Genomic DNA, 71,543 nt, shown 5'->3' with positions numbered 1-71,543 from the left:
GCGGGGAATCAGAGATGGGGAATCAGAGGCGGGGAATCAGAGTTGGGGAATCAGAGGCGGGGAATCAGAGGCGGGGAAACAGAGGCGGGGAATCATATATGGGGAATCAGAGGTGGGGAATCAGAGGTTGGGAATCAGAGGCAGGGAATCAGAGGCGGGGAATCAGAGGCGGGGAATCAGAGGCAGGGAATCAGATGTGCGGAATCAGAGATGGGGAATCAGAGGCAGGGAATCAGAGGCGGGGAATCAGAGGCGGGGAATCAGAGGCCGGGAATCAGAGGCGGGGAATGAGAGGCCGGGAATCAGAGGCCGGGAATCAGAGGCCGGGAATCAGAGGCCGGGAATCAGAGGTGGGGAAAAAGAGGCAGGGAATCAGATGTGCAGAATCAGAGTTGGGGAATCAGAGGCGGGGAATCAGATATGGGGTAACAGAGGCGGGGAATCAGAGGCAGGGAAACAGAGGAGGGGAATCAGATATGGGGAATCAGAGGAGGGGAATCAGAGGTTGGGAATCAGAGGCAGGGAATCAGAGGTGGGGATTCAGAGGCAGGGAATCAGATGCGGGGAATCAGAGGCGGGAATTCAGAGCTGGGGAATCAGAGCGGGGAATCAGAGTTGGGGAATCAGAGGCGGGGAATTAGATATGGGGAAACAGAGGCGGGGAATCAGAGGTGGGGAAACAGTGGTGGGGAATCAGAGGCGGGGAATCAGAAGTGGGGAATCAGAGGCAGGGAATCAGATGTGTGGAATCACAGATGGGGAATCAGAGTCAGGGAATCAGAATCAGAAGCGGGGAATCAGAGGCTGGGAATCAGAGGCCGGGAATCAGATGCCGGGAATAAGAGGCCGGGAATCAGAGGTGGGGAAACAGAGGCGGGGAATCAGATATGGGAAATCAGAGGTGGGGAATCAGAGGTTGGGAATCAGAGGCATGGAATCAGAGGCGGGGCATCAGAGGCGGGGAATCAGAGGCAGGGAATTGGATGTGCGGAATCAGAGATGGGGAATCAGAGGTGGGGAATCAGAGTCCAGGAATCAGAGATGGGGAATCAGAGGCGGGGAATCAGAGGCGGGGAAACATAGGTGGGGAATCAGATATGGGGAATCAGAGGTGGGGAATCAGAGGCGATGAATCAGAGCTGGCGAATCAGAGGCGGGGAATCAGAGGCAGGAAATCAGACATGGGGAATCAGAGGCTTGGAATCAGACGCGGGGAGTCAGAGGCGGGGAATCAGAGCTGGGGAATCAGAGGCGGGGAATCAGAGTTGGGGTATCAGAGGCGGGGAATCAGATATGGGGAAACAGAGGCGGGGAATCAGAGGCAGGGAAACGGAGGCGGGGAATCAGATATGGGGAATCAGAGGAGGGGAATCAGAGGTTGTGGATCAGAGGCAGGGAATCAGAGGTGGGGATTCAGAGGCAGTGAATCAGATGCGGGGAATCAGAGGCGGGGATTCAGAGCTGGGGAATCAGAGCGGGGAATCAGAGTTGGGGAATCAGAGGCGGGGAATTAGATATGGGGAAACAGAGGCGGGGAATCAGATATGGGTAATCAGAGGTGGGAAATCAGAGGCAGGGAATCAGATGTGCGGAATCAGAGATGGGGAATCAGAGGCAGGGAATCAGAATCAGAAGCGGGGAATCAGAGGCCGGGAATCAGAGGCCCGGAATCAGATGCCGGGAATAAGAGGCCGGGAATCAGAGGTGGGGAATCAGAGTCCGGGAATCAGAGATGGGGAATCAGAGGCTGGGAATGAGATATGGGGAATCAGAGGCGGGGAATCAGAGGCGGGGAATCACATATGGGGAATCAGAGGTGGCGAATCAAAGGCGGTGAATCAGAGATGGGGAAGCAGAGGCGGGGAATCAGTGTTGGGGAATCAGAGGCGGGGAATCAGAGGCGGGGAAACAGAGGCGGGGAATCAGATTTGGGGAATCAGAGGTGGGGAATCAGAGGTTGGGAATCAGAGGCGGGGAATCAGTGATGGGGAATCAGAGGCGGGGAATCAGAGTTGGGGAATCAGAGGCGGGGAATCAGAGGCGGGAAAACAGAGGGGGGGAATCAGATATGGGGAATCAGAGGTGGGGAATCAGAGGTTGGGAATCAGAGGCAGGGAATCAGAGGCGGGGAATCAGAGGCGGGGAATCAGAGGCAGCGAATCAGATGTGCGGAATCAGAGATGGGGAATCAGAGGCAGGGAATCAGAGGCGGGGAATCAGAGGCGGGGAATCAGAGGCCGGGAATCAGAGGCGGGGAATGAGAGGCCGGGAATCAGAGGCCGGGAATCAGAGGCCGGGAATCAGAGGCCGGGAATCAGAGGTGGGGAAAAAGAGGCAGGGAATCAGATGTGCAGAATCAGAGTTGGGGAATCAGAGGCGGGGAATCAGATATGGGGTAACAGAGGCGGGGAATCAGAGGCAGGGAAACAGAGGAGGGGAATCAGATATGGGGAATCAGAGGAGGGGAATCAGAGGTTGGGAATCAGAGGCAGGGAATCAGAGGTGGGGATTCAGAGGCAGGGAATCAGATGCGGGGAATCAGAGGCTGGGAATTCAGAGCTGGGGAATCAGAGCGGGGAATCAGAGTTGGGGAATCAGAGGCGGGGAATTAGATATGGGGAAACAGAGGCGGGGAATCAGAGGTGGGGAAACAGAGGTGGGGAATCAGAGGCGGGGAATCAGAAGTGGGGAATCAGAGGCAGGGAATCAGATGTGTGGAATCACAGATGGGGAATCAGAGGCAGGGAATCAGAATCAGAAGCGGGGAATCAGAGGCTGGAAATCAGAGGCCGGGAATCAGATGCCGGGAATAAGAGGCCGGGAATCAGAGGTGGTGAATCAGAGTCCGGGAATCAGAGATGGGGAATCAGAGGTGGCGAATCAAAGGCGGTGACTCAGAGATGGGGAATCAGAGGCGGGGAATCAGAGTTGGGGAATCAGAGGAGGGGAATCAGATATGGGGAATCAGAGGCGGGGAATCAGAGGTGGGGAAACAGAGGCGGGGAATCAGATATGGGGAATCAGAGGTGGGGAATCAGAGGTTGGGAATGAGAGGCGGGGAATCAGAGATGGGGAATCAGAGGCGGGGAATCAGAGTTGGGGAATCAGAGGCGGGGAATCAGAAGCGGGGAAACAGAGGCGGGGAATCATATATGGGGAATCAGAGGTGGGGAATCAGAGGTTGGGAATCAGAGGCAGGGAATCAGAGGCGGGGAATCAGAGGCGGGGAATCAGAGGCAGGGAATCAGTTGTGCGGAATCAGAGATGGGGAATCAGAGGCAGGGAATCAGAGGCGGGGAATCAGAGGCGGGGAATCAGAGGCCGGGAATCAGAGGCGGGGAATGAGAGGCCGGGAATCAGATTCCGGGAATCAGAGGCCGGGAATCAGAGGCCGGGAATCAGAGGTGGGGAAAAAGAGGCAGGGAATCAGATGTGCAGAATCAGAGTTGGGGAATCAGAGGCGGGGAATCAGATATGGGGTAACAGAGGCGGGGAATCAGAGGCAGGGAAACAGAGGAGGGGAATCAGATATGGGGAATCAGAGGAGGGGAATCAGAGGTTGGGAATCAGAGGCAGGGAATCAGAGGTGGGGATTCAGAGGCAGGGAATCAGATGCGGGGAATCAGAGGCGGGAATTCAGAGCTGGGGAATCAGAGCGGGGAATCAGAGTTGGGGAATCAGAGGCGGGGAATTAGATATGGGGAAACAGAGGCGGGGAATCAGAGGTGGGGAAACAGAGGTGGGGAATCAGAGGCGGGGAATCAGAAGTGGGGAATCAGAGGCAGGGAATCAGATGTGTGGAATCAGAGATGGGGAATCAGAGGCAGGGAATCAGAATCAGAAGCGGGGAATCAGAGGCTGGGAATCAGAGGCCGGGAATCAGATGCCGGGAATAAGAGGCCGGAAATCAGAGGTGGGGAATCAGAGTCCGGGAATCAGAGATGGGGAATCAGAGGTGGTGAATCAAAGGCGGTGACTCAGAGATGGGGAATCAGAGGCGGGGAATCAGATGCGGGGAATCAGAGGCAGGGAATCAGAGCTGGGGAATCAGAGGCGGGGAATCAGTGTTGGGGAATCAGAGGAGGGGTATCAGATATGGGGAATCAGAGGCGGGGAATCAGAGGCGGGGTAACAGAGGTGGGGAATCAGACGCAGGGAATCACAGGCAGGGAATCAGACGCGGGGAATCAGAGGCGGGGAATCATAGCTGGCGAATCACAGGCGGGGAATCAGAGTTGGGGAATCAGAGGCGGGGATTCAGATATGGGGAATCAGAGGCGGGGAATCAGAGGCAGGGAAACAGAGGCGGGGAATCAGACATGGGGAATCAGAGGCGTGGGATCAGAGGTGGTGAATCAGAGATGGGGAATCAGAGGCGGGGTATCAGAGGCAGGGAATCAGACGCGGGGAATCAGAGGCGGGGAATCAGAGCTGGTGAATCAGAGGCGGGGTATCAGAGTTGGGGAATCAGCGGCGGGGAATCAGATATGGGGAATCAGAGGCGTGGAATCAGAGCTGGGGAATGAGAGGCCGGGAATCAGATATGGGGAAACAGAGGCGGGGAATAAGAAGCGGGGAAACAGAGGCGGGGAATCAGATATGGGGAATCAGAGGTCGGGAATCAGAGGTTGTTAATCAGAGGCAGTGAATCAAAGGCGGGGAATCAGAATTGGGGAATCAGAGATAGGGAATCAGAGATGGGGAATCAGAGGCGGGGAATCAGACGCGGGGAATCAGAGGTGGTGAATCAGAGCTGGGGAATCAGAGGCGGGGAATCAGTGTTGGGGAATCAGAGGAGGGGAATCAGATATGAGGAAACAGATGCAGGGAATCAGAGGCGGGGAAACAGAGGCGGGGAATCAGATATGGGAAATCAGAGGTGGGGAATCAGAGGTTGGGAATCAGAGGCATGGAATCAGAGGCGGGGCATCAGAGGCGGGGAATCAGAGGCAGGGAATTGGATGTGCGGAATCAGAGATGGGGAATCAGAGGTGGGGAATCAGAGTCCGGGAATCAGAGATGGGGAATCAGAGGCGGGGAATCAGAGGCGGGGAAACATAGGTGGGGAATCAGATATGGGGAATCAGAGGTGGGGAATCAGAGGCGATGAATCAGAGCTGGCGAATCAGAGGCGGGGAATCAGAGGCAGGAAATCAGACATGGGGAATCAGAGGCTGGGAATCAGACGCGGGGAGTCAGAGGCGGGGAATCAGAGCTGGGGAATCAGAGGCGGGGAATCAGAGTTGGGGTATCAGAGGCGGGGAATCAGATATGGGGAAACAGAGGCGGGGAATCAGAGGCAGGGAAACGGAGGCGGGGAATCAGATATGGGGAATCAGAGGAGGGGAATCAGAGGTTGTGAATCAGAGGCAGGGAATCAGAGGTGGGGATTCAGAGGCAGTGAATCAGATGCGGGGAATCAGAGGCTGGGATTCAGAGCTGGGGAATCAGAGCGGGGAATCAGAGTTGGGGAATCAGAGGCGGGGAATTAGATATGGGGAAACAGAGGCGGGGAATCAGATATGGGTAATCAGAGGTGGGAAATCAGAGGCAGGGAATCAGATGTGCGGAATCAGAGATGGGGAATCAGAGGCAGGGAATCAGAATCAGAAGCGGGGAATCAGAGGCCGGGAATCAGAGGCCGGGAATCAGATGCCGGGAATAAGAGGCCGGGAATCAGAGGTGGGGAATCAGAGTCCGGGAATCAGAGATGGGGAATCAGAGGCTGGGAATGAGATATGGGGAATCAGAGGCGGGGAATCAGAGGCGGGGAAACAGAGGCGGGGAATCACATATGGGGAATCAGAGGTGGCGAATCAAAGGCGGTGAATCAGAGATGGGGAAGCAGAGGCGGGGAATCAGAGTTGGGGAATCAGAGGCGGGGAATCAGAGGCGGGGAAACAGAGGCGGGGAATCAGATTTGGGGAATGAGAGGTGGGGAATCAGAGGTTGGGAATCAGAGGCGGGGAATCAGAGATGGGGAATCAGAGGCGGGGAATCAGAGTTGGGGAATCAGAGGCGGGGAATCAGAGGCGGGGAAACAGAGGCGGGGAATCAGATATGGGGAATCAGAGGTGGGGAATCAGAGGTTGGGAATCAGAGGCAGGGAATCAGAGGCGGGGAATCAGAGGCGGGGAATCAGAGGCAGGGAATCAGATGTGCGGAATCAGAGATGGGGAATCAGAGGCAGGGAATCAGAGGCGGGGAATCAGAGGCGGGGAAACAGAGGCCGGGAATCAGAGGCGGGGAATGAGAGGCCGGGAATGAGAGGCCGGGAATCAGAGGCCGGGAATCAGAGGCCGGGAATCAGAGGTGGGGAAAAAGAGGCAGGGAATCAGATGTGCAGAATCAGAGTTGGGGAATCAGAGGCGGGGAATCAGATATGGGGTAACAGAGGCGGGGAATCAGAGGCAGGGAAACAGAGGAGGGGAATCAGATATGGGGAATTAGAGGAGGGGAATCAGAGGTTGGGAATCAGAGGCAGGGAATCAGAGGTGGGGATTCAGAGGCAGGGAATCAGATGCGGGGAATCAGAGGCGGGAATTCAGAGCTGGGGAATCAGAGCGGGGAATCAGAGTTGGGGAATCAGAGGCGGGGAATTAGATATGGGGAAACAGAGGCGGGGAATCAGAGGTGGGGAAACAGAGGTGGGTAATCAGAGGCGGGGAATCAGAAGTGGGGAATCAGAGGCAGGGAATCAGAATCAGAAGCGGGGAATCAGAGGCTGGGAATCAGAGGCGGGGAATCAGAGTTGGGGTATCAGAGGAGGGGAATCAGATATGGGGAATCAGAGGCGGGGAATCAGAGGCGGGGAAACAGAGGCGGGGAATCAGATATGGGGAATCAGAGGTGGGGAATCAGAGGTTGGGAATGAGAGGCGGGGAATCAGAGATGGGGAATCAGAGGCGGGGAATCAGAGTTGGGGAATCAGAGGCGGGGAATCAGAGGCGGGGAAACAGAGGCGGGGAATCATATATGGGGAATCAGAGGTGGGGAATCAGAGGCGGGGAATCAGAGGCGGGGAATCAGAGGCAGGGAATCAGATGTGCGGAATCAGAGATGGGGAATCAGAGGCAGGGAATCAGAGGCGGGGAATCAGAGGCGGGGAATCAGAGGCCGGGAATCAGAGGCGGGGAATGAGAGGCCGGGAATCAGAGGCCGGGAATCAGAGGCCGGGAATCAGAGGCCGGGAATCAGAGGTGGGGAAAAAGAGGCAGGGAATCAGATGTGCAGAATCAGAGTTGGGGAATCAGAGGCGGGGAATCAGATATGGGGTAACAGAGGCGGGGAATCAGAGGCAGGGAAACAGAGGAGGGGAATCAGATATGGGGAATCAGAGGAGGGGAATCAGAGTTTGGGAATCAGAGGCAGGGAATCAGAGGTGGGGATTCAGAGGCAGGGAATCAGATGCGGGGAATCAGAGGCGGGAATTCAGAGCTGGGGAATCAGAGCGGGGAATCAGAGTTGGGGAATCAGAGGCGGGGAATTAGATATGGGGAAACAGAGGCGGGGAATCAGAGGTGGGGAAACAGAGGTGGGGAATCAGAGGCGGGGAATCAGAAGTGGGGAATCAGAGGCAGGGAATCAGATGTGTGGAATCAGAGATGGGGAATCAGAGGCTGGGAATCAGAGGCCGGGAATCAGATGCCGGGAATAAGAGGCCGGGAATCAGAGGTGGGGAATCAGAGTCCGGGAATCAGAGATGGGGAATCAGAGGTGGTGAATCAAAGGCGGTGACTCAGAGATGGGGAATCAGAGGCGGGGAATCAGATGCGGGGAATCAGTTGCGGGGAATCAGATATGGGGAATCAGAGGCGGGGAATCAGAGGCGGGGTAACAGAGGTGGGGAATCAGACGCAGGGAATCACAGGCAGGGAATCAGACGCGGGGAATCAGAGGCGGGGAATCATAGCTGGCGAATCACAGGCGGGGAATCAGAGTTGGGGATTCAGAGGCGGGGATTCAGATATGGGGAATCAGAGGCGGGGAATCAGAGGCAGGGAAACAGAGGCGGGGAATCAGACATGGGGAATCAGAGGCGTGGGATCAGAGGTGGTGAATCAGAGATGGGGAATCAGAGGCGGGGAATTAGATATGGGGAAACAGAGGCTGGGAATCAGATATGGGTAATCAGAGGTGGGAAATCAGAGGCAGGGAATCAGATGTGCGGAATCAGAGATGGGGAATCAGAGGCAGGGAATCAGAATCAGAAGCGGGGAATCAGAGACCGGGAATCAGAGGCCGGGAATCAGATGCCGGGAATAAGAGGCCGGGAATCAGAGGTGGGGAATCAGATATGGGGAATCAGAGGTGGGGAATCAAAGGCGATGAATCAGAGCTGGCGAATCAGAGGCGGGGAATCAGATATGGGGAAACAGAAGCGGGGAATCAGAGGCAGGGAAACAGAGGCGAGGAATCAGATATGGGGAATCAGAGGAGGGGAATCAGAGGTTGTGAATCAGAGGCAGGGAATCAGAGGTGGGGATTCAGAGGCAGTGAATCAGATGCGGGGAATCAGAGGTGGGGATTCAGAGCTGTGGAATCAGAGCGGGGAATCAGAGTTGGGGAATCAGAGGCGGGGAATTAGATATGGGGAAACAGAGGCGGGGAATCAGATATGGGTAATCAGAGGTGGGAAATCAGAGGCAGGGAATCAGATGTGCGGAATCAGAGATGGGGAATCAGAGGCTGTGAATCAGAGGCAGGGAATCAGAGGTGGGGAATCAGAGGCAGTGAATCAGATGCGGGGAATCAGAGGTGGGGATTCAGAGCTGTGGAATCAGAGCGGGGAATCAGAGTTGGGGAATCAGACGCGGGGAATTAGATATGGGGAAACAGAGGCGGGGAATCAGATATGGGTAATCAGAGGTGGGAAATCAGAGGCAGGGAATCAGATGTGCGGAATCAGAGATGGGGAATCAGAGGCAGGGAATCAGAATCAGAAGCGGGGAATCAGAGGCCGGGAATCAGAGGCCGGGAATCAGATGCCGGGAATAAGAGGCCGGGAATCAGAGGTGGGGAATCAGAGTCCGGGAATTAGAGATGGGGAATCAGAGGCTGGGAATGAGATATGGGGAATCAGAGGCGGGGAATCAGAGACGGGGAAACAGAGGCGGGGAATCACATATGGGGAATCAGAGGTGGCGAATCAAAGGCGGTGAATCAGAGATGGGGAAGCAGAGGCGGGGAATCAGAGTTGGGGAATCAGAGGCGGGGAATCAGAGGCGGGGAAACAGAGGCGGGGAATCAGATATGGGGAATCAGAGGTGGGGAATCAGAGGTTGGGAATGAGAGGCGGGGAATCAGAGATGGGGAATCAGAGGCGGGGAATCAGAGCTGGGGAATCAGAGGCGGGGAATCAGAGGCGGGGAAACAGAGGCGGGGAATCAGATATGGGGAATCAGAGGTGGGGAATCAGAGGTTGGGAATCAGAGGCAGGGAATCAGAGGCGGGGAATCAGAGGCGGGGAATCAGAGGCAGGGAATCAGATGTGCGGAATCAGAGATGGGGAATCAGAGGCAGGGAATCAGAGGCGGGGAATCAGAGGCGGGGAATCAGAGGCCGGGAATCAGAGGCGGGGAATGAGAGGCCGGGAATCAGAGGCCGGGAATCAGAGGCCGGGAATCAGAGGCCGGGAATCAGAGGTGGGGAAAAAGAGGCAGGGAATCAGATGTGCAGAATCAGAGTTGGGGAATCAGAGGCGGGGAATCAGATATGGGGTAACAGAGGCGGGGAATCAGAGGCAGGGAAACAGAGGAGGGGAATCAGATATGGGGAATCAGAGGAGGGGAATCAGAGGTTGGGAATCAGAGGCTGGGAATCAGAGGTGGGGATTCAGAGGCAGGGAATCAGAGGCGGGGAATCAGAGGCGGGAATTCAGAGCTGGGGAATCAGAGCGGGGAATCAGAGTTGGGGAATCAGAATCTGGGAATTAGATATGGGGAAACAGAGGCGGGGAATCAGAGGTGGGGAAACAGAGGTGGGGAATCAGAGGCGGGGAATCAGAAGTGGGGAATCAGAGGCAGGGAATCAGATGTGTGGAATCAGAGATGGGGAATCAGAGGCAGGGAATCAGAATCAGAAGCGGGGAATCGGAGGCTGGGAATCAGAGGCCGGGAATCAGATGCCGGGAATAAGAGGCCGGGAATCAGAGGTGGGGAATCAGAGTCCGGGAATCAGAGATGGGGAATCAGAGGTGGCGAATCAAAGGCGGTGACTCAGAGATGGGGAATCAGAGGCGGGGAATCAGATGCGGGGAATCAGAGGCAGGGAATCAGAGCTGGGGAATCAGAGGCGGGGAATCAGTGTTGGGGAATCAGAGGAGGGGAATCAGATATGGGGAATCAGAGGCGGGGAATCAGAGGCGGGGTAACAGAGGTGGGTAATCAGACGCAGGGAATCACAGGCAGGGAATCAGACGCGGGGAATCAGAGGCGGGGAATCATAGCTGGCGAATCACAGGCGGGGAATCAGAGTTGGGGAATCAGAGGCTGGGATTCAGATATGGGGAATCAGAGGCGGGGAATCAGAGGCAGGGAAACAGAGGCGGGGAATCAGACATGGGGAATCATAGGCGTGGGATCAGAGGTGGTGAATCAGAGATGGGGAATCAGAGGCGGGGTATCAGAGGCAGGGAATCAGACGCGGGGAATCAGAGGCGGGGAATCAGAGCTGGTGAATCAGAGGCGGGGTATCAGAGTTGGGGAATCAGCGGCGGGGAATCAGATATGGGGAATGAGAGGCGGGGAATCAGAGCTGGGGAATGAGAGGCCGCGAATCAGATATGGGGAAACAGAGGCGGGGAATAAGAGGCGGGGAAACAGAGGCGGGGAATCAGATATGGGGAATCAGAGGTCGGGAATCAGAGGTTGTTAATCAGAGGCAGTGAATCAAAGGCGGGGAATCAGAATTGGGGAATCAGAGATAGGGAATCAGAGATGGGGAATCAGAGGCGGGGAATCAGACGCGGGGAATCAGAGGTGGTGAATCAGAGCTGGGGAATCAGAGGCGGGGAATCAGTGTTGGGGAATCAGAGGAGGGGAATCAGATATGAGGAAACAGATGCAGGGAATCAGAGGCGGGGAAACAGAGGCGGGGAATCAGATATGGGAAATCAGAGGTGGGGATTCAGAGGTTGGGAATAAGAGGCATGGAATCAGAGGCGGGGCATCAGAGGCGGGGAATCAGAGGCAGGGAATCAGAGATGGGGAATCAGAGGCGGGGAATCAGAGGCGGGGAAACATAGGTGGGGAATCAGATATGGGGAATCAGAGGTGGGGAATCAGAGGCGATGAATCAGAGCTGGCGAATCAGAGGCGGGGAATCAGAGGCAGGAAATCAGACATGGGGAATCAGAGGCTGGGAATCAGACGCGGGGAGTCAGAGGCGGGGAATCAGAGCTGGGGAATCAGAGGTGGGGAATCAGAGTTGGGGTATCAGAGGCGGGGAATCAGATATGGGGAAACAGAGGCGGGGAATCAGAGGCAGGGAAACGGAGGCGGGGAATCAGATATGGGGAATCAGAGGAGGGGAATCAGAGGTTGTGAATCAGAGGCAGGGAATCAGAGGTGGGGATTCAGAGGCAGTGAATCAGATGCGGGGAATCAGAGGCGGGGATTCAGAGCTGGGGAATCAGAGCGGGGAATCAGAGTTGGGGAATCAGAGGCGGGGAATTAGATATGGGGAAACAGAGGCTGGGAATCAGATATGGGTAATCAGAGGTGGGAAATCAGAGGCAGGGAATCAGATGTGCGGAATCAGAGATGGGGAATCAGAGGCAGGGAATCAGAATCAGAAGCGGGGAATCAGAGGCCGGGAATCAGAGGCCGGGAATCAGATGCCGGGAATAAGAGGCCGGGAATCAGAGGTGGGGAATCAGATATGGGGAATCAGAGGTGGGGAATCAGAGGCGATGAATCAGAGCTGGCGAATCAGAGGCGGGGAATCAGATATGGGGAAACAGAAGCGGGGAATCAGAGGCAGGGAAACAGAGGCGAGGAATCAGATATGGGGAATCAGAGGAGGGGAATCAGAGGTTGTGAATCAGAGGCAGGGAATCAGAGGTGGGGATTCAGAGGCAGTGAATCAGATGCGGGGAATCAGAGGTGGGGATTCAGAGCTGTGGAATCAGAGCGGGGAATCAGAGTTGGGGAATCAGAGGCGGGGAATTAGATATGGGGAAACAGAGGCGGGGAATCAGATATGGGTAATCAGAGGTGGGAAATCAGAGGCAGGGAATCAGATGTGCGGAATCAGAGATGGGGAATCAGAGGCAGGGAATCAGAATCAGAAGCGGGGAATCAGAGGCCGGGAATCAGAGGCCGGGAATCAGATGCCGGGAATAAGAGGCCGGGAATCAGAGGTGGGGAATCAGAGTCCGGGAATCAGAGATGGGGAATCAGAGGCTGGGAATGAGATATGGGGAATCAGAGGCGGGGAATCAGAGGCGGGGAAACAGAGGCGGGGAATCACATATGGGGAATCAGAGGTGGCGAATCAAAGGCGGTGAATCAGAGATGGGGAAGCAGAGGCGGGGAATCAGAGTTGGGGAATCAGAGGCGGGGAATCGAAGGCGGGGAAACAGAGGCGGGGAATCAGATATGGGGAATCAGAGGTGGGGAATCAGAGGTTGGGAATGAGAGGCGGGGAATCAGAGATGGGGAATCAGAGGCGGGGAATCAGAGTTGGGGATTCAGAGGCGGGGAATCAGAGGCGGGGAAACAGAGGCGGGGAATCAGATATGGGGAATCAGAGGTGGGGAATCAGAGGTTGGGAATCAGAGGCAGGGAATCAGAGGCGGGGAATCAGAGGCGGGGAATCAGAGGCCGGGAATCAGAGGCGGGGAATGAGAGGCCGGGAATCAGAGGCCGGGAATCAGAGGCCGGGAATCAGAGGCCGGGAATCAGAGGTGGGGAAAAAGAGGCAGGGAATCAGATGTGCAGAATCAGAGTTGGGGAATCAGAGGCGGGGAATCAGATATGGGGTAACAGAGGCGGGGAATCAGAGGCAGGGAATCAGAGATGGGGAATCAGAGGCGGGGAATCAGAGGCGGGGAAACATAGGTGGGGAATCAGATATGGGGAATCAGAGGTGGGGAATCAGAGGCGATGAATCAGAGCTGGCGAATCAGAGGCGGGGAATCAGAGGCAGGAAATCAGACATGGGGAATCAGAGGCTGGGAATCAGACGCGGGGAGTCAGAGGCGGGGAATCAGAGCTGGGGAATCAGAGGTGGGGAATCAGAGTTGGGGTATCAGAGGCGGGGAATCAGATATGGGGAAACAGAGGCGGGGAATCAGAGGCAGGGAAACGGAGGCGGGGAATCAGATATGGGGAATCAGAGGAGGGGAATCAGAGGTTGTGAATCAGAGGCAGGGAATCAGAGGTGGGGATTCAGAGGCAGTGAATCAGATGCGGGGAATCAGAGGCGGGGATTCAGAGCTGGGGAATCAGAGCGGGGAATCAGAGTTGGGGAATCAGAGGCGGGGAATTAGATATGGGGAAACAGAGGCTGGGAATCAGATATGGGTAATCAGAGGTGGGAAATCAGAGGCAGGGAATCAGATGTGCGGAATCAGAGATGGGGAATCAGAGGCAGGGAATCAGAATCAGAAGCGGGGAATCAGAGGCCGGGAATCAGAGGCCGGGAATCAGATGCCGGGAATAAGAGGCCGGGAATCAGAGGTGGGGAATCAGATATGGGGAATCAGAGGTGGGGAATCAGAGGCGATGAATCAGAGCTGGCGAATCAGAGGCGGGGAATCAGATATGGGGAAACAGAAGCGGGGAATCAGAGGCAGGGAAACAGAGGCGAGGAATCAGATATGGGGAATCAGAGGAGGGGAATCAGAGGTTGTGAATCAGAGGCAGGGAATCAGAGGTGGGGATTCAGAGGCAGTGAATCAGATGCGGGGAATCAGAGGTGGGGATTCAGAGCTGTGGAATCAGAGCGGGGAATCAGAGTTGGGGAATCAGAGGCGGGGAATTAGATATGGGGAAACAGAGGCGGGGAATCAGATATGGGTAATCAGAGGTGGGAAATCAGAGGCAGGGAATCAGATGTGCGGAATCAGAGATGGGGAATCAGAGGCAGGGAATCAGAATCAGAAGCGGGGAATCAGAGGCCGGGAATCAGAGGCCGGGAATCAGATGCCGGGAATAAGAGGCCGGGAATCAGAGGTGGGGAATCAGAGTCCGGGAATCAGAGATGGGGAATCAGAGGCTGGGAATGAGATATGGGGAATCAGAGGCGGGGAATCAGAGGCGGGGAAACAGAGGCGGGGAATCACATATGGGGAATCAGAGGTGGCGAATCAAAGGCGGTGAATCAGAGATGGGGAAGCAGAGGCGGGGAATCAGAGTTGGGGAATCAGAGGCGGGGAATCGAAGGCGGGGAAACAGAGGCGGGGAATCAGATATGGGGAATCAGAGGTGGGGAATCAGAGGTTGGGAATGAGAGGCGGGGAATCAGAGATGGGGAATCAGAGGCGGGGAATCAGAGTTGGGGATTCAGAGGCGGGGAATCAGAGGCGGGGAAACAGAGGCGGGGAATCAGATATGGGGAATCAGAGGTGGGGAATCAGAGGTTGGGAATCAGAGGCAGGGAATCAGAGGCGGGGAATCAGAGGCGGGGAATCAGAGGCCGGGAATCAGAGGCGGGGAATGAGAGGCCGGGAATCAGAGGCCGGGAATCAGAGGCCGGGAATCAGAGGCCGGGAATCAGAGGTGGGGAAAAAGAGGCAGGGAATCAGATGTGCAGAATCAGAGTTGGGGAATCAGAGGCGGGGAATCAGATATGGGGTAACAGAGGCGGGGAATCAGAGGCAGGGAAACAGAGGAGGGGAATCAGATATGGGGAATCAGAGGAGGGGAATCAGAGGTTGGGAATCAGAGGCAGGGAATCAGAGGTGGGGATTCAGAGGCAGGGAATCAGATGCGGGGAATCAGAGGCGGGAATTCAGAGCTGGGGAATCAGAGCGGGGAATCAGAGTTGGGGAATCAGAGGCGGGGAATTAGATATGGGGAAACAGAGGCGGGGAATCAGAGGTGGGGAAACAGAGGTGGGGAATCAGAGGTGGGGAATCAGAAGTGGGGAATCAGAGGCAGGGAATCAGATGTGTGGAATCAGAGATGGGGAATCAGAGGCAGGGAATCAGAATCAGAAGCGGGGAATCAGAGGCTGGGAATCAGAGGCCGGGAATCAGATGCCGGGAATAAGAGGCCGGGAATCAGAGGTGGGGAATCAGAGTCCGGGAATCAGAGATGTGGAATCAGAGGTGGCGAATCAAAGGCGGTGACTCAGAGATGGGGAATCAGAGGCGGGGAATCAGATGCGGGGAATAAGAGTCAGGGAATCAGAGCTTGGGAATCAGAGGCGGGGAATCAGTGTTGGGGAATCAGAGGAGGGGAATCAGATATGGGGAATCAGAGGCGGGGAATCAGAGGCCGGGAATCAGAGGCGGGGAATGAGAGGCCGGGAATCAGAGGCCGGGAATCAGAGGCCGGGAATCAGAGGCCGGGAATCAGAGGTGGGGAAAAAGAGGCAGGGAATCAGATGTGCAGAATCAGAGTTGGGGAATCAGAGGCGGGGAATCAGATATGGGGTAACAGAGGCGGGGAATCAGAGGCAGGGAAACAGAGGAGGGGAATCAGATATGGGGAATCAGAGGAGGGGAATCAGAGGTTGGGAATCAGAGGCAGGGAATCAGAGGTGGGGATTCAGAGTCAGGGAATCAGATGCGGGGAATCAGAGGCGGGAATTCAGAGCTGGGGAATCAGAGCGGGGAATCAGAGTTGGGGAATCAGAGGCGGGGAATTAGATATGGGGAAACAGAGGCGGGGAATCAGAGGTGGGGAAACAGAGGTGGGGAATCAGAGGTGGGGAATCAGAAGTGGGGAATCAGAGGCAGGGAATCAGGTGTGGAATCAGAGATGGGGAATCAGAGGCAGGGAATCAGAATCAGAAGCGGGGAATCAGAGGCTGGGAATCAGAGGCCGGGAATCAGATGCCGGGAATAAGAGGCCGGGAATCAGAGGTGGGGAATCAGAGCCCGGGAATCAGAGATGTGGAATCAGAGGTGGCGAATCAAAGGCGGTGACTCAGAGATGGGGAATCAGAGGCGGGGAATCAGATGCGGGGAATCAGAGTCAGGGAATCAGAGCTGGGGAATCAGAGGCGGGGAATCAGTGTTGGGGAATCAGAGGAGGGGAATCAGATATGGGGAATCAGAGGCGGGGTAACAGAGGTGGGGAATCAGACGCAGGGAATCACAGGCAGGGAATCAGACGCGGGGAATCAGAGGCGGGGAATCATAGCTGGCGAATCACAGCCGGGGAATCAGAGTTGGGGAATCAGAGGCGGGGATTCAGATATGGGGAATCAGAGGCGGGGAATCAGAGGCAGGGAAACAGAGGCGGGGAATCAGACATGGGGAATCAGAGGCGTGGGATCAGAGGTGGTGAATCAGAGATGGGGAATCAGAGGCGGGGTATCAGAGGCAGGGAATCAGACGCAGGGAATCAGAGGCGGGGAATCAGAGCTGGTGAATCAGAGGCGGGGTATCAGAGTTGGGGAATCAGCGGCGGGGAATCAGATATGGGTAATCAGAGGCGGGGAATCAGAGCTGGGGAATGAGAGGCCGGGAATCAGATATGGGGAAACAGAGGCGGGGAATAAGAGGCGGGGAAGCAGAGGCGGGGATTCAGATATGGGGAATCAGAGGTCGGGAATCAGAGGTTGTTAATCAGAGGCAGTGAATCAAAGGCGGTGAATCTGAATTGGGGAATCAGAGATAGGGAATCAGAGATGGGGAATCAGAGGCGGGGAATCAGACGCGGGGAATCAGAGGTGGTGAATCAGAGCTGGGGAATCAGAGGCGGGGAATCAGTGTTGGGGAATCAGAGGAGGGGAATCAGATATGAGGAAACAGATGCAGGGAATCAGAGGCGGGGAAACAGAGGCGGGGAATCAGATATGGGAAATCAGAGGTGGGGAATCAGAGGTTGGGAATCAGAGGCATGGAATCAGAGGCGGGGCATCAGAGGCGGGGAATCAGAGGCAGGGAATTGGATGTGCGGAATCAGAGATGGGGAATCAGAGGTGGGGAATCAGAGTCCGGGAATCAGAGATGGGGAATCAGAGGCGGGGAAACATAGGTGGGGAATCAGATATGGGGAATCAGAGGTGGGGAATCAGAGGCGATGAATCAGAGCTGGCGAATCAGAGGCGGGGAATCAGAGGCAGGAAATCAGACATGGGGAATCAGAGGCTGGGAATCAGACGCGGGGAGTCAGAGGCGGGGAATCAGAGCTGGGGAATCAGAGGCGGGGAATCAGAGTTGGGGTATCAGAGGCGGGGAATCAGATATGGGGAAACAGAGGCGGGGAATCAGAGGCAGGGAAACGGAGGCCGGGAATCAGATATGGGGAATCAGAGGAGGGGAATCAGAGGTTGTGAATCAGAGGCAGGGAATCAGAGGTGGGGATTCAGAGGCAGTGAATCAGATGCGGGGAATCAGAGGCGGGGATTCAGAGCTGGGGAATCAGAGCGGGGAATCAGAGTTGGGGAATCAGAGGCGGGGAATTAGATATGGGGAAACAGAGGCGGGGAATCAGATATGGGTAATCAGAGGTGGGAAATCAGAGGCAGGGAATCAGATGTGCGGAATCAGAGATGGGGAATCAGAGGCAGGGAATCAGAATCAGAAGCGGGGAATCAGAGGCCGGGAATCAGAGGCCCGGAATCAGATGCCGGGAATAAGAGGCCGGGAATCAGAGGTGGGGAATCAGAGTCCGGGAATCAGAGATGGGGAATCAGAGGCTGGGAATGAGATATGGGGAATCAGAGGCGGGGAATCAGAGGCGGGGAAACAGAGGCGGGGAATCACATATGGGGAATCAGAGGTGGCGAATCAAAGGCGGTGAATCAGAGATGGGGAAGCAGAGGCGGGGAATCAGAGTTGGGGAATCAGAGGCGGGGAATCAGAGGCGGGGAAACAGAGGCGGGGAATCAGATTTGGGGAATCAGAGGTGGGGAATCAGAGGTTGGGAATCAGAGGCGGGGAATCAGAGATGGGGAATCAGAGGCGGGGAATCAGAGTTCGGGAATCAGAGGCGGGGAATCAGAGGCGGGGAAACAGAGGCGGGGAATCAGATATGGGGAATCAGAGGTGGGGAATCAGAGGTTGGGAATCAGAGGCAGGGAATCAGAGGCGGGGAATCAGAGGCGGGGAATCAGAGGCAGGGAATCAGATGTGCGGAATCAGAGATGGGGAATCAGAGGCAGGGAATCAGAGGCGGGGAATCAGAGGCGGGGAATCAGAGGCCGGGAATCAGAGGCGGGGAATGAGAGGCCGGGAATGAGAGGCCGGGAATCAGAGGCCGGGAATCAGAGGCCGGGAATCAGAGGTGGGGAAAAAGAGGCAGGGAATCAGTTGTGCAGAATCAGAGTTGGGGAATCAGAGGCGGGGAATCAGATATGGGGTAACAGAGGCGGGGAATCAGAGGCAGGGAAACAGAGGAGGGGAATCAGATATGGGGAATCAGAGGAGGGGAATCAGAGGTTGGGAATCAGAGGCAGGGAATCAGAGGTGGGGATTCAGAGGCAGGGAATCAGATGCGGGGAATCAGAGGCTGGGAATTCAGAGCTGGGGAATCAGAGCGGGGAATCAGAGTTGGGGAATCAGAGGCGGGGAATTAGATATGGGGAAACAGAGGCGGGGAATCAGAGGTGGGGAAACAGAGGTGGGGAATCAGAGGCGGGGAATCAGAAGTGGGGAATCAGAGGCAGGGAATCAGATGTGTGGAATCACAGATGGGGAATCAGAGGCAGGGAATCAGAATCAGAAGCGGGGAATCAGAGGCTGGGAATCAGAGGCCGGGAATCAGATGCCGGGAATAGGAGGCCAGGAATCAGAGGTGGGGAATCAGAGTCCGGGAATCAGAGATGGGGAATCAGAGGTGGCGAATCAAAGGCGGTGACTCAGAGATGGGGAATCAGAGGCGGGGAATCAGATGCGGGAAATCAGAGGCAGGGAATCAGAGCTGGGGAATCAGAGGCGGGGAATCAGAGTTGGGGAATCAGAGGAGGGGAATCAGATATGGGGAATCAGAGGCGGGGAATCAGAGGCGGGGAAACAGAGGCGGGGTATCAGATATGGGGAATCAGAGGTGGGGAATCAGAGGTTGGGAATGAGAGGCGGGGAATCAGAGATGGGGAATCAGAGGCGGGGAATCAGAGTTGGGGAATCAGAGGCGGGGAATCAGAGGCGGGGAAACAGAGGCGGGGAATCATATATGGGGAATCAGAGGTGGGGAATCAGAGGTTGGGAATCAGAGGCAGGGAATCAGAGGCGGGGAATCAGAGGCGGGGAATCAGAGGCAGGGAATCAGATGTGCGGAATCAGAGATGGGGAATCAGAGGCAGGGAATCAGAGGCGGGGAATCAGAGGCGGGGAATCAGAGGCCGGGAATCAGAGGCGGGGAATGAGAGGCCGGGAATCAGAGGCCGGGAATCAGAGGCCGGGAATCAGAGGCCGGGAATCAGAGGTGGGGAAAAAGAGGCAGGGAATCAGATGTGCAGAATCAGAGTTGGGGAATCAGAGGCGGGGAATCAGATATGGGGTAACAGAGGCGGGGAATCAGAGGCAGGGAAACAGAGGAGGGGAATCAGATATGGGGAATCAGAGGAGGGGAATCAGAGGTTGGGAATCAGAGGCAGGGAATCAGAGGTGGGGATTCAGAGGCAGGGAATCAGATGCGGGGAATCAGAGGCGGGAATTCAGAGCTGGGGAATCAGAGCGGGGAATCAGAGTTGGGGAATCAGAGGCGGGGAATTAGATATGGGGAAACAGAGGCGGGGAATCAGAGGTGGGGAAACAGTGGTGGGGAATCAGAGGCGGGGAATCAGAAGTGGGGAATCAGAGGCAGGGAATCAGATGTGTGGAATCACAGATGGGGAATCAGAGTCAGGGAATCAGAATCAGAAGCGGGGAATCAGAGGCTGGGAATCAGAGGCCGGGAATCAGATGCCGGGAATAAGAGGCCGGGAATCAGAGGTGGGGAAACAGAGGCGGGGAATCAGATATGGGAAATCAGAGGTGGGGAATCAGAGGTTGGGAATCAGAGGCATGGAATCAGAGGCGGGGCATCAGAGGCGGGGAATCAGAGGCAGGGAATTGGATGTGCGGAATCAGAGATGGGGAATCAGAGGTGGGGAATCAGAGTCCGGGAATCAGAGATGGGGAATCAGAGGCGGGGAATCAGAGGCGGGGAAACATAGGTGGGGAATCAGATATGGGGAATCAGAGGTGGGGAATCAGAGGCGATGAATCAGAGCTGGCGAATCAGAGGCGGGGAATCAGAGGCAGGAAATCAGACATGGGGAATCAGAGGCTTGGAATCAGACGCGGGGAGTCAGAGGCGGGGAATCAGAGCTGGGGAATCAGAGGCGGGGAATCAGAGTTGGGGTATCAGAGGCGGGGAATCAGATATGGGGAAACAGAGGCGGGGAATCAGAGGCAGGGAAACGGAGGCGGGGAATCAGATATGGGGAATCAGAGGAGGGGAATCAGAGGTTGTGGATCAGAGGCAGGGAATCAGAGGTGGGGATTCAGAGGCAGTGAATCAGATGCGGGGAATCAGAGGCGGGGATTCAGAGCTGGGGAATCAGAGCGGGGAATCAGAGTTGGGGAATCAGAGGCGGGGAATTAGATATGGGGAAACAGAGGCGGGGAATCAGATATGGGTAATAAGAGGTGGGAAATCAGAGGCAGGGAATCAGATGTGCGGAATCAGAGATGGGGAATCAGAGGCAGGGAATCAGAATCAGAAGCGGGGAATCAGAGGCCGGGAATCAGAGGCCCGGAATCAGATGCCGGGAATAAGAGGCCGGGAATCAGAGGTGGGGAATCAGAGTCCGGGAATCAGAGATGGGGAATCAGAGGCTGGGAATGAGATATGGGGAATCAGAGGCGGGGAATCAGAGGCGGGGAATCACATATGGGGAATCAGAGGTGGCGAATCAAAGGCGGTGAATCAGAGATGGGGAAGCAGAGGCGGGGAATCAGTGTTGGGGAATCAGAGGCGGGGAATCAGAGGCGGGGAAACAGAGGCGGGGAATCAGATTTGGGGAATCAGAGGTGGGGAATCAGAGGTTGGGAATCAGAGGCGGGGAATCAGAGATGGGGAATCAGAGGCGGGGAATCAGAGTTGGGGAATCAGAGGCGGGGAATCAGAGGCGGGAAAACAGAGGCGGGGAATCAGATATGGGGAATCAGAGGTGGGGAATCAGAGGTTGGGAATCAGAGGCAGGGAATCAGAGGCGGGGAATCAGAGGCGGGGAATCAGAGGCAGCGAATCAGATGTGCGGAATCAGAGATGGGGAATCAGAGGCAGGGAATCAGAGGCGGGGAATCAGAGGCGGGGAATCAGAGGCGGGGAATGAGAGGCCGGGAATCAGAGGCCGGGAATCAGAGGCCGGGAATCAGAGGCCGGGAATCAGAGGTGGGGAAAAAGAGGCAGGGAATCAGATGTGCAGAATCAGAGTTGGGGAATCAGAGGCGGGGAATCAGATATGGGGTAACAGAGGCGGGGAATCAGAGGCAGGGAAACAGAGGAGGGGAATCAGATATGGGGAATCAGAGGAGGGGAATCAGAGGTTGGGAATCAGAGGCAGGGAATCAGAGGTGGGGATTCAGAGGCAGGGAATCAGATGCGGGGAATCAGAGGCTGGGAATTCAGAGCTGGGGAATCAGAGCGGGGAATCAGAGTTGGGGAATCAGAGGCGGGGAATTAGATATGGGGAAACAGAGGCGGGGAATCAGAGGTGGGGAAACAGAGGTGGGGAATCAGAGGCGGGGAATCAGAAGTGGGGAATCAGAGGCAGGGAATCAGATGTGTGGAATCACAGATGGGGAATCAGAGGCAGGGAATCAGAATCAGAAGCGGGGAATCAGAGGCTGGAAATCAGAGGCCGGGAATCAGATGCCGGGAATAAGAGGCCGGGAATCAGAGGTGGTGAATCAGAGTCCGGGAATCAGAGATGGGGAATCAGAGGTGGCGAATCAAAGGCGGTGACTCAGAGATGGGGAATCAGAGGCGGGGAATCAGAGTTGGGGAATCAGAGGAGGGGAATCAGATATGGGGAATCAGAGGCGGGGAATCAGAGGTGGGGAAACAGAGGCGGGGAATCAGATATGGGGAATCAGAGGTGGGGAATCAGAGGTTGGGAATGAGAGGCGGGGAATCAGAGATGGGGAATCAGAGGCGGGGAATCAGAGTTGGGGAATCAGAGGCGGGGAATCAGAGGCGGGGAAACAGAGGCGGGGAATCATATATGGGGAATCAGAGGTGGGGAATCAGAGGTTGGGAATCAGAGGCAGGGAATCAGAGGCGGGGAATCAGAGGCGGGGAATCAGAGGCAGGGAATCAGTTGTGCGGAATCAGAGATGGGGAATCAGAGGCAGGGAATCAGAGGCGGGGAATCAGAGGCGGGGAATCAGAGGCCGGGAATCAGAGGCGGGGAATGAGAGGCCGGGAATCAGATTCCGGGAATCAGAGGCCGGGAATCAGAGGCCGGGAATCAGAGGTGGGGAAAAAGAGGCAGGGAATCAGATGTGCAGAATCAGAGTTGGGGAATCAGAGGCGGGGAATCAGATATGGGGTAACAGAGGCGGGGAATCAGAGGCAGGGAAACAGAGGAGGGGAATCAGATATGGGGAATCAGAGGAGGGGAATCAGAGGTTGGGAATCAGAGGCAGGGAATCAGAGGTGGGGATTCAGAGGCAGGGAATCAGATGCGGGGAATCAGAGGCGGGAATTCAGAGCTGGGGAATCAGAGCGGGGAATCAGAGTTGGGGAATCAGAGGCGGGGAATTAGATATGGGGAAACAGAGGCGGGGAATCAGAGGTGGGGAAACAGAGGTGGGGAATCAGAGGCGGGGAATCAGAAGTGGGGAATCAGAGGCAGGGAATCAGATGTGTGGAATCAGAGATGGGGAATCAGAGGCAGGGAATCAGAATCAGAAGCGGGGAATCAGAGGCTGGGAATCAGAGGCCGGGAATCAGATGCCGGGAATAAGAGGCCGGAAATCAGAGGTGGGGAATCAGAGATGGGGAATCAGAGGTGGTGAATCAAAGGCGGTGACTCAGAGATGGGGAATCAGAGGCGGGGAATCAGATGCGGGGAATCAGAGGCAGGGAATCAGAGCTGGGGAATCAGAGGCGGGGAATCAGTGTTGGGGAATCAGAGGAGGGGTATCAGATATGGGGAATCAGAGGCGGGGAATCAGAGGCGGGGTAACAGAGGTGGGGAATCAGACGCAGGGAATCACAGGCAGGGAATCAGACGCGGGGAATCAGAGGCGGGGAATCATAGCTGGCGAATCACAGGCGGGGAATCAGAGTTGGGGAATCAGAGGCGGGGATTCAGATATGGGGAATCAGAGGCGGGGAATCAGAGGCAGGGAAACAGAGGCGGGGAATCAGACATGGGGAATCAGAGGCGTGGGATCAGAGGTGGTGAATCAGAGATGGGGAATCAGAGGCGGGGTATCAGAGGCAGGGAATCAGACGCGGGGAATCAGAGGCGGGGAATCAGAGCTGGTGAATCAGAGGCGGGGTATCAGAGTTGGGGAATCAGCGGCGGGGAATCAGATATGGGGAATCAGAGGCGTGGAATCAGAGCTGGGGAATGAGAGGCCGGGAATCAGATATGGGGAAACAGAGGCGGGGAATAAGAAGCGGGGAAACAGAGGCGGGGAATCAGATATGGGGAATCAGAGGTTGTTAATCAGAGGCAGTGAATCAAAGGCGGGGAATCAGAATTGGGGAATCAGAGATAGGGAATCAGAGATGGGGAATCAGAGGCGGGGAATCAGACGCGGGGAATCAGAGGTGGTGAATCAGAGCTGGGGAATCAGAGGCGGGGAATCAGTGTTGGGGAATCAGAGGAGGGGAATCAGATATGAGGAAACAGATGCAGGGAATCAGAGGCGGGGAAACAGAGGCGGGGAATCAGATATGGGAAATCAGAGGTGGGGAATCAGAGGTTGGGAATCAGAGGCATGGAATCAGAGGCGGGGCATCAGAGGCGGGGAATCAGAGGCAGGGAATTGGATGTGCGGAATCAGAGATGGGGAATCAGAGGTGGGGAATCAGAGTCCGGGAATCAGAGATGGGGAATCAGAGGCGGGGAATCAGAGGCGGGGAAACATAGGTGGGGAATCAGATATGGGGAATCAGAGGTGGGGAATCAGAGGCGATGAATCAGAGCTGGCGAATCAGAGGCGGGGAATCAGAGGCAGGAAATCAGACATGGGGAATCAGAGGCTGGGAATCAGACGCGGGGAGTCAGAGGCGGGGAATCAGAGCTGGGGAATCAGAGGCGGGGAATCAGAGTTGGGGTATCAGAGGCGGGGAATCAGATATGGGGAAACAGAGGCGGGGAATCAGAGGCAGGGAAACGGAGGCGGGGAATCAGATATGGGGAATCAGAGGAGGGGAATCAGAGGTTGTGAATCAGAGGCAGGGAATCAGAGGTGGGGATTCAGAGGCAGTGAATCAGATGCGGGGAATCAGAGGCTGGGATTCAGAGCTGGGGAATCAGAGCGGGGAATCAGAGTTGGGGAATCAGAGGCGGGGAATTAGATATGGGGAAACAGAGGCGGGGAATCAGATATGGGTAATCAGAGGTGGGAAATCAGAGGCAGGGAATCAGATGTGCGGAATCAGAGATGGGGAATCAGAGGCAGGGAATCAGAATCAGAAGCGGGGAATCAGAGGCCGGGAATCAGAGGCCGGGAATCAGATGCCGGGAATAAGAGGCCGGGAATCAGAGGTGGGGAATCAGAGTCCGGGAATCAGAGATGGGGAATCAGAGGCTGGGAATGAGATATGGGGAATCAGAGGCGGGGAATCAGAGGCGGGGAAACAGAGGCGGGGAATCACATATGGGGAATCAGAGGTGGCGAATCAAAGGCGGTGAATCAGAGATGGGGAAGCAGAGGCGGGGAATCAGAGTTGGGGAATCAGAGGCGGGGAATCAGAGGCGGGGAAACAGAGGCGGGGAATCAGATTTGGGGAATGAGAGGTGGGGAATCAGAGGTTGGGAATCAGAGGCGGGGAATCAGAGATGGGGAATCAGAGGCGGGGAATCAGAGTTGGGGAATCAGAGGCGGGGAATCAGAGGCGGGGAAACAGAGGCGGGGAATCAGATATGGGGAATCAGAGGTGGGGAATCAGAGGTTGGGAATCAGAGGCAGGGAATCAGAGGCGGGGAATCAGAGGCGGGGAATCAGAGGCAGGGAATCAGATGTGCGGAATCAGAGATGGGGAATCAGAGGCAGGGAATCAGAGGCGGGGAATCAGAGGCGGGGAAACAGAGGCCGGGAATCAGAGGCGGGGAATGAGAGGCCGGGAATGAGAGGCCGGGAATCAGAGGCCGGGAATCAGAGGCCGGGAATCAGAGGTGGGGAAAAAGAGGCAGGGAATCAGATGTGCAGAATCAGAGTTGGGGAATCAGAGGCGGGGAATCAGATATGGGGTAACAGAGGCGGGGAATCAGAGGCAGGGAAACAGAGGAGGGGAATCAGATATGGGGAATTAGAGGAGGGGAATCAGAGGTTGGGAATCAGAGGCAGGGAATCAGAGGTGGGGATTCAGAGGCAGGGAATCAGATGCGGGGAATCAGAGGCGGGAATTCAGAGCTGGGGAATCAGAGCGGGGAATCAGAGTTGGGGAATCAGAGGCGGGGAATTAGATATGGGGAAACAGAGGCGGGGAATCAGAGGTGGGGAAACAGAGGTGGGTAATCAGAGGCGGGGAATCAGAAGTGGGGAATCAGAGGCAGGGAATCAGAATCAGAAGCGGGGAATCAGAGGCTGGGAATCAGAGGCGGGGAATCAGAGTTGGGGTATCAGAGGAGGGGAATCAGATATGGGGAATCAGAGGCGGGGAATCAGAGGCGGGGAAACAGAGGCGGGGAATCAGATATGGGGAATCAGAGGTGGGGAATCAGAGGTTGGGAATGAGAGGCGGGGAATCAGAGATGGGGAATCAGAGGCGGGGAATCAGAGTTGGGGAATCAGAGGCGGGGAATCAGAGGCGGGGAAACAGAGGCGGGGAATCATATATGGGGAATCAGAGGTGGGGAATCAGAGGCGGGGAATCAGAGGCGGGGAATCAGAGGCAGGGAATCAGATGTGCGGAATCAGAGATGGGGAATCAGAGGCAGGGAATCAGAGGCGGGGAATCAGAGGCGGGGAATCAGAGGCCGGGAATCAGAGGCGGGGAATGAGAGGCCGGGAATCAGAGGCCGGGAATCAGAGGCCGGGAATCAGAGGCCGGGAATCAGAGGTGGGGAAAAAGAGGCAGGGAATCAGATGTGCAGAATCAGAGTTGGGGAATCAGAGGCGGGGAATCAGATATGGGGTAACAGAGGCGGGGAATCAGAGGCAGGGAAACAGAGGAGGGGAATCAGATATGGGGAATCAGAGGAGGGGAATCAGAGTTTGGGAATCAGAGGCAGGGAATCAGAGGTGGGGATTCAGAGGCAGGGAATCAGATGCGGGGAATCAGAGGCGGGAATTCAGAGCTGGGGAATCAGAGCGGGGAATCAGAGTTGGGGAATCAGAGGCGGGGAATTAGATATGGGGAAACAGAGGCGGGGAATCAGAGGTGGGGAAACAGAGGTGGGGAATCAGAGGCGGGGAATCAGAAGTGGGGAATCAGAGGCAGGGAATCAGATGTGTGGAATCAGAGATGGGGAATCAGAGGCTGGGAATCAGAGGCCGGGAATCAGATGCCGGGAATAAGAGGCCGGGAATCAGAGGTGGGGAATCAGAGTCCGGGAATCAGAGATGGGGAATCAGAGGTGGTGAATCAAAGGCGGTGACTCAGAGATGGGGAATCAGAGGCGGGGAATCAGATGCGGGGAATCAGTTGCGGGGAATCAGATATGGGGAATCAGAGGCGGGGAATCAGAGGCGGGGTAACAGAGGTGGGGAATCAGACGCAGGGAATCACAGGCAGGGAATCAGACGCGGGGAATCAGAGGCGGGGAATCATAGCTGGCGAATCACAGGCGGGGAATCAGAGTTGGGGATTCAGAGGCGGGGATTCAGATATGGGGAATCAGAGGTGGGGAATCAGAGGCAGGGAAACAGAGGCGGGGAATCAGACATGGGGAATCAGAGGCGTGGGATCAGAGGTGGTGAATCAGAGATGGGGAATCAGAGGCTTGGTATCAGAGGCAGGGAATCAGACGCGGGGAATCAGAGGCGGGGAATCAGAGCTGGTGAATCAGAGGCGGGGTATCAGAGTTGGGGAATCAGCGGCGGGGAATCAGATATGGGGAATCAGAGGCGTGGAATCAGAGCTGGGGAATGAGAGGCCGGGAATCAGATATGGGGAAACAGAGGCGGGGAATAAGAAGCGGGGAAACAGAGGCGGGGTATCAGATATGGGGAATCAGAGGTCGGGAATCAGAGGTTGTTAATCAGAGGCAGTGAATCAAAGGCGGGGAATCAGAATTGGGGAATCAGAGATAGGGAATCAGAGATGGGGAATCAGAGGCGGGGAATCAGACGCGGGGAATCAGAGGTGGTGAATCAGAGCTGGGGAATCAGAGGCGGGGAATCAGTGTTGGGGAATCAGAGGAGGGGAATCAGATATGAGGAAACAGATGCAGGGAATCAGAGGCGGGGAAACAGAGGCGGGGAATCAGATATGGGAAATCAGAGGTGGCGAATCAGAGGTTGGGAATCAGAGGCATGGAATCAGAGGCGGGGCATCAGAGGCGGGGAATCAGAGGCAGGGAATTGGATGTGCGGAATCAGAGATGGGGAATCAGAGGTGGGGAATCAGAGTCCGGGAATCAGAGATGGGGAATCAGAGGCGGGGAATCAGAGGCGGGGAAACATAGGTGGGGAATCAGATATGGGGAATCAGAGGTGGGGAATTAGAGGCGATGAATCAGAGCTGGCGAATCAGAGGCGGGGAATCAGAGGCAGGAAATCAGACATGGGGAATCAGAGGCTGGGAATCAGACGCGGGGAGTCAGAGGCGGGGAATCAGAGCTGGGGAATCAGAGGCGGGGAATCAGAGTTGGGGTATCAGAGGCGGGGAATCAGATATGGGGAAACAGAGGCGGGGAATCAGAGGCAGGGAAACGGAGGCGGGGAATCAGATATGGGGAATCAGAGGAGGGGAATCAGAGGTTGTGAATCAGAGGCAGGGAATCAGAGGTGGGGATTCAGAGGCAGTGAATCAGATGCGGGGAATCAGAGGCGGGGATTCAGAGCTGGGGAATCAGAGCGGGGAATCAGAGTTGGGGAATCAGAGGCGGGGAATTAGATATGGGGAAACAGAGGCGGGGAATCAGATATGGGTAATCAGAGGTGGGAAATCAAAGGCAGGGAATCAGATGTGCGGAATCAGAGATGGGGAATCAGAGGCAGGGAATCAGAATCAGAAGCGGGGAATCAGAGGCCGGGAATCAGAGGCCGGGAATCAGATGCCGGGAATAAGAGGCCGGGAATCAGAGGTGGGGAATCAGAGTCCGGGAATCAGAGATGGGGAATCAGAGGCTGGGAATGAGATATGGGGAATCAGAGGCGGGGAATCAGAGGCGGGGAAACAGAGGCGGGGAATCACATATGGGGAATCAGAGGTGGCGAATCAAAGGCGGTGAATCAGAGATGGGGAAGCAGAGGCGGGGAATCAGAGTTGGGGAATCAGAGGCGGGGAATCAGAGGCGGGGAAACAGAGGCGGGGAATCAGATTTGGGGAATGAGAGGTGGGGAATCAGAGGTTGGGAATCAGAGGCGGGGAATCAGAGATGGGGAATCAGAGGCGGGGAATCAGAGTTGGGGAATCAGAGGCGGGGAATCAGAGGCGGGGAAACAGAGGTGGGGAATCAGATATGGGGAATCAGAGGTGGGGAATCAGAGGTTGGGAATCAGAGGCAGGGAATCAGAGGCGGGGAATCAGAGGCGGGGAATCAGAGGCAGGGAATCAGATGTGCGGAATCAGAGATGGGGAATCAGAGGCAGGGAATCAGAGGCGGGGAATCAGAGGCGGGGAAACAGAGGCCGGGAATCAGAGGCGGGGAATGAGAGGCCGGGAATGAGAGGCCGGGAATCAGAGGCCGGGAATCAGAGGCCGGGAATCAGAGGTGGGGAAAAAGAGGCAGGGAATCAGATGTGCAGAATCAGAGTTGGGGAATCAGAGGCGGGGAATCAGATATGGGGTAACAGAGGCGGGGAATCAGAGGCAGGGAAACAGAGGAGGGGAATCAGATATGGGGAATTAGAGGAGGGGAATCAGAGGTTGGGAATCAGAGGCAGGGAATCAGAGGTGGGGATTCAGAGGCAGGGAATCAGATGCGGGGAATCAGAGGCGGGAATTCAGAGCTGGGGAATCAGAGCGGGGAATCAGAGTTGGGGAATCAGAGGCGGGGAATTAGATATGGGGAAACAGAGGCGGGGAATCAGAGGTGGGGAAACAGAGGTGGGTAATCAGAGGCGGGGAATCAGAAGTGGGGAATCAGAGGCAGGGAATCAGAATCAGAAGTGGGGAATCAGAGGCTGGGAATCAGAGGCGGGGAATCAGAGTTGGGGTATCAGAGGAGGGGAATCAGATATGGGGAATCAGAGGCGGGGAATCAGAGGCGGGGAAACAGAGGCGGGGAATCAGATATGGGGAATCAGAGGTGGGGAATCAGAGGTTGGGAATGAGAGGCGGGGAATCAGAGATGGGGAATCAGAGGCGGGGAATCAGAGTTGGGGAATCAGAGGCGGGGAATCAGAGGCGGAGAAACAGAGGCGGGGAATCATATATGGGGAATCAGAGGTGGGGAATCAGAGGTTGGGAATCAGAGGCAGGGAATCAGAGGCGGGGAATCAGAGGCGGGGAATCAGAGGCAGGGAATCAGATGTGCGGAATCAGAGATGGGGAATCAGAGGCAGGGAATCAGAGGCGGGGAATCAGAGGCGGGGAATCAGAGGCTGGGAATCAGAGGCGGGGAATGAGAGGCCGGGAATCAGAGGCCGGGAATCAGAGGCCGGGAATCAGAGGCCGGGAATCAGAGGTGGGGAAAAAGAGGCAGGGAATCAGATGTGCAGAATCAGAGTTGGGGAATCAGAGGCGGGGAATCAGATATGGGGTAACAGAGGCGGGGAATCAGAGGCAGGGAAACAGAGGAGGGGAATCAGATATGGGGAATCAGAGGAGGGGAATCAGAGTTTGGGAATCAGAGGCAGGGAATCAGAGGTGGGGATTCAGAGGCAGGGAATCAGATGCGGGGAATCAGAGGCGGGAATTCAGAGCTGGGGAATCAGAGCGGGGAATCAGAGTTGGGGAATCAGAGGCGGGGAATTAGATATGGGGAAACAGAGGCGGGGAATCAGAGGTGGGGAAACAGAGGTGGGGAATCAGAGGCGGGGAATCAGAAGTGGGGAATCAGAGGCAGGGAATCAGATGTGTGGAATCAGAGATGGGGAATCAGAGGCAGGGAATCAGAATCAGAAGCGGGGAATCAGAGGCTGGGAATCAGAGGCCGGGAATCAGATGCCGGGAATAAGAGGCCGGGAATCAGAGGTGGGGAATCAGAGTCCGGGAATCAGAGATGGGGAATCAGAGGTGGTGAATCAAAGGCGGTGACTCAGAGATGGGGAATCAGAGGCGGGGAATCAGATGCGGGGAATCAGTTGCGGGGAATCAGATATGGGGAATCAGAGGCGGGGAATCAGAGGCGGGGTAACAGAGGTGGGGAATCAGACGCAGGGAATCACAGGCAGGGAATCAGACGCGGGGAATCAGAGGCGGGGAATCATAGCTGGCGAATCACAGGCGGGGAATCAGAGTTGGGGATTCAGAGGCGGGGATTCAGATATGGGGAATCAGAGGCGGGGAATCAGAGGCAGGGAAACAGAGGCGGGGAATCAGACATGGGGAATCAGAGGCGTGGGATCAGAGGTGGTGAATCAGAGATGGGGAATCAGAGGCGGGGTATCAGAGGCAGGGAATCAGACGCGGGGAATCAGAGGCGGGGAATCAGAGCTGGTGAATCAGAGGCGGGGTATCAGAGTTGGGGAATCAGCGGCGGGGAATCAGATATGGGGAATCAGAGGCGTGGAATCAGAGCTGGGGAATGAGAGGCCGGGAATCAGATATGGGGAAACAGAGGCGGGGAATAAGAAGCGGGGAAACAGAGGCGGGGAATCAGATATGGGGAATCAGAGGTCGGGAATCAGAGGTTGTTAATCAGAGGCAGTGAATCAAAGGCGGGGAATCAGAATTGGGGAATCAGAGATAGGGAATCAGAGATGGGGAATCAGAGGCGGGGAATCAGACGCGGGGAATCAGAGGTGGTGAATCAGAGCTGGGGAATCAGAGGCGGGGAATCAGTGTTGGGGAATCAGAGGAGGGGAATCAGATATGAGGAAACAGATGCAGGGAATCAGAGGCGGGGAAACAGGCGGGGAATCAGATATGGGAAATCAGAGGTGGGGAATCAGAGGTTGGGAATCAGAGGCATGGAATCAGAGGCGGGGCATCAGAGGCGGGGAATCAGAGGCAGGGAATTGGATGTGCGGAATCAGAGATGGGGAATCAGAGGTGGGGAATCAGAGTCCGGGAATCAGAGATGGGGAATCAGAGGCGGGGAATCAGAGGCGGGGAAACATAGGTGGGGAATCAGATATGGGGAATCAGAGGTGGGGAATCAGAGGCGATGAATCAGAGCTGGCGAATCAGAGGCGGGGAATCAGAGGCAGGAAATCAGACATGGGGAATCAGAGGCTGGGAATCAGACGCGGGGAGTCAGAGGCGGGGAATCAGAGCTGGGGAATCAGAGGCGGGGAATCAGAGTTGGGGTATCAGAGGCGGGGAATCAGATATGGGGAAACAGAGGCGGGGAATCAGAGGCAGGGAAACGGAGGCGGGGAATCAGATATGGGGAATCAGAGGAGGGGAATCAGAGGTTGTGAATCAGAGGCAGGGAATCAGAGGTGGGGATTCAGAGGCAGTGAATCAGATGCGGGGAATTAGAGGCGGGGATTCAGAGCTGGGGAATCAGAGCGGGGAATCAGAGTTGGGGAATCAGAGGCGGGGAATTAGATATGGGGAAACAGAGGCGGGGAATCAGATATGGATAATCAGAGGTGGGAAATCAGAGGCAGGGAATCAGATGTGCGGAATCAGAGATGGGGAATCAGAGGCAGGGAATCAGAATCAGAAGCGGGGAATCAGAGGCCGGGAATCAGAGGCCGGGAATCAGATGCCGGGAATAAGAGGCCGGGAATCAGAGGTGGGGTATCAGAGTCCGGGAATCAGAGATGGGGAATCAGAGGCTGGGAATGAGATATGGGGAATCAGAGGCGGGGAATCAGAGGCGGGGAAACAGAGGCGGGGAATCACATATGGGGAATCAGAGGTGGCGAATCAAAGGCGGTGAATCAGAGATGGGGAAGCAGAGGCGGGGAATCAGAGTTGGGGAATCAGAGGCGGGGAATCAGAGGCGGGGAAACAGAGGCGGGGAATCAGATTTGGGGAATCAGAGGTGGGGAATCAGAGGTTGGGAATCAGAGGCGGGGAATCAGAGATGGGGAATCAGAGGCGGGGAATCAGAGTTGGGGAATCAGAGGCGGGGAATCAGAGGCGGGGAAACAGAGGCGGGGAATCAGATATGGGGAATCAGAGATGGGGAATCAGAGGTTGGGAATCAGAGGCAGGGAATCAGAGGCGGGGAATCAGAGGCGGGGAATCAGAGGCAGGGAATCAGATGTGCGGAATCAGAGATGGGGAATCAGAGGCAGGGAATCAGAGGCGGGGAATCAGAGGCGGGGAAACAGAGGCCGGGAATCAGAGGCGGGGAATGAGAGGCCGGGAATGAGAGGCCGGGAATCAGAGGCCGGGAATCAGAGGCCGGGAATCAGAGGTGGGGAAAAGAGGCAGGGAATCAGATGTGCAGAATCAGAGTTGGGGAATCAGAGGCGGGGAATCAGATATGGGGTAACAGAGGCGGGGAATCAGAGGCAGGGAAACAGAGGAGGGGAATCAGATATGGGGAAACAGAGGCGGGGAATCAGAGGTGGGGAAACAGAGGTGGGTAATCGGAGGCGGGGAATCAGAAGTGGGGAATCAGAGGCAGGGAATCAGATGTGTGGAATCACAGATGGGGAATCAGAGGCAGGGAATCAGAATCAGAAGCGGGGAATCAGAGGCTGGGAATCAGAGGCCGGGAATCAGATGCCGGGAATAAGAGGCCGGGAATCAGAGGTGGGGAATCAGAGTCCGGGAATAAGAGATGGGGAATCAGAGGTGGCGAATCAAAGGCGGTGACTCAGAGATGGGGAATCAGAGGCGGGGAATCAGATGCGGGGAATCAGAGGCAGGGAATCAGAGCTGGGGAATCAGAGGCGGGGAATCAGAGTTGGGGAATCAGAGGAGGGGAATCAGATATGGGGAATCAGAGGCGGGGAATCAGAGGCGGGGTAACAGAGGTGGGGAATCAGACGCAGGGAATCACAGGCAGGGAATCAGACGCGGGGAATCAGAGGCGGGGAATCATAGCTGCCGAATCACAGGTGGGGAATCAGAGTTGGGGAATCAGAGGCGGGGAATCAGATATGGGGAATCAGAGGCGGGGATTCAGAGGCGGGGAAACAGAGGCGGGGAATCAGACATGGGTAATCAGAGGCGGGGGATCAGAGGTGGTGAATCAGAGATGGGGAATCAGAGGCGGGGAATCAGAGGCAGGGAATCAGACGCGGGGAATCAGAGGCGGGGAATCAGAGCTGGTGAATCAGAGGCGGGGTATCAGAGTTGGGGAATAAGCGGCGGGGAATCAGATATGGGGAATCAGAGGCGGGGAATCAGAGCTGGGGAATGAGAGGCCGGTAATCAGATATGGGGAAACAGAGGCGGGGAATAAGAGGCGGGGAAACAGAGGCGGGGAATCAGATATGGGGAATCAGAGGTCGGGAATCAGAGGTTGTTAATCAGAGGCAGTGAATCAAAGGCGGGGAATCAGAATTGGGGAATCAGAGATAGGAAATCAGAGATGGGGAATCAGAGGCGGGGAATCAGACGCGGGGAATCAGAGGTGGTGAATCAGAGCTGGGGAATCAGAGGCGGGGAATCAGTGTTGGGGAATCAGAGGAGGGGAATCAGATATGAGGAAACAGATGCAGGGAATTAGAGGCGGGGAAACAGAATCAGAAGCGGGGAATCAGAGGCTGGGAATCAGAGGCCGGGAATCAGATGCCGGGAATAAGAGGCCGGGAATCAGAGGTGGGGAATCAGAGTCCGGGAATAAGAGATGGGGAATCAGAGGTGGCGAATCAAAGGCGGTGACTCAGAGATGGGGAATCAGAGGCGGGGAATCAGATGCGGGGAATCAGAGGCAGGGAATCAGAGCTGGGGAATCAGAGGCGGGGAATCAGAGTTGGGGAATCAGAGGAGGGGAATCAGATATGGGGAATCAGAGGCGGGGAATCAGAGGCGGGGTAACAGAGGTGGGGAATCAGACGCAGGGAATCACAGGCAGGGAATCAGACGCGGGGAATCAGAGGCGGGGAATCATAGCTGCCGAATCACAGGTGGGGAATCAGAGTTGGGGAATCAGAGGCGGGGAATCAGATATGGGGAATCAGAGGCGGGGATTCAGAGGCGGGGAAACAGAGGCGGGGAATCAGACATGGGTAATCAGAGGCGGGGGATCAGAGGTGGTGAATCAGAGATGGGGAATCAGAGGCGGGGAATCAGAGGCAGGGAATCAGACGCGGGGAATCAGAGGCGGGGAATCAGAGCTGGTGAATCAGAGGCGGGGTATCAGAGTTGGGGAATAAGCGGCGGGGAATCAGATATGGGGAATCAGAGGCGGGGAATCAGAGCTGGGGAATGAGAGGCCGGTAATCAGATATGGGGAAACAGAGGCGGGGAATAAGAGGCGGGGAAACAGAGGCGGGGAATCAGATATGGGGAATCAGAGGTCGGGAATCAGAGGTTGTTAATCAGAGGCAGTGAATCAAAGGCGGGGAATCAGAATTGGGGAATCAGAGATAGGGAATCAGAGATGGGGAATCAGAGGCGGGGAATCAGACGCGGGGAATCAGAGGTGGTGAATCAGAGCTGGGGAATTAGAGGCGGGGAATCAGTGTTGGGGAATCAGAGGAGGGGAATCAGATATGAGGAAACAGATGCAGGGAATTAGAGGCGGGGAAACAGAGGCGGGGAATCAGATATGGGAAATCAGAGGTGGGGAATCAGAGGTTGGGAATCAGAGGCATGGAATCAGTGGCGGGGCATCAGAGGCGGGGAATCAGAGGCAGGGAATTGGATGTGCGGAATCAGAGATGGGGAATCACAGGTGGGGAATCAGAGTCCGGGAATCAGAGATTGGGAATCAGAGGCGGGGAATCAGAGGCGGGGAAACATAGGTGGGGAATCAGATATGGGGAATCAGAGGTGGGGAATCAGAGGCGATGAATCAGAGCTGGCGAATCAGAGGCGGGGAATCAGAGGCAGGAAATCAGACATGGGGAATCAGAGGCTGGGAATCAGACGCGGGGAGTCAGAGGCGGGGAATCAGAGCTGGGGAATCAGAGGCGGGGAATCAGAGTTGGGGTATCAGAGGCGGGGAATCAGATATGGGGAAACAGAGGCGGGGAATCAGAGGCAGGGAAACGGAGGTGGGGAATCAGATATGGGGAATCAGAGGAGGGGAATCAGAGGTTGTGAATCAGAGGCAGGGAATCAGAGGTGGGGATTCAGAGGCAGTGAATCAGATGCGGGGAATCAGAGGCGGGGATTCAGAGCTGGGGAATCAGAGCGGGGAATCAGAGTTGGGGAATCAGTGGCGGGGAATTAGATATGGGGAAACAGAGGCGGGGAATCAGATATGGGTAATCAGAGGTGGGAAATCAGAGGCAGGGAATCAGATGTGCGGAATCAGAGATGGGGAATCAGAGGCAGGGAATCAGAATCAGAAGCGGGGAATCAGAGGCCGGGAATCAGAGGCCGGGAATCAGATGCCGGGAATAAGAGGCCGGGAATCAGAGGTGGGGAATCAGAGTCCGGGAATCAGAGATGGGGAATCAGAGGCTGGGAATGAGATATGGGGAATCAGAGGCGGGGAATCAGAGGCGGGGAAACGGAGGCGGGGAATCACATATGGGGAATCAGAGGTGGCGAATCAAAGGCGGTGAATCAGAGATGGGGAAGCAGAGGCGGGGAATCAGAGTTGGGGAATCAGAGGAGGGGAATCAGAGGTTGTGAATCAGAGGCAGGGAATCACAGGTGGGGATTCAGAGGCAGTGAATCAGATGCGGGGAATCAGAGGCGGGGATTCAGAGCTGGGGAATCAGAGCGGGGAATCAGAGTTGGGGAATCAGAGGCGGGGAATTAGATATGGGGAAACAGAGGCGGGGAATCAGATATGGGTAATCAGAGGTGGGAAATCAGAGGCAGGGAATCAGATGTGCGGAATCAGAGATGGGGAATCAGAGGCAGGGAATCAGAATCAGAAGCGGGGAATCAGAGGCCGGGAATCAGAGGCCGGGAATCAGATGCCGGGAATAAGAGGCCGGGAATCAGAGGTGGGGAATCAAGAGTCCGGGAATCAGAGATGGGGAATCAGAGGCTGGGAATGAGATATGGGGAATCAGAGGCGGGGAATCAGAGGCGGGGAAACAGAGGCGGGGAATCACATATGGGGAATCAGAGGTGGCGAATCAAAGGCGGTGAATCAGAGATGGGGAAGCAGAGGCGGGGAATCAGAGTTGGGGAATCAGAGGTGGGGAATCAGAGGTTGGGAATCAGAGGCAGGGAATCAGAGGCGGGAAATCAGAGGCGGGGAATCAGAGGCAGGGAATCAGATGTGCGGAATCAGAGATGGGGAATCAGAGGCGGGAAATCAGAGGCGGGGAATCAGAGGCAGGGAATCAGATGTGCGGAATCAGAGATGGGGAATCAGAGGCAGGGAATCAGAGGCGGGGAATCAGAGGCGGGGAATCAGAGGCCGGGAATCAGAGGCGGGGAATGAGAGGCCGGGAATGAGAGGCCGGGAATCAGAGGCCGGGAATCAGAGGCCGGGAATCAGAGGTGGGGAAAAAGAGGCAGGGAATCAGATGTGCAGAATCAGAGTTGGGGAATCAGAGGCGGGGAATTAGTTATGGGGTAACGGAGGCGGGGAATCAGAGGCAGGGAAACAGACGCGGGGAATCAGATATGGGGAATCAGAGGAGGGGAATCAGAGGTTGGGAATCAGAGGCAGGGAATCAGAGGTGGGGATTCAGAGGCAGGGAATCAGATGTGGGGAATCAGAGGCGGGAATTCAGAGCTGGGGAATCAGAGCGGGGAATCAGAGTTGGGGAATCAGAGGCGGGGAATTAGATATGGGGAAACAGAGGCGGGGAATCAGAGGTGGGGAAACAGAGGTGGGAAATCAGAGGCGGGGAATCAGAAGTGGGGAATCAGAGGCAGGGAATCAGATGTGTGGAATCAGAGATGGGGAATCAGAGGCAGGGAATCAGAATCAGAAGCGGGGAATCAGAGGCTGGGAATCAGAGGCCGGGAATCAGATGCCGGGAATAAGAGGCCGGGAATCAGAGGTGGGGAATCAGAGTCCGGGAATCAGAGATGGGGAATCAGAGGTGGCGAATCAAAGGCGGTGACTCAGAGATGGGGAATCAGAGGCGGGGAATCAGATGCGGGGAATCAGAGGCAGGGAATCAGAGCTGGGGAATCAGAGGCGGGGAATCAGAGTTGGGGAATCAGAGGAGGGGAATCAGATATGGGGAATCAGAGGCGGGGAATCAGAGGCGGGTTAACAGAGGTGGGGAATCAGACGCAGGGAATCACAGGCAGGGAATCAGACACGGGGAATCAGAGGCGGGGAATCATAGCTGGCGAATCACAGGCGGGGAATCAGAGTTGGGGAATCAGAGGCGGGGATTCAGATATGGGGAATCAGAGGCGGGGAATCAGAGGCAGGGAAACAGAGGCGGGGAATCAGACATGGGGAATCAGATGCGTGGGATCAGAGGTGGTGAATCAGAGATGGGGAATCAGAGGCGGGGTATCAGAGGCAGGGAATCAGACGCGGGGAATCAGAGGCGGGGAATCAGAGCTGGTGAATCAGAGGCGGGGTATCAGAGTTGGGGAATCAGCGGCGAGGAATCAGATATGGGGAATCAGAGGCGGGGAATCAGAGCTGGGGAATGAGAGGCCGGGAATCAGATATGGGGAAACAGAGGCGGGGAATAAGAGGCGGGGAAACAGAGGCGGGGAATCAGATATGGGGAATCAGAGGTCGGGAATCAGAGGTTGTTAATCAGAGGCAGTGAATCAAAGGCGGGGAATCAGAATTGGGGAATCAGAGATAGGGAATCAGAGATGGGGAATCAGAGGCGGGGAATCAGACGCGGGGAATCAGAGGTGGTGAATCAGTGTTGGGGAATCAGAGGAGGGGAATCAGATATGAGGAAACAGATGCAGGGAATCATAGGCGGGGAAACAGAGGCGGGGAATCAGATATGGGAAATCAGAGGTGGGGAATCAGAGGTTGGGAATCAGAGGCATGGAATCAGAGGCGGGGCATCAGAGGCGGGGAATCAGAGGCAGGGAATTGGATGTGCGGAATCAGAGATGGGGAATCAGAGGTGGGGAATCAGAGTCCGGGAATCAGAGATGGGGAATCAGAGGCGGGGAATCAGAGGCGGGGAAACATAGGTGCGGAATCAGATATGGGGAATCAGAGGTGGGGAATCAGAGGCGATGAATCAGAGCTGGCGAATCAGAGGCGGGGAATCAGAGGCAGGAAATCAGACATGGGGAATCAGAGGCTGGGAATCAGACGCGGGGAGTCAGAGGCGGGGAATCAGAGCTGGGGAATCAGAGGCGGGGAATAAGAGTTGGGGTATCAGAGGCAGGGAATCAGATATGGGGAAACAGAGGCGGGGAATCAGAGGCAGGGAAACGGAGGCGGGGAATCAAATATGGGGAATCAGAGGAGGGGAATCAGAGGTTGTGAATCAGAGGCAGGGAATCAGAGGTGGGGATTCAGAGGCAGTGAATCAGATGCGGGGAATCAGAGGCGGGGAATCATAGCTGGCGAATCACAGGCGGGGAATCAGAGTTGGGGAATCAGAGGCGGGGATTCAGATATGGGGAATCAGAGGCGGGGAATCAGAGGCAGGGAAACAGAGGCGGGGAATCAGACATGGGGAATCAGAGGCGTGGGATCAGAGGTGGTGAATCAGAGATGGGGAATCAGAGGCGGGGTATCAGAGGCAGGGAATCAGACGCGGGGAATCAGAGGCGGGGAATCAGAGCTGGTGAATCAGAGGCGGGGTATCAGAGTTGGGGAATCAGCGGCGGGGAATCAGATATGGGGAATCAGAGGCGGGGAATCAGAGCTGGGGAATGAGAGGCCGGGAATCAGATATGGGGAAACAGAGGCGGGGAATAAGAGGCGGGGAAACAGAGGCGGGGAATCAGATATGGGGAATCAGAGGTCGGGAATCAGAGGTTGTTAATCAGAGGCAGTGAATCAAAGGCGGGGAATCAGAATTGGGGAATCAGAGATAGGGAATCAGAGATGGGGAATCAGAGGCGGGGAATCAGACGCGGGGAATCAGAGGTGGTGAATCAGTGTTGGGGAATCAGAGGAGGGGAATCAGATATGAGGAAACAGATGCAGGGAATCATAGGCGGGGAAACAGAGGCGGGGAATCAGATATGGGAAATCAGAGGTGGGGAATCAGAGGTTGGGAATCAGAGGCATGGAATCAGAGGCGGGGCATCAGAGGCGGGGAATCAGAGGCAGGGAATTGGATGTGCGGAATCAGAGATGGGGAATCAGAGGTGGGGAATCAGAGTCCGGGAATCAGAGATGGGGAATCAGAGGCGGGGAATCAGAGGCGGGTAAACATAGGTGCGGAATCAGATATGGGGAATCAGAGGTGGGGAATCAGAGGCGATGAATCAGAGCTGGCGAATCAGAGGCGGGGAATCAGAGGCAGGAAATCAGACATGGGGAATCAGAGGCTGGGAATCAGACGCGGGGAGTCAGAGGCGGGGAATCAGAGCTGGGGAATCAGAGGCGGGGAATCAGAGTTGGGGTATCAGAGGCAGGGAATCAGATATGGGGAAACAGAGGCGGGGAATCAGAGGCAGGGAAACGGAGGCGGGGAATCAAATATGGGGAATCAGAGGAGGGGAATCAGAGGTTGTGAATCAGAGGCAGGGAATCAGAGGTGGGGATTCAGAGGCAGTGAATCAGATGCGGGGAATCAGAGGCGGGGATTCAGAGCTGGGGAATCAGAGCGGGGAATCAGAGTTGGGGAATCAGAGGCGGGGAATTAGATATGGGGAAACAGGCGGGGAATCAGATATGGGTAATCAGAGGTGGGAAATCAGAGGCAGGGAATCAGATGTGCGGAATCAGAGATGGGGAATCAGAGGCAGGGAATCAGAATCAGAAGCGGGGAATCAGAGGCCGGGAATCAGAGGCCGGGAATCAGATGCCCGGAAACAGAGGCGGGGAATCAAACATGGGGAATCAGAGGCGGGGGATCAGAGGTGGTGAATCAGAGATGGGGAATCAGAGGCGGGGAATCATAGGCAGGGAATCAGACGCGGGGAATCAGAGGCGGGGAATCAGAGCTGGTGAATCAGAGGCGGGGTATCAGAGTTGGGGAATCAGCGGCTGGGAATCAGATATGGGGAATCAGAGGCGGGGAATCAGAGCTGGGGAATGAGAGGCCGGGAATCAGATATGGGGAAACAGAGGCGGGGAATAAGAGGCGGGGAAACAGAGGCGGGGAATCAGATATGGGGAATCAGAGGTCGGGAATCAGAGGTTGTTAATCAGAGGCAGTGAATCAAAGGCGGGGAATCAGAATTGGGGAATCAGAGATAGGGAATCAGAGATGGGGAATCAGAGGCGGGGAATCAGACGCGGGGAATCAGTGGTGGTGAATCAGAGCTGGGGAATCAGAGGCGGGGAATCAGTGTTGGGGAATCAGAGGAGGGGAATCAGATATGAGGAAACAGATGCAGGGAATTAGAGGCGGGGAAACAGAGGCGGGGAATCAGATATGGGAAATCAGAGGTGGGGAATCAGAGGTTGGGAATCAGAGGCATGGAATCAGTGGCGGGGCATCAGAGGCGGGGAATCAGAGGCAGGGAATTGGATGTGCGGAATCAGAGATGGGGAATCAGAGGTGGGGAATCAGAGTCCGGGAATCAGAGATGGGGAATCAGAGGAGGGGAATCAGAGGCGGGGAAACATAGGTGGGGAATCAGATATGGGGAATCAGAGGTGGGGAATCAGAGGCGATGAATCAGAGCTGGCGAATCAGAGGCGGGGAATCAGAGGCAGGAAATCAGACATGGGGAATCAGAGGCTGGGAATCAGACGCGGGGAGTCAGAGGCGGGGAATCAGAGCTGGGGAATAAGAGGTGGGGAATCAGAGGTTGGGAATCAGAGGCAGGGAATCAGAGGCGGGGAATCAGAGGCGGGGAATCAGAGGCAGGGAATCAGATGTGCGGAATCAGAGATGGGGAATCAGAGGCAGGGAATCAGAGGCGGGGAATCAGAGGCGGGGAATCAGAGGCCGGGAATCAGAGGCGGGGAATGAGAGGCCGGGAATCAGAGGCCGGGAATCAGAGGCCGGGAATCAGAGGCCGGGAATCAGAGGTGGAGAAAAAGAGGCAGGGAATCAGATGTGCAGAATCAGAGTTGGGGAATCAGAGGCGGGGAATTAGTTATGGGGTAACAGAGGCGGGGAATCAGAGGCAGGGAACAGAGGAGGGGAATCAGATATGGGGAATCAGAGGAGGGGAATCAGAGGTTGGGAATCAGAGGCAGGGAATCAGAGGTGGGGATTCAGAGGCAGGGAATCAGATGCGGGGAATCAGAGGCGGGAATTCAGAGCTGGGGAATCAGAGCGGGGAATCAGAGTTGGGGAATCAGAGGCGGGGAATTAGATATGGGGAAACAGTGGCGGGGAATCAGAGTCTGGGAATCAGAGGCCGGGAATCAGATGCCGGGAATAAGAGGCCGGGAATCAGAGGTGGGGAATCAGAGTCCGGGAATCAGAGATGGGGAATCAGAGGTGGCGAATCAAAGGCGGTTACTCAGAGATGGGGAATCAGAGGCGGGGAATCAGATGCGGGGAATCAGAGGCAGGGAATCAGAGCTGGGGAATCAGAGGCGGGGAATCAGAGCTGGTGAATCAGAGGCGGGGTATCAGAGTTGGGGAATCAGCGGCGGGGAATCAGATATGGGGAATCAGAGGCGGGGAATCAGAGCTGGGGAATGAGAGGCCGGGAATCAGATATGGGGAAACAGAGGCAGGGAATAAGAGGCGGGGAAACAGAGGCGGGGAATCAGATATGGGGAATCAGAGGTCGGGAATCAGAGGTTGTTAATCAGAGGCAGTGAATCAAAGGCGGGGAATCAGAATTGGGGAATCAGAGATAGGGAATCAGAGATGGGGAATCAGAGGCGGGGAATCAGACGCGGGGAATCAGAGGTGGTGAATCAGTGCTGGGGAATCAGAGGCGGGGAATCAGTGTTGGGGAATCAGAGGAGGGGAATCAGATATGAGGAAACAGATGCAGGGAATCAGAGGCGGGGAAACAGAGGCGGGGAATCAGATATGGGAAATCAGAGGTGGGGAATCAGAGGTTGGGAATCAGAGGCATGGAATCAGAGGCGGGGCATCAGAGGCGGGGAATCAGAGGCAGGGAATTGGATGTGCGGAATCAGAGATGGGGAATCAGAGGTGGGGAATCAGAGTCCGGGAATCAGAGATGGGGAATCAGAGGCGGGGAATCAGAGGCGGGGAAACATAGGTGCGGAATCAGATATGGGGAATCAGAGGTGGGGAATCAGAGGCGATGAATCAGAGCTGGCGAATCAGAGGCGGGGAATCAGAGGCAGGAAATCAGACATGGGGAATCAGAGGCTGGGAATCAGACGCGGGGAGTCAGAGGCGGGGAATCAGAGCTGGGGAATCAGAGGCGGGGAATCAGAGTTGGGGTATCAGAGGCAGGGAATCAGATATGGGGAAACAGAGGCGGGGAATCAGAGGCAGGGAAACGGAGGCGGGGAATCAGATATGGGGAATCAGAGGAGGGGAATCAGAGGTTGTGAATCAGAGGCAGGGAATCAGAGGTGGGGATTCAGAGGCAGTGAATCAGATGCGGGGAATCAGAGGCGGGGATTCAGAGCTGGGGAATCAGAGCGGGGAATCAGAGTTGGGGAATCAGAGGCGGGGAATTAGATATGGGGAAACAGGCGGGGAATCAGATATGGGTAATGAGAGGTGGGAAATCAGAGGCAGGGAATCAGATGTGCGGAATCAGAGATGGGGAATCAGAGGCAGGGAATCAGAATCAGAAGCGGGGAATCAGAGGCCGGGAATCAGAGGCCGGGAATCAGATGCCGGGAAACAGAGGCGGGGAATCAAACATGGGGAATCAGAGGCGGGGGATCAGAGGTGGTGAATCAGAGATGGGGAATCAGAGGCGGGGAATCATAGGCAGGGAATCAGACGCGGGGAATCAGAGGCGGGGAATCAGAGCTGGTGAATCAGAGGCGGGGTATCAGAGTTGGGGAATCAGCGGCTGGGAATCAGATATGGGGAATCAGAGGCGGGGAATCAGAGCTGGGGAATGAGAGGCCGGGAATCAGATATGGGGAAACAGAGGCGGGGAATAAGAGGCGGGGAAACAGAGGCGGGGAATCAGATATGGGGAATCAGAGGTCGGGAATCAGAGGTTGTTAATCAGAGGCAGTGAATCAAAGGCGGGGAATCAGAATTGGGGAATCAGAGATAGGGAATCGGAGATGGGGAATCAGAGGCGGGGAATCAGACGTGGGGAATCAGTGGTGGTGAATCAGAGCTGGGGAATCAGAGGCGGGGAATCAGTGTTGGGGAATCAGAGGAGGGGAATCAGATATGAGGAAACAGATGCAGGGAATTAGAGGCGGGGAAACAGAGGCGGGGAATCAGATATGGGAAATCAGAGGTGGGGAATCAGAGGTTGGGAATCAGAGGCATGGAATCAGTGGCGGGGCATCAGAGGCGGGGAATCAGAGGCAGGGAATTGGATGTGCGGAATCAGAGATGGGGAATCAGAGGTGGGGAATCAGAGTCCGGGAATCAGAGATGGGGAATCAGAGGAGGGGAATCAGAGGCGGGGAAACATAGGTGGGGAATCAGATATGGGGAATCAGAGGTGGGGAATCAGAGGCGATGAATCAGAGCTGGCGAATCAGAGGCGGGGAATCAGAGGCAGGAAATCAGACATGGGGAATCAGAGGCTGGGAATCAGACGCGGGGAGTCAGAGGCGGGGAATCAGAGCTGGGGAATAAGAGGCGGGGAATCAGAGTTGGGGTATCAGAGGCGGGGAATCAGATATGGGGAAACAGAGGCGGGGAATCAGAGGCAGGGAAACGGAGGCGGGGAATCAGATATGGGGAATCAGAGGTGGGGAATCAGAGGTTGGGAATCAGAAGCAGGGAATCAGAGGCGGGGAATCAGAGGCGGGGAATCAGAGGCAGGGAATCAGAGGTTGTGAATCAGAGGCAGGGAATCACAGGTGGGGATTCAGAGGCAGTGAATCAGATGCGGGGAATCAGAGGCGGGGATTCAGAGCTGGGGAATCAGAGCGGGGAATCAGAGTTGGGGAATCAGAGGCGGGGAATTAGATATGGGGAAACAGAGGCGGGGAATCAGATATGGGTAATCAGAGGTGGGAAATCAGAGGCAGGGAATCAGATGTGCGGAATCAGAGATGGGGAATCAGAGGCAGGGAATCAGAATCAGAAGCGGGGAATCAGTGGCCGGGAATCAGAGGCCGGGAATCAGATGCCGGGAATAAGAGGCCGGGAATCAGAGGTGGGGAATCAGAGTCCGGGAATCAGAGATGGGGAATCAGAGGCTGGGAATGAGATATGGGGAATCAGAGGCGGGGAATCAGAGGCGGGGTAACAGAGGCGGGGAATCACATATGGGGAATCAGAGGTGGCGAATCAAAGGCGGTGAATCAGAGATGGGGAAGCAGAGGCGTGGAATCAGAGTTGGGGAATCAGAGGCGGGGAATCAGAGGCGGGGAAACAGAGGCGGGGAATCAGATATGGGGAATCAGAGGTGGGGAATCAGAGGTTGGGAATCAGAGGCGGGGAATCAGAGATGGGGAATCAGAGGCGGGGAATCAGAGTTGGGGAATCAGAGGCGGGGAATCAGAGGCGGGGATACAGAGGCGGGGAATCAGATATGGGGAATCAGAGGTGGGGAATCAGAGGTTGGGAATCAGAGGCAGGGAATCAGAGGCGGGGAATCAGAGGCGGGGAATCAGAGGCAGGGAATCAGACGCGGGGAATCAGAGGCGGGGATTCAGAGCTGGGGAATCAGAGGCGGGGAATCAGAGTTGGGGAATCAGAGGCGGGGAATCAGATATGGGGAATCAGAGGCAGGGAATCAGAGGCGGGAAAACAGAGGCGGGGAATCAGATATGGGGAATCAGAGGCGGGGAATCAGAGGCAGGGAATTAGACACGGGGAATCAGAGGCGTGGAATCAGAGATGGGGAATCAGAGGCGGGGAATCAGAGGCAGGGAATCGGATGCCGGGAATCAGAGGCGGGAAATCAGAGCTGGGTAATCAGAGGCGGGGAATCAGAGTTGGGGAATCAGAGGCGGCGAAGCAGATATGGGGAAATAGAGGCGGGGAATCAGATATGGGGAATCAGAGGCGGGGAATCAGATATGGGGAATCAGAGGCTGGGAATCAGAGGGGGGGAAACAGAGGCGGGGAATAAGATATGGGGAATCAGAGGTGGGGAATCAGGGGCGGGGAATCAGTGGCAGGGAATCAGAGGCGGGGAATCAGAGGCGGGGAATCAAAGGAAGGGAATCAAAGGAAGGGAATCAGACACGGGGAATCAGAGGTGGGGAATCAGAGATGGGGAATCAGAGGCGGGGAATCACAGGCAGGGAATCAGACGCGGGGAATCAGAGGCGGGGAATCAGAGCTGGGGAATCAGAGGTGGGGAATCAGAGTCGGGGAATCAGAGGCAGGGAATCGGTTGTGCAGAATCAGAGATGGGGAATCAGATGTGGGGAATCAGAGGCAGTGAATCAGAGATGGGGAATCAGAGGCGGGGAATCAGAGGCAGGAAATCAGACAGGGATTCAGAGGCTGGGAATCAGACGGGGGGAATCAAAGGCGGGGAATCAGAGCTGGTGAATCAGAGGCAGGGAATCAGAGTTGGGGATTCAGAGGCGGGGAATCAGATATGGGGAAACAGAGGCGGGGAATGAGAGGCGGGCAAGCAGAGGCGGGGAATTAGATATGGGGCATCAGAGGTGGGAAATCAGACATGGGGAATCGGATGCGGGGAATCAGAGGCGGGGAATCAGAGCTGGGGAATCAGATGTGGGGAATCAGAGTTGGGGCATCAGAGGTGGGGAATTAGATATGGGGAATCAGAGGCGGGGAATCAGAGGCGGGGAAACAGAGGCGGGGAATCAGATATGGGGAAACAGAGGTGGGGAATCAGAGGCGGGGAAACAGAGGCGGGGAATCAGACATGGGGAATCGGATGCGGGGAATCAGAGGCGGGGAATCAGAGCTGGGGAATCAGAGGTGGGGAATCAGAGTTGGGGCATCAGAGGTGGGGAATAAGATATGGGGAAACAGAGGCGGGGAATCAGAGGCGGGGAAACAGAGGCGGGGAATCAGATATGGGGAATCAGAGGTGGGGAATCAGAGGCAGGGAATCAGATGTGCGGAATCAGAGATGGAGAATCAGAGGCAGGGAATCAGAATCAGAAGCGGGGAATCAGAGGCCGGGAATCAGAGGCCGGGAATCAGATGCTGGGAATAAGAGGCCGGGAATCAGAGGTGGGGATTCAGAGTCTGGGAATCAGAGATGGGGATTCAGAGGCGGGGAATGAGATATGGAGAATCAGAGGCGGGGAAACAGAGGTGGGGAATCAGATATGGGGAATCAGAGGTGGCGAATCAAAGGCAGTGAATCAGAGATGGGGAATCAGAGGCGGGGAATCAGAGGCAGGGAATCAGATGCGGGGATTCAGAGGCGGGGAATCAGAGCTGGCGAATCAGAGGCGGGGAATCAGAGGTGGGCAATCAGAGCCGGGGAATCAGATATGGGGAATCAGAGGTGGCGAATCAAAGGCGGTGAAACAGAGATGGGGAATCAGGGCAGGGAATCAGAGGCAGGGAATCAAACACGGGGAATCAGAGCTGGGGAATCAGAGGCGGGGAATCAGAGTTGGGAATCAGAGGCGGGGAATCAGAGGCGGGGAAACAGAGGCGGGGAATCAGATATGGGGAATCAGAGGTGGGGAATCAGAGGTTGGGAATCAGAAGCAGGGAATCAGAGGCGGGGAATCAGAGGCGGGGAATCAGAGGAAGGGAATCAGATGTGCGGAATCGGAGATGGGGAATCAGAGGCAGGGAATCAGAGGCGGGGAATCAGAGGCGGGGAATCAGAGGCCGGGAATCAGATATGGGGAAACTGAGGCGGGGAATCCGAGGCGGGGAAACAGAGGCGGGGAATCAGATATGGGGAATCAGAGGTGGGGAATCAGAGGTTGGGAATCAGAGGCAGGGAATCAGAGGCTTGGAATCAGATGCAGGGAATCAGATGCGGGGCATCAGAGGCGGGGAATCAGAGCTGGGGAATCAGAGGTGGGGAATCAGATTTGGGGAATCAGAGGTGGGGACTTAGATATTGGGAAACAGAGGCGGGGAATCAGAGGCGGGAAAACAGAGGCGGGGAATCAGATATGGGGAATCAGAGGTGGGGAATCAGAGGCAGGGAATCAGATGTGCGGAATCAGAGATGGGGAATCAGAGGCAGGGAATCAGAATCAGAAGCAGGGAATCAGAGGCCGGGAATCAGAGGCCGGAATCAGACGATGGGAATCAGAGGCCTGGAATCAGAGGCGGGGAATCAGAGGCAGGGAATCAGATGCGGGGAATCAGAGGCGGGGAATCAGAGCTGGGGAATCAGAGGCGGGGTATTTGAGTTGGGGAATCAGAGGCGGGGAATCAGATATGGGGAAACAGAGGTAGGGAATCAGAGGCGGGGAAACAGAGGCAGGGAATCAGATATGGGGAATCAGAGGCGGGGAATCAGAGGTGGGGAAACATAGGCAGGGAATCGGATGTGCGGAATCAGAGATGGGGAATCAGAGGCCGGGAATCAGAGGTGGTGAATCAGAGATGGGGAATCAGACGCGGGGAATCAGAGGCAGGGTATCAGACGCGGGGAATCAGAGGTGGGCAATCAGAGGCGGGGAATCAGATATGGGGAATCAGAGGCGGGGAATCAGAGGCGGGGAAACAGAGGCGGGGAATCAGATATGGGGAATCAGAGGTGGGGCATCAGAGGTTGTGAATCACAGATGGGGAATCAGAGGCGGGGAATCAGAGGCAGGGAATCAGACGCGGGGAATCAGAGTTGGGGAATCAGAGGCGGGGAATCAGATATGGGGAATCAGAGGCAGGGAATCAGAGGCGGGGAATCAGAGGCAGGGAATCAAACGCGGGGAATCTGAGGCGTGGAATCAGAGCTGGGGAATCAGAGGTGGGGAATCAGAGTTGGGGAATCAGAGGCAGGGAATTGGATGTGCGGAATCAGAGATGGGGAATCAGAGGTGGGGAATCAGAGGCGGTGAATCAGAGATGGGGAATCAGAGGCGGGGAATCAGAGGCAGGAAATCAGACACGGGGATTCAGAGGCTGGGAATCAGAGGCAGGGAATCAGACGCGGGGAATCTGAGGCGGGGAATCCGAGCTGGGGAATCTGAGGCAGGGAATCAGAGTTGGGGATTCAGAGGCGGGGAATCAGATATGGGGAAACAGAGGCGGGGAATCAGAGGCGGGCAAACAGAGGCGGGGAATTAGATATGGGGAATCAGAGGTAGGGAATCAGAGGTGGTGAATCAGTGATGGGGAATCACAGGCGGGGAATCAGAGGCAGGGAATAGAACGCGGGGAATCAGAGGCAGGGAATCAGAGCTGGGGAATCAGAGGCGGGGAATCATAGTTGGGAATCAGAGGCGGGAATCAGATATGGTGAAACAGAGGCGGGGAATCAGAGGCGGGGAAACAGAGGCGGGGAATCAGATATGGGGAATCGGATGCAGGGAATCAGAGGCGGGGAATCAGAGCTGGGGAATCAGAGGCGGGGAATCAGAGTTGGGGCATCAGAGGTGGGGAATTAGATATAGGGAAACAGAGGCGGGGAATCAGATATGGGGAATCAGAGGTGGGGAATCAGAGGCAGGGAATCAGATGTGCGGAATCAGAGATGGGGAATCAGAGGCAGGGAATCAGAAGCGGGGAATCAGAGGCCGGGAATCAGAGGCCGGGAATCAGATGCTGGGAATAAGAGGCCGGGAATCAGAGGAGGGGAATCAGAGTCCGGGAATCAGAGATGGGGATTCAGAGGCGGGGAATGAGATATGGAGAATCAGAGGCGGGGAATAAGAGGCGGGGAAACAGAGGTGGGGAATCAGATATGGGGAATCAGATGTGGCGAATCAAAGGCGGTGAATCAGAGATGGGGAATCAGAGGCGGGGAATCAGAGGCAGGGAATCAGATGTGGGGAATCAGAGGTGGGGAATCAGAGGCGGGGAATCAGAGGCGGAGAATCAGAGGCGGGCAATCAGATGCAGGGAATCAGAGGCAGGGAATCAGAGGCGGAGAATCAGAGGCGGGCAATCAGATGCAGGGAATCAGAGGCAGGGAATCAGAGGCAGGGAATCAGAAGCGGGGAATCAGAGGTGGGGAATCAGAGGCGGGGAATCAGAGGCAGGGAATCAGAAGCGGGGAATCAGAGGTGGGGAATCAGAGGCGGGGAATCAGAGGCGGAGAATCAGAGGCGGGCAATCAGATGCAGGGAATCAGAGGCAGGGAATCAGAGGCAGGGAATCAGAGGCATGGAATCTGAGGCAGGGAATCTGAGGTGGGGAATCAGAGGCGGGGAAACAGGTGGGTAAACAGAGGGGGGTAAACATAGGCGGGGAATCAGAGGCGCGGAATCAGAGGCGGGGAATCTGAGGCAGGGAATCAGAGGCGGGGAATCAGAGGCGGGGAATCAGATGCGGGGAATCAGAGGTGGGGAATCAGAGGCGGGGTATCAGAGGAGGGGAATCAGAGGCGGGGAATCAGAGGCGGGGAATCAGAGGCGGGGAATCAGAGGCGTGCAATCAGAGGCGGGGAATCAGAGGTGGGGAATCAGAAGTGTGGAATCAGAGGCGGGGAAACAGAGGCGGGGAATCAGATATGGGGAATCAGAGGTGGGGCATCAGAGGTTGTGAATCACAGATGGGGAATCAGAGGCGGGGAATCAGAGGCAGGGAATCAGACGCGGGGAATCAGAGGCGGGGATTCAGAGCTGGGGAATCAGAGGCGGGGAATCAGAGTTGGGGAATCAGAGGCGGGGAATCAGATATGGGGAATCAGAGGCAGGGAATCAGAGGGGGGAAAACAGAGGCGGGGAATCAGATATGGGGAATCAGAGGCGGGGAATCAGAGGCAGGGAATTAGACACGGGGAATCAGAGGCGGGGAATCAGAGATGGGGAATCAGAGGCGGGGAATCAGAGGCAGGGAATCGGATGCCGGGAATCAGAGGCGGGAAATCAGAGCTGGGTAATCAGAGGCGGGGAATCAGAGTTGGGGAATCAGAGGCGGCGAAGCAGATATGGGGAAATAGAGGCGGGGAATCAGATATGGGGAATCAGAGGCGGGGAATCAGATATGGGGAATCAGAGGCTGGGAATCAGAGGGGGGGAAACAGAGGCGGGGAATAAGATATGGGGAATCAGAGGTGGGGAATCAGGGGCGGGGAATCAGTGGCAGGGAATCAGAGGCGGGGAATCAGAGGCGGGGAATCAAAGGAAGGGAATCAAAGGAAGGGAATCAGACACGGGGAATCAGAGGTGGGGAATCAGAGATGGGGAATCAGAGTTGGGGCATCAGAGGTGTGGAATTAGATATGGGGAATCAGAGGCGGGGAATCAGAGGCGGGGAAACAGAGGCGGGGAATCAGATATGGGGAAACAGAGGTGGGGAATCAGAGGCGGGGAAACAGAGGCGGGGAATCAGACATGGGGAATCGGATGCGGGGAATCAGAGGCGGGGAATCAGAGCTGGGGAATCAGAGGTGGGGAATCAGAGTTGGGGCATCAGAGGTGGGGAATAAGATATGGGGAAACAGAGGCGGGGAATCAGAGGCGGGGAAACAGAGGCGGGGAATCAGATATGGGGAATCAGAGGTGGGGAATCAGAGGCAGGGAATCAGATGTGCGGAATCAGAGATGGGGAATCAGAGGCAGGGAATCAGAATCAGAAGCGGGGAATCAGAGGCCGGGAATCAGAGGCCGGGAATCAGATGCTGGGAATAAGAGGCCGGGAATCAGAGGTGGGGATTCAGAGTCTGGGAATCAGAGATGGGGATTCAGAGGCGGGGAATGAGATATGGAGAATCAGAGGCGGGGAAACAGAGGTGGGGAATCAGATATGGGGAATCAGAGGTGGCGAATCAAAGGCAGTGAATCAGAGATGGGGAATCAGAGGCGGGGAATCAGAGGCAGGGAATCAGATGCGGGGATTCAGAGGCGGGGAATCAGAGCTGGCGAATCAGAGGCGGGGAATCAGAGGTGGGCAATCAGAGCCGGGGAATCAGATATGGGGAATCAGAGGCGGGGAAACAGAGGCGGGGAATCAGAGCTGGGGAATCAGAGGCGGGGAATCAGAGTTGGGGAATCAGAGGCGGGGAATCAGATATGGGGAAATAGAGGCGGGGAATCAGATATGGGGAATCAGAGGTGTGGAATCAGAGGTTGGGAATCAGAGGCAGGGAATCAGAGGCGGGGAAACAGAGGCGGGGAATCAGATATGGGGAATCAGAGGTGGCGAATCAAAGGCGGTGAAACAGAGATGGGGAATCAGGGCAGGGAATCAGAGGCAGGGAATCAGAGCTGGGGAAACAGAGGCGGGGAATCAGATATGGGGAATCAGAGGTGGGGAATCAGGGGCGGGGAATCAGTTGCAGGGAATCAGAGCTGGGGAATCAGAGGTGGGGAATCAGAGCTGGGGAAACAGAGGCGGGGAATCAGATATGGGGAATCAGAGGTGGGGAATCAGGGGCGGGGAATCAGTGGCAGGGAATCAGAGGCCGGGAATAAAAGGCGGGGAATCAGAGCTGGGGAATCAGAGGCGGGGAATCAGAGTTGGGGAATCAGAGGAGGGGAATCAGATATGGGGAAACAGAGGCCGGGAATCAGAGGCAGGGAAACAGAGGCGGGGAATCAGATATGGGGAATCAGAGGTGGGGAATTTGAGGTTGCGAATCAGAGGCGGGGAATCAGAGGCGGAGAATCAGAGGCAGGGAATCGGATGTGCGGAATCAGAGATGGGGAATCAGAGGTGGGGATTCAGAGGTGGTGAATCAGAAAAGGGGAATCAGAGGCTGGGAATCAGAGGCAGGGAATCAGACGCAGGGAATCAGAGGCGGGGAATCATAGCTGGCGAATTAGAGGCGGGGAATCAGATATGGGGAATCAGAGGTGGGGAATTTGAGGTTGCGAATCAGAGGCGGGGAATCAGAGGCGGAGAATCAGAGGCAGGGAATCGGATGTGCGGAATCAGAGATGGGGAATCAGAGGTGGGGATTCAGAGGTGGTGAATCAGAAAAGGGGAATCAGAGGCTGGGAATCAGAGGCAGGGAATCAGACGCAGGGAATCAGAGGCGGGGAATCATAGCTGGCGAATTAGAGGAGGGGAATCAGGGTTGGGGAATCAGAGGCGGGGAATCAGATATGGGGAAACAGTCGGGGAATCAGAGGCGGGGAAACAGAGGCGGGGAATCAGATATGGGGAATCAGAGGTGGGGAATCAGAGGCAGGGAATCAGATGTGCGGAATCAGAGATGGGGAATCAGAGGCAGGGAATCAGAATCAGAAGCAGGGAATCAGAGGCCGGGAATCAGAGGCAGGGAATCAGATGCGGGGAATCAGAGGCGGGGAATCAGAGCTGGCGAATCAGAGGCTGGGAATCAGAGGCAGGGAATCGGACGCCGGGAATCAGAGTCGGGGAATCAGAGCTGGGGAATCTGAGGCGGGGAATCAGAGTTGGGGAATAAGAGGCGGGGATTCAGATATGGGGAAATAGAGGCGGGGAATCAGATATGGGGAATCAGAGGTGTGGAATCAGAGGTTGGGAATCAGAGGAAGGGAATCAGAGTCGGGGAAACAGAGGCGGGGAATCAGATATGTGGAATCAGAGGTGGCGAATCAAAGGCGGTGAAACAGAAATGGGGAATCAGGGCAGGGAATCAGAGGCAGGGAATCAAACACGGGGAATCAGAGCTGGGGAATCAGAGGCGGGGAATCAGAGTTGGGAATCAGAGGCGGGGAATCAGAGGCGGGGAAACAGAGGCGGGGAATCAGAGGTGGGGAATCAGAGGTTGGGAATCAGAGGCAGGGAATCAGAGGCGGGGAATCAGAGGCGGGGAATCAGAGGAAGGGAATCAGATGTGCGGAATCGGAGATGGGGAATCAGAGGCAGGGAATCAGAGGCGGGGAATCAGAGGCGGGGAATCAGAGGCCGGGAATCAGAGGCCGGGAATCAGATATGGGGAAACTGAGGCGGGGAATCAGAGGCGGGGAAACAGAGGCAGGGAATCAGATATGGGGAATCAGAGGTGGGGCATCAGAGGTTGTGAATCACAGATGGGGAATCAGAGGCGGGGAATCAGAGGCAGGGAATCAGACGCGGGGAATCAGAGGCGGGGATTCAGAGCTGGGGAATCAGAAGCGGGGAATCAGAGTTGGGGAATCAGAGGCGGGGAATCAGATATGGGGAATCAGAGGCAGGGAATCAGAGGCGGGGAATCAGAGGCAGGAAATCAGACGCGGGGAATCTGAGGCGGGGAATCAGAGCTGGGGAATCAGAGGTGGGGAATCAGAGTTGGGGAATCAGAGGCAGGGAATTGGATGTGCGGAATCAGAGAGGGGGAATCAGAGGTGGGGAATCAGAGGCGGTGAATCAGAGATGGGGAATCAGAGGCGGGGAATCAGAGGCAGGAAATCAGACACGGGGATTCAGAGGCTGGGAATCAGACGGGGGGAATCAAAGGCGGGGAATCAGAGCTGGGGAATCTGAGGCAGGGAATCAGAGTTGGGGATTCAGAGGCGGGGAATCAGATATGGGGAAACAGAGGCGGGGAATCAGAGGCGGGCAAACAGAGGCGGGGAATTAGATATGGGGAATCAGAGGTAGGGAATCAGAGGTGGTGAATCAGTGATGGGGAATCACAGGCGGGGAATCAGAGGCAGGGAATAGGACGCGGGGAATCAGAGGCAGGGAATCAGAGCTGGGGAATCAGAGGAGGGGATTCATAGTTGGGAATCAGAGGCGGGAATCAGATATGGGGAAACAGAGGCGGGGAATCAGAGGCGGTGAAACAGAGGCGGGGAATCAGATATGGGGAATCGGATGCAGGGAATCAGAGGCGGGGAATCAGAGCTGGGGAATCAGAGGCGGGGAATCAGAGTTGGGGCATCAGAGGTGGGGAATTAGATATAGGGAAACAGAGGCGGGGAATCAGAGGCGGGGAAACAGAGGCGGGGAATTAGATATGGGGTATCAGAGGTGGGGAATCAGAGGCAGGGAATCAGATGTGCGGAATCAGAGATGGGGAATAAGAGGCAGGGAATCAGAATCAGAAGCGGGGAATCAGAGGCCGGGAATCAGAGGCCGGGAATCAGATGCTGGGAATAAGAGGCCGGGAATCAGAGGTGGGGAATCAGATATGGGGAATCAGAGGTGGCGAATCAAAGGCGGTGAATCAGAGATGGGGAATCAGAGGCGGGGAATCAGAGGCAGGGAATCAGATGCGGGGAATCAGAGGCGGGGAATCAGAGCTGGCGAATCAGAGGCTGGGAATCAGAGGTGGGCAATCAGAGGCGGGGAATCAGATATGGGGAATCAGAGGCGGGGAATCAGAGGCGGGGAAACAGAGGCGGGGAATCAAATATAGGGAATCAGAGGTGGGGAATCAGAGGTTGTGAATCAGAGATGGGGAATCAAGGCGGGGAATCAGAGGCAGGGAATCAGACGCGGGGAATCAGAGTCGGGGATTCAGAGGCGGGGAAACAGAGGCGGGGAATCAGATGTGGGGAATCAGAGGTGGGGAATCAGGGGCAGGAAATCAGTGGCAGGGAATCAGAGGCGGGGAATCAGAGGCGGGGAATCAAAGGCAGGGAATCAGACACGGGGAATCAGAGGCGGGGAATCAGAGATGGGGAATCAGAGGCGGGGAATCAGAGGCAGGGAATCGGATGCCGGGAATCAGAGTCGGGGAATCAGAGCTGGGGAATCAGAGGCGGGGAATCAGAGTTGGGGAATCAGAGGCAGGGAATCAGATATGGGGAAATAGAGGCGGGGAATCAGATATGGGGAATCAGAGGTGTGGTATCAGAGGTTGGGAATCAGAGGCAGGGAATCAGAGTCGGGGAAACAGAGGCGGGGAATCAGATATGGGGAATCAGAGGTGGCGAATCAAAGGCGGTGAAACAGAGATGGGGAATCAGGGCAGGGAATCAGAGGCAGGGAATCAAACACGGGGAATCAGAGCTGGGGAATCAGAGGCGGGGAATCAGAGTTGGGAATCAGAGGCAGGGAATCAGAATCAGAAGAAGGGAATCAGAGGCCGGGAATCAGAGGCCGGAATCAGATGCTGGGAATCAGAGGCCTGGAATCAGAGGCGGGGAATCAGAGGCAGGGAATCAGATGCGGGGAATCAGAGGCGGGGAATCAGAGCTGGGGAATCAGAGGCGGGGTATTAGAGTTGGGGAATCAGAGGCGGGGAATCAGATATGGGGAAACAGAGGTGGGGAATCAGAGGCGGGGAAACAGAGGCAGGGAATCAGATATGGGGAATCAGAGGTGGGGCATCAGAGGTTGTGAATCACAGATGGGGAATCAGAGGCGGGGAATCAGAGGCAGGGAATCAGACGCGGGGAATCAGAGGCGGGGATTCAGAGCTGGGGAATCAGAAGCGGGGAATCAGAGTTGGGGAATCAGAGGCGGGGAATCAGATATGGGGAATCAGAGGCAGGGAATCAGAGGCGGGGAATCAGAGGCAGGGAATCAGACGCGGGGAATCTGAGGCGGGGAATCAGAGCTGGGGAATCAGAGGTGGGGAATCAGAGGCGGTGAATCAGAGATGGGGAATCAGAGGCGGGGAATCAGAGGCAGGAAATCAGACGCGGGGAATCTGAGGCGGGGAATCAGAGCTGGGGAATCAGAGGTGGGGAATCAGAGGCGGTGAATCACAGATGGGGAATCAGAGGCGGGGAATCAGAGGCAGGGAATCAGACGCGGGGAATCAGAGGCGGGGATTCAGAGCTGGGGAATCAGAAGCGGGGAATCAGAGTTGGGGAATCAGAGGCGGGGAATCAGATATGGGGAATCAGAGGCAGGGAATCAGAGGCGGGGAATCAGAGGCAGGGAATCAGACGCGGGGAATCTGAGGCGGGGAATCAGAGCTGGGGAATCAGAGGTGGGGAATCAGAGGCGGTGAATCAGAGAGGGGGAATCAAAGGCGGGGAATCAGAGCTGGGGAATCTGAGGAAGGGAATCAGAGTTGGGGATTCAGAGGCGGGGAATCAGATATGGGGAAACAGAGGCGGGGAATCAGAGGCGGGCAAACAGAGGCGGGGAATTAGATATGGGGAATCAGAGGTAGGGAATCAGAGGTGGTGAATCAGTGATGGGGAATCACAGGCGGGGAATCAGAGGCAGGGAATAGGACGCGGGGAATCAGAGGCAGGGAATCAGAGCTGGGGAATCAGAGGAGGGGATTCATAGTTGGGAATCAGAGGCGGGAATCAGATATGGGGAAACAGAGGAGGGGAATCAGAGGCGGTGAAACAGAGGCGGGGAATCAGATATGGGGAATCGGATGCAGGGAATCAGAGGTGGGGAATCAGAGCTGGGGAATCAGAGGCGGGGAATCAGAGTTGGGGCATCAGAGGTGGGGAATTAGATATAGGGAAACAGAGGCGGGGAATCAGAGGCGGGGAAACAGAGGCGGGGAATCAGATATGGGGAATCAGAGGTGGGGAATCAGAGGCAGGGAATCAGATGTGCAGAATCAGAGATGGGGAATAAGAGGCAGGGAATCAGAATCAGAAGCGGGGAATCAGAGGCCGGGAATCAGAGGCCGGGAATCAGATGCTGGGAATAAGAGGCCGGGAATCAGAGGTGGGGAATCAGATATGGGGAATCAGAGGTGGCGAATCAAAGGCGGTGAATCAGAGATGGGGAATCAGAGGCGGGGAATCAGAGGCAGGGAATCAGATGCGGGGAATCAGAGGCGGGGAATCAGAGCTGGCGAATCAGAGGCTGGGAATCAGAGGTGGGCAATCAGAGGCGGGGAATCAGATATGGGGAATCAGAGGAGGGGAATCAGAGGCGGGGAAACAGAGGCGGGGAATCAAATATAGGGAATCAGAGGTGGGGAATCAGAGGTTGTGAATCAGAGATGGGGAATCAAGGCGGGGAATCAGAGGCAGGGAATCAGACGCGGGGAATCAGAGGCGGGGATTCAGAGCTGGGGAATCAGAGGCGGGGAATCAGAGTTGGGGAATCAGAGGCAGGGAATCAGATATGGGGAATCAGAGGCGGGGAATCAGAGGCGGGGAAACAGAGGCGGGGAATCAGATGTGGGGAATCAGAGGTGGGGAATCAGGGGCAGGGAATCAGTGGCAGGGAATCAGAGGCGGGGAATCAGAGGCGGGGAATCAAAGGCAGGGAATCAGACACGGGGAATCAGAGGCGGGGAATCAGAGATGGGGAATCAGAGGCGGGGAATCAGAGGCAGGGAATCGGATGCCGGGAATCAGAGTCGGGGAATCAGAGCTGGGGAATCAGAGGCGGGGAATCAGAGTTGGGGAATCAGAGGCGGGGAATCAGATATGGGGAAATAGAGGCGGGGAATCAGATATGGGGAATCAGAGGTGTGGAATCAGAGGTTGGGAATCAGAGGCAGGGAATCAGAGTCGGGGAAACAGAGGCGGGGAATCAGATATGGGGAATCAGAGGTGGCGAATCAAAGGCGGTGAAACAGAGATGGGGAATCAGGGCAGGGAATCAGAGGCAGGGAATCAAACACGGGGAATCAGAGCTGGGGAATCAGAGGCGGGGAATCAGAGTTGGGAATCAGAGGCGGGGAATCTGAGGCGGGGAAACAGAGGCGGGGAATCAGATATGGGGAATCAGAGGTGGGGAATCCGAGGTTGGGAATCAGAGGCAGGGAATCAGAGGCGGAAAATCAGAGGCGGGGAATCAGAGGAAGGGAATCAGATGTGCGGAATCGGAGATGGGGAATCAGAGGCAGGGAATCAGAGGCGGGGAATCAGAGGCGGGGAATCAGAGGCCGGGAATCAGATATGGGGAAACAGAGGCGGGGAATCCGAGGCGGGGAAACAGAGGCGGGGAATCAGATATGGGGAATCAGAGGTGGGGAATCAGAGGTTGGGAATCAGAGGCAGGGAATCAGAGGCTTGGAATCAGATGCAGGGAATCAGATGCGGGGAATCAGAGGCGGGGAATTAGAGCTGGGGAATCAGAGGTGGGGAATCAGATTTGGGGAATCAGAGGCGGGGACTTAGATATTGGGAAACAGAGGCGGGGAATCAGAGGCGGGGAAACCCAGGCGGGGAATCAGATATGGGTTATCAGAGGTGGGGAATCAGAGGCAAGGAATCAGATGTGCGGAATCAGAGATGGGGAATCAGAGGCAGGGAATCAGAATCAGAAGCAGGGAATCAGAGGCCGGGAATCAGAGGCCGGAATCAGATGCTGGGAATCAGAGGCCTGGAATCAGAGGCGGGGAATCAGAGGCAGGGAATCAGATGCGGGGAATCAGAGGCTGGGAATCAGAGCTGGGGAATCAGAGGCGGGGTATTAGAGTTGGGGAATCAGAGGCGGGGAATCAGATATGGGGAAACAGAGGTGGGGAATCAGAGGCGGGGAAACAGAGGCAGGGAATCAGATATGGGGAATCAGAGGCGGGGAATCAGAGGTGGGGAATCATAGGCAGGGAATCGGATGTGCGGAATCAGAGATGGGGAATCAGAGGCTGGGAATCAGAGGTGGTGAATCAGAGATGGGGAATCAGAGGCGGGGAATCAGAGGCAGGGAATCAGACGCGGGGAATCAGAGGTGGGCAATCAGGGGCGGGGAATCAGATATGGGGAATCAGAGGCGGGGAATCAGAGGCGGGGAAACAGAGGCGGGGAATCAGATATGGGGAATCAGAGGTGGGGCATCAGAGGTTGTGAATCACAGATGGGGAATCAGAGGCGGGGAATCAGAGGCAGGGAATCAGACGCGGGGAATCAGAGGCGGGGATTCAGAGCTGGGGAATCAGAGGCTGGGAATCAGAGTTGGGGAATCAGAGGCGGGGAATCAGATATGGGGAATCAGAGGCAGGGAATCAGAGGCGGGAATACAGAGGCGGGGAATCAGATATGGGGAATCAGAGGCGGGGAATCAGAGGCAGGGAATCAGACACGGGGAATCAGAGGCGGGGAATCAGAGATTGGGAATCAGAGGCGGGGAATCAGAGGCAGGGAATCGGATGCCGGGAATCAGAGGCGGGAAATCAGAGCTGGGGAATCAGAGGCGGGGAATCAGAGTTGGGGAATCAGAGGCGGCGAAGCAGATATGGGGAAATAGACGCGGTGAATCAGATATGGGGAATCAGAGGCGGGGTATCAGATATGGGGAATCAGAGGCTGGGAATCAGAGGGGGGGAAACAGAGGCGGGGAATAAGATATGGGGAATCAGAGGTGGGGAATCAGGGGCGGGGAATCAGTGGCAGGGAATCAGAGGCGGGGAATCAGAGGCGGGGAATCAAAGGAAGGGAATCAGACACGGGGAATCAGAGGTGGGGAATCAGAGATGGGGAATCAGAGGCGGGGAATCACAGGCAGGGAATCAGACGCGGTGAATCAGAGGCGGGGAATCAGAGCTGGGGAATCAGAGGTGGGGAATCAGAGTCGGGGAATCATAGGCAGGGAATCGGTTGTGCGGAATCAGAGATGGGGAATCAGATGTGGGGAATCAGAGGCAGGGAATCAGACGCGGGGAAACAGAGGCGGGGAATCAAATATAGGGAATCAGAGGTGAGGAATCAGAGGTTGTGAATCAGAGATGGGGAATCAGAGATGGGGAATCAGAGGCAGGGATTCAGAGGCGGGGAAACAGAGGCGGGGAATCAGATATGGGGAATCAGAGGTGGGGAATTTGAGGTTGCGAATCAGAGGCGGGGAATCAGAGGCAGGGAATCGGATATGGGGAATCAGAGGTGGGGATTCAGAGGTGGTGAATCAGAAAAGAGGAATCAGAGGCTGGGAATCAGAGGCAGGGAATCAGACGCAGGGAATCAGAGGCGGGGAATCATAGCTGGCGAATTAGTGGAGGGGAATCAGAGTTGGGGAATCAGAGGCGGGGAATCAGATATGGGGAAACAGAGGCGGGGAATCAGAGGTGGGGAAACAGAGGTGGGGAATCAGATATGGGGAATCAGAGGTGGGGTATCAGAGGCAGGGAATCAGATGTGCGGAATCAGAGATGGGGAATCAGAGGCAGGGAATCAGAATCTGAAGCAGGGAATCAGAGGCCGGGAATCAGAGGCCGGAATCAGATGCTGGGAATCAGAGGCCTGGAATCAGAGGCGGGGAATCAGAGGCAGGGAATCTGATGCGGGGAATCAGAGGCGGGGAATCAGAGCTGGGGAATCAGAGGCAGGGTATTAGAGTTGGGGAATCAGAGGCGGGGAATCAGATATGGGGAAACAGAGGTGGGGAATCAGAGGCGGGGAAACAGAGGCAGGGAATCAGATATGGAGAATCAGAGGCGGGAATCAGAGGTGGGGAATCATAGGCAGGGAATCGGATGTGCGGAATCAGAGATGGGGAATCAGAGGCCGGGAATGAGAGGTGGTGAATCAGATATGGGGAATCAGAGGCGGGGAATCAGAGGCAGTGAATCAGACGCGGGGAATCAGAGGTGGGCAATCAGAGGCGGGGAATCAGATATGGGGAATCAGAGGCGGGGAATCAGAGGCGGGGAAACAGAGGCGGGGAATCAGATATGGGGAATCAGAGGTGGGGCATCAGAGGTTGTGAATCACAGATGGGGAATTAGAGGCGGGGAATCAGAGGCAGTGAATCAGACTCGGAGAATAAGAGTCGGGGATTCAGAGCTGGGGAATCAGAAGCGGGGAATCAGAGTTGGGGAATCAGAGGCAGGGAATCAGATATGGGGAATCAGAGGCAGGGAATCAGAGGCGGGGAATCAGAGGTGGGGAATTTGAGGTTGCGAATCAGAGGCAGGGAATCAGAGGCAGGGAATCGGATATGGGGAATCAGAGGTGGGGATTCAGAGGTGGTGAATCAGAAAAGAGGAATCAGAGGCTGGGAATCAGAGGCAGGGAATCAGACGCAGGGAATCAGAGGCGGGGAATCATAGCTGGCGAATTAGTGGAGGGGAATCAGAGTTGGGGAATCAGAGGCGGGGAATCAGATATGGGGAAACAGAGGCGGGGAATCAGAGGTGGGGAAACAGAGGTGGGGAATCAGATATGGGGAATCAGAGGTGGGGAATCAGAGGCAGGGAATCAGATGTGCGGAATCAGAGATGGGGAATCAGAGGCAGGGAATCAGAATCTGAAGCAGGGAATCAGAGGCCGGGAATCAGAGGCCGGAATCAGATGCTGGGAATCAGAGGCCTGGAATCAGAGGCGGGGAATCAGAGGCAGGGAATCTGATGCGGGGAATCAGAGGCGGGGAATCAGAGCTGGGGAATCAGAGGCAGGGTATTAGAGTTGGGGAATCAGAGGCGGGGAATCAGATATGGGGAAACAGAGGTGGGGAATCAGAGGCGGGGAAACAGAGGCAGGGAATCAGATATGGGGAATCAGAGGCGGGAATCAGAGGTGGGGAATCATAGGCAGGGAATCGGATGTGCGGAATCAGAGATGGGGAATCAGAGGCCGGGAATGAGAGGTGGTGAATCAGATATGGGGAATCAGAGGCGGGGAATCAGAGGCAGTGAATCAGACGCGGGGAATCAGAGGTGGGCAATCAGAGGCGGGGAATCAGATATGGGGAATCAGAGGCGGGGAATCAGAGGCGGGGAAACAGAGGCGGGGAATCAGATATGGGGAATCAGAGGTGGGGCATCAGAGGTTGTGAATCACAGATGGGGAATTAGAGGCGGGGAATCAGAGGCAGTGAATCAGACTCGGAGAATAAGAGTCGGGGATTCAGAGCTGGGGAATCAGAAGCGGGGAATCAGAGTTGGGGAATCAGAGGCAGGGAATCAGATATGGGGAATCAGAGGCAGGGATCAGAGGCGGGGAATCAGAGGCAGGGAATCAGACGCGGGGAATCTGAGGCGGGGAATCAGAGCTGGGGAATCAGAGGTGGGGAATCAGAGTTGGGGAATCAGAGGCAGGGAATTGGATGTGCGGAATCAGAGATGGGGAATCAGAGGTGGGGAATCAGAGGCGGTGAATCAGAGATGGGGAATCAGAGGCGGGGAATCAGAGGCAGGAAATCAGACACGGGGATTCAGAGGCTGGGAATCAGACGGGGGGAATCAAAGGCGGGGAATCAGAGCTGGGGAATCTGAGGCAGGGAATCAGAGTTGGGGATTCAGAGGCGGGGAATCAGATATGGGGAAACAGTGGCGGGGAATCAGAGGCGGGAAAACAGAGGCGGGGAATTAGATATGGGGAATCAGAGGTGGGGAATCAGAGGTGGGGAATTTGAGGTTGCGAATCAGAGGCGGGGAATCAGAGGCGGGGAATCAGAGGCAGGGAATCGGATATGGGGAATCAGAGGTGGGGATTCAGAGGTGGTGAATCAGAAAAGGGGAATCAGAGGCTGGGAATCAGAGACAGGGAATCAGACGCAGGGAATCAGAGGCGGGGAATCATAGCTGGCGAATTAGTGGAGGGGAATCAGAGTTGGGGAATCAGAGGCGGGGAATCAGATATGGGGAACAGAGGCGGGGAATCAGAGGCGGGGAAACAGAGGCGGGGAATCAGATATGGGGAATCAGAGGTGGGGAATCAGAGGCAGGGAATCAGATGTGCGGAATCAGAGATGGGGAATCAGAGGCAGGGAATCAGAATCTGAAGCAGGGAATCAGAGGCCGGGAATCAGAGGCCAGAATCAGATGCTGGGAATCAGAGGCCTGGAATCAGAGGCGGGGAATCAGAGGCAGGGAATCTGATGCGGGGAATCAGAGGCGGGGAATCAGAGCTGGGGAATCAGAGGCAGGGTATTAGAGTTGGGGAATCAGAGGCGGGGAATCAGATATGGGGAAACAGAGGTGGGGAATCAGAGGCGGGGAAACAGAGGCAGGGAATCAGATATGGGGAATCAGAGGCGGGAATCAGAGGTGGGGAATCATAGGCAGGGAATCGGATGTGCGGAATCAGAGATGGGGAATCAGAGGCCGGGAATGAGAGGTGGTGAATCAGATATGGGGAATCAGAGGTGGGGAATCAGAGGCAAGGAATCAGATGTGCGGAATCAGAGATGGGGAATCAGAGGCAGGGAATCAGAATCAGAAGCAGGGAATCAGAGGCCGGGAATCAGAGGCCGGAATCAGATGCTGGGAATCAGAGGCCTGGAATCAGGGGCGGGGAATCAGAGGCAGGGAATCAGATGCGGGGAATCAGAGGCGGGGAATCAGAGCTGGGGAATCAGAGGCGGGGTATTAGAGTTGGGGAATCAGAGGCGGGGAATCAGATATGGGGTAACAGAGGTGGGGAATCAGAGGCGGGGAAACAGAGGCAGGGAATCAGATATGGGGAATCAGAGGCGGGGAATCAGAGGTGGGGAATCATAGGCAGGGAATCAGAGGCGGGGAATCAGAGGCAGGGAATCAGACGCGGGGAATCAGAGGTGGGCAATCAGAGGCGGGGAATCAGATATGGGGAATCAGAGGCGGGGAATCAGAGGCGGGGAAACAGAGGCGGGGAATCAGATATGGGGAATCAGAGGTGGGGCATCAGAGGTTGTGAATCACAGATGGGGAATCAGAGGTGGGGAATCAGAGGCAGGGAATCAGACGCGGGGAATCAGAGGCGGGGATTCAGAGCTGGGGAATCAGAGGCTGGGAATCAGAGTTGGGGAATCAGAGGCGGGGAATCAGATATGGGGAATCAGAGGCAGGGAATCAGAGGCGGGAAAACAGAGGCGGGGAATCAGATATGGGGAATCAGAGGCGGGGAATCAGAGGCGGGGAATCAGAGATGGGGAATCAGAGGCGGGGAATCAGAGGCAGGGAATCGGATGCCGGGAATCAGAGGTGGGAAATCAGAGCTGGGGAATCAGAGGCGGGGAATCAGAGTTGGGGAATCAGAGGCGGCGAAGCAGATATGGGGAAATAGAGGCGGGGAATCAGATATGGGGAATCAGAGGCGGGGAATCAGATATGGGGAATCAGAGGCTGGGAATCAGAGGGGGGGAAACAGAGGCGGGGAATAAGATATGGGGAATCAGAGGTGGGGAATCAGGGGCGGGGAATCAGTGGCAGGGAATCAGACGCGGGGAATCAGAGGCGGGGAATCAAAGGAAGGGAATCAGACACGGGGAATCAGAGGTGGGGAATCAGAGATGGGGAATCAGAGGCGGGGAATCACAGGCAGGGAATCAGACGCGGGGAATCAGAAGCGGGGAATCAGAGCTGGGGAATCAGAGGTGGGGAATCAGTGTCGGGGAATCATAGGCAGGGAATCGGTTGTGCGGAATCAGAGATGGGGAATCAGATGTGGGGAATCAGAGGCAGTGAATCAGAGGCGGGGAAACAGAGGCGGGGAATCAAATATAGGGAATCAGAGGTGGGGAATCAGAGGTTGTGAATCAGAGATGGGGAATCAAGGCGGGGAATCAGAGGCAGGGAATCAGACGCGGGGAATCAGAGGCGGGGATTCAGAGCTGTGGAATCAGAGGCGGTGAATCAGAGTTGGGGAATCAGAGGCAGGGAATCAGATATGGGGAATCAGAGGTGGTGAATCAGAGGCGGGGAAACAGAGGCGGGGAATCAGATATGGGGAATCAGAATTGGGGAATCAGGGGCAGGGAATCAGTGGCAGGGAATCAGAGGCGGGGAATCATAGGCGGGGAATCAGAGATGGGGAATCAGAGGCGGGGAATCAGAGGCAGGGAATCGGACTCCGGGAATCAGAGTCGGGGAATCAGAGCTGGGGAATCAGAGGCGGGGAATCAGAGTTGGGGAATCAGAGGCGGGGAATCAGATATGGGGAAATAGAGGCGGGGAATCAGATATGTGGAATCAGAGGTGTGGAATCAGAGGTTGGGAATCAGAGGCAGGGAATCAGAGTCGGGGAAACAGAGGCGGGGAATCAGATATGGGGAATCAGAGGGGGGGAATCCGAGGTTGGGAATCAGAGGCAGGGAATCAGAGGAGGGGAATCAAACACGGGGAATCAGAACTGGGGAATCAGAGGCGGGGAATCAGAGCTGGGAATCAGAGGCGGGGAATCAGATGCGGGGAAACAGAGGCGGGGAATCAGATATGGGGAATCAGAGGGGGGGAATCCGAGGTTGGGAATCAGAGGCAGGGAATCAGAGGCGGGGAATCAGAGGCGGGGAATCAGAGGAAGGGAATCAGATGTGCGGAATCGGAGATGGGGAATCAGAGGCAGGGAATCAGAGGCGGGGAATCAGAGGGGGGGAAACAGAGGCGGGGAATAAGATATGGGGAATCAGAGGTGGGGAATCAGGGGCGGGGAATCAGTGGCAGGGAATCAGAGGCGGGGAATCAGAGGCGGGGAATCAAAGGAAGGGAATCAGGCACGGGGAATCAGAGGTGGGGAATCAGAGATGGGGAATCAGAGGCGGGGAATCACAGGCAGGGAATCAGACGCGGGGAATCAGAGGCGGGGAATCAGAGCTGGGGAATCAGAGGTGGGGAATCAGAGTCGGGGAATCAGAGGCAGGGAATCGGTTGTGCGGAATCAGAGATGGGGAATCAGATGTGGGGAATCAGAGGCAGTGAATCAGAGATGGGGAATCAGAGGCGGGGAATCAGAGGCAGGAAATAAGACAGGGATTCAGAGGCTGGGAATCAGACGGGGGGAATCAAAGGCGGGGAATCAGAGCTGGTGAATCAGAGGCAGGGAATCAGAGTTGGGGATTCAGAGGCGGGGAATCAGATATGGGGAAACAGAGGCGGGGAATGAGAGGCGGGCAAGCAGAGGCGGGGAATTAGATATGGGGAATCAGAGGTGGGAAATTAGAGGTGGTGAATCAGAGATGGGGAATCACAGGCGGGGAATCAGAGGCAGCGAATAGAACGCGGGGAATCAGAGGCAGGGAATCAGAGCTGGGGAATCAGAGGCGGGGAATCAGATATGGGGAAACAGAGGCGGGGAATCAGAGGCGGGGAAACAGAGGCGGGGAATCAGACATGGGGAATCGGATGCGGGGAATCAGAGGCGGGGAATCAGAGCTGGGGAATCAGAGGTGGGGAATCAGAGTTGGGGCATCAGAGGTGGGGAATTAGATATGGGGAAACAGAGGCGGGGAATCAGAGGCGGGGAAACAGAGGCGGGGAATCAGATATGGGGAATCAGAGGTGGGGAATCAGAGGCAGGGAATCAGATGTGCGGAATCAGAGATGGGGAATCAGAGGCAGGGAATCAGAATCAGAAGCGGGGAATCAGAGGCCGTGAATCAGAGGCCGGGAATCAGATGCTGGGAATAAGAGGCCGGGAATCAGAGGTGGGGAATCAGAGTCTGGGAATCAGAGATGGGGATTCAGAGGCGGGGAATGAGATATGGAGAATCAGAGGCGGGGAATCAGAGGCGGGGAAACAGAGGTGGGGAATCAGATATGGGGAATCAGAGGTGGCGAATCAAAGGCGGTGAATCAGAGGTGGGGAATCAGAGGCGGGGAATCAGAGGCAGGGAATCAGATGCGGGGATTCAGAGGCGGGGAATCAGAGCTGGCGAATCAGAGGCGGGGAATCAGAGGTGGGCAATCAGAGCCGGGGAATCAGATATGGGGAATCAGAGGCGGGGAAACAGAGGCGGGGAATCAGATATGGGGAATCAGAGGTGGGGAATCAGAGGTTGTGAATCAGAGATGGGGAATCAAGGCGGGGAATCAGAGGGAGGGAATCAGACGCGGGGAATCAGAGGCGGGGATTCAGAGCTGGGGAATCAGAGGCGGGGAATCAGAGTTGGGGAATCAGAGGCAGGGAATCAGATATGGGGAATCAGAGGCGGGGAATCAGAGGCGGGGAAACAGAGGCGGGGAATCAGATATGGGGAATCAGAGGTGGGGAATCAGGGGCAGGGAATCAGTGGCAGGGAATCAGAGGCGGGGAATCTGAGCCGGGGAATCAGAGGCAGGGAATCAGACACGGGGAATCAGAGGCGGGGAATCAGAGATGGTGAATCAGAGGCGGGGAATCAGAGGCAGGGAATCGGACGCCGGGAATCAGAGGCGGGGAATCAGAGCTGGGGAATCAGAGGCGGGGAATCAGAGTTGGGGAATCAGAGGCGGGGAATCAGATATGGGGAAATAGAGGCGGGGAATCAGATATGGGGAATCAGAGGTGTGGAATCAGAGGTTGGGAATCAGAGGCAGGGAATCAGAGGCGGGGAAACAGAGGCGGGGAATCAGATATGGGGAATCAGAGGTGGCGAATCAAAGGCGGTGAAACAGAGATGGGGAATCAGGGCAGGGAATCAGAGGCAGGGAATCAGAGCTGGGGAAACAGAGGCGGGGAATCAGATATGGGGAATCAGAGGTGGGGAATCATGGGCGGGGAATCAGTGGCAGGGAATTAGAGCTGGGGAATCAGAGGTGGGGAATCAGAGCTGGGGAAACAGAGGCGGGGAATCAGATATGGGGAATCAGAGGTGGGGAATCAGGGGCGGGGAATCAGTGGCAGGGAATCAGAGGCCGGGAATAAAAGGCGGGGAATCAGAGCTGGGGAATCAGAGGCGGGGAATCAGAGTTGGGGAATCAGAGGAGGGGAATCAGATATGGGGAAACAGAGGCCGGTTATCAGAGGCAGGGAAAGAGAGGCGGGGAATCAGATATGGGGAATCAGAGGTGGGGAATTTGAGGTTGCGAATCAGAGGCGGGGAATCAGAGGCAGGGAATCGGATATGGGGAATCAGAGGTGGGGATTCAGAGGTGGTGAATCAGAAAAGAGGAATCAGAGGCTGGGAATCAGAGGCAGGGAATCAGACGCAGGGAATCAGAGGCGGGGAATCATAGCTGGCGAATTAGTGGAGGGGAATCAGAGTTGGGGAATCAGAGGCGGGGAATCAGATATGTGGAAACAGAGGCGGGGAATCAGAGGTGGGGAAACAGAGGTGGGGAATCAGATATGGGGAATCAGAGGTGGGGAATCAGAGGCAGGGAATCAGATGTGCGGAATCAGAGATGGGGAATCAGAGGCAGGGAATCAGAATCTGAAGCAGGGAATCAGAGGCCGGGAATCAGAGGCCGGAATCAGATGCTGGGAATCAGAGGCCTGGAATCAGAGGCGGGGAATCAGAGGCAGGGAATCTGATGCGGGGAATCAGAGGCGGGGAATCAGAGCTGGGGAATCAGAGGCAGGGTATTAGAGTTGGGGAATCAGAGGCGGGGAATCAGATATGGGGAAACAGAGGTGGGGAATCAGAGGCAGGGAAACAGAGGCAGGGAATCAGATATGGGGAATCAGAGGCGGGAATCAGAGGTGGGGAATCATAGGCAGGGAATCGGATGTGCGGAATCAGAGATGGGGAATCAGAGGCCGGGAATGAGAGGTGGTGAATCAGATATGGGGAATCAGAGGCGGGGAATCAGAGGCAGTGAATCAGACGCGGGGAATCAGAGGTGGGCAATCAGAGGCGGGGAATCAGATATGGGGAATCAGAGGCGGGGAATCAGAGGCGGGGAAACAGAGGCGGGGAATCAGATATGGGGAATCAGAGGTGGGGCATCAGAGGTTGTGAATCACAGATGGGGAATTAGAGGCGGGGAATCAGAGGCAGTGAATCAGACTCGGAGAATAAGAGTCGGGGATTCAGAGCTGGGGAATCAGAAGCGGGGAATCAGAGTTGGGGAATCAGAGGCAGGGAATCAGATATGGGGAATCAGAGGCAGGGAATCAGAGGCGGGGAATCAGAGGCAGGGAATCAGACGCGGGGAATCTGAGGCGGGGAATCAGAGCTGGGGAATCAGAGGTGGGGAATCAGAGTTGGGGAATCAGAGGCAGGGAATTGGATGTGCGGAATCAGAGATGGGGAATCAGAGGTGGGGAATCAGAGGCGGTGAATCAGAGATGGGGAATCAGAGGCGGGGAATCAGAGGAAGGAAATCAGACACGGGGATTCAGAGGCTGGGAATCAGACGGGGGGAATCAAAGGCGGGGAATCAGAGCTGGGGAATCTGAGGCAGGGAATCAGAGTTGGGGATTCAGAGGCGGGGAATCAGATATGGGGAAACAGAGGCGGGGAATCAGAGGCGGGAAAACAGAGGCGGGGAATTAGATATGGGGAATCAGAGGTGGGGAATCAGAGGTGGGGAATTTGAGGTTGCGAATCAGAGGCGGGGAATCAGAGGCGGGGAATCAGAGGCAGGGAATCGGATATGGGGAATCAGAGGTGGGGATTCAGAGGTGGTGAATCAGAAAAGGGGAATCAGAGGCTGGGAATCAGAGACAGGGAATCAACGCAGGGAATCAGAGGCGGGGAATCATAGCTGGCGAATTAGTGGAGGGGAATCAGAGTTGGGGAATCAGAGGCGGGGAATCAGATATGGGGAAACAGAGGCGGGGAATCAGAGGCGGGGAAACAGAGGCGGGGAATCAGATATGGGGAATCAGAGGTGGGGAATCAGAGGCAGGGAATCAGATGTGCGGAATCAGAGATGGGGAATCAGAGGCAGGGAATCAGAATCTGAAGCAGGGAATCAGAGGCCGGGAATCAGAGGCCAGAATCAGATGCTGGGAATCAGAGGCCTGGAATCAGAGGCGGGGAATCAGAGGCAGGGAATCTGATGCGGGGAATCAGAGGCGGGGAATCAGAGCTGGGGAATCAGAGGCAGGGTATTAGAGTTGGGGAATCAGAGGCGGGGAATCAGATATGGGGAAACAGAGGTGGGGAATCAGAGGCGGGGAAACAGAGGCAGGGAATCAGATATGGGGAATCAGAGGCGGGAATCAGAGGTGGGGAATCATAGGCAGGGAATCGGATGTGCGGAATCAGAGATGGGGAATCAGAGGCCGGGAATGAGAGGTGGTGAATCAGATATGGGGAATCAGAGGTGGGGAATCAGAGGCAAGGAATCAGATGTGCGGAATCAGAGATGGGGAATCAGAGGCAGGGAATCAGAATCAGAAGCAGGGAATCAGAGGCCGGGAATCAGAGGCCGGAATCAGATGCTGGGAATCAGAGGCCTGGAATCAGAGGCGGGGAATCAGAGGCAGGGAATCAGATGCGGGGAATCAGAGGCGGGGAATCAGAGCTGGGGAATCAGAGGCGGGGTATTAGAGTTGGGGAATCAGAGGCGGGGAATCAGATATGGGGTAACAGAGGTGGGGAATCAGAGGCGGGGAAACAGAGGCAGGGAATCAGATATGGGGAATCAGAGGCGGGGAATCAGAGGTGGGGAATCATAGGCAGGGAATCAGATGTGCGGAATCAGAGATGGGGAATCAGAGGCTGGGAATCAGAGGTGGTGAATCAGAGATGGGGAATCAGAGGCGGGGAATCAGAGGCAGGGAATCAGACGCGGGGAATCAGAGGTGGGCAATCAGAGGCGGGGAATCAGATATGGGGAATCAGAGGCGGGGAATCAGAGGCGGGGAAACAGAGGCGGGGAATCAGATATGGGGAATCAGAGGTGGGGCATCAGAGGTTGTGAATCACAGATGGGGAATCAGAGGAGGGGAATCAGAGGCAGGGAATCAGACGCGGGGAATCAGAGGCGGGGATTCAGAGCTGGGGAATCAGAGGCTGGGAATCAGAGTTGGGGAATCAGAGGCGGGGAATCAGATATGGGGAATCAGAGGCAGGGAATCAGAGGCGGGAAAACAGAGGCGGGGAATCAGATATGGGGAATCAGAGGCGGGGAATCAGAGGCGGGGAATCAGAGATGGGGAATCAGAGGCGGGGAATCAGAGGCAGGGAATCGGATGCCGGGAATCAGAGGTGGGAAATCAGAGCTGGGGAATCAGAGGCGGGGAATCAGAGTTGGGGAATCAGAGGCGGCGAAGCAGATATGGGGAAATAGAGGCGGGGAATCAGATATGGGGAATCAGAGGCGGGGAATCAGATATGGGGAATCAGAGGCTGGGAATCAGAGGGGGGGAAACAGAGGCGGGGAATAAGATATGGGGAATCAGAGGTGGGGAATCAGGGGCGGGGAATC

Source organism: Narcine bancroftii, chromosome 1 (assembly GCF_036971445.1).
Source record: "Narcine bancroftii isolate sNarBan1 chromosome 1, sNarBan1.hap1, whole genome shotgun sequence".
NCBI lineage: Eukaryota > Metazoa > Chordata > Chondrichthyes > Torpediniformes > Narcinidae > Narcine > Narcine bancroftii.
This window is presented reverse-complemented; position numbering follows the sequence as displayed.